General features: G+C 39.4%; 1 protein-coding gene and 1 long non-coding RNA gene across 2 annotated transcripts; both read left to right on the top strand.

Moving 5' to 3' along the window:
• Nucleotides 1-3,170: 3,170 nt before the first annotated feature.
• On the top strand, nucleotides 3,171-5,375 carry LOC116667255. Its single transcript, XR_004324071.1, has 3 exons — nucleotides 3,171-3,376; nucleotides 4,229-4,379; nucleotides 5,211-5,375. It is a non-coding gene; the product is annotated as an uncharacterized LOC116667255 (long non-coding RNA).
• Nucleotides 5,376-22,674: 17,299 nt separating this feature from the next.
• On the top strand, nucleotides 22,675-56,640 carry BMS1 (BMS1 ribosome biogenesis factor). Its single transcript, XM_014562671.2, has 23 exons — nucleotides 22,675-22,753; nucleotides 24,239-24,462; nucleotides 25,186-25,376; nucleotides 26,348-26,427; nucleotides 27,740-27,928; nucleotides 28,663-28,805; nucleotides 29,524-29,645; nucleotides 29,934-30,127; nucleotides 31,152-31,291; nucleotides 32,535-33,301; nucleotides 33,517-33,618; nucleotides 34,524-34,684; nucleotides 39,356-39,437; nucleotides 46,964-47,037; nucleotides 47,696-47,872; nucleotides 48,669-48,857; nucleotides 48,947-49,127; nucleotides 49,329-49,387; nucleotides 50,154-50,276; nucleotides 51,223-51,370; nucleotides 51,717-51,892; nucleotides 54,080-54,241; nucleotides 54,778-56,640. The coding sequence occupies exons 2-23, from the start codon at nucleotides 24,287-24,289 to the stop codon at nucleotides 55,006-55,008; spliced, it is 3,867 nt and encodes a 1,288-aa protein (XP_014418157.2). The 5' UTR covers nucleotides 22,675-22,753; nucleotides 24,239-24,286; the 3' UTR covers nucleotides 55,009-56,640.
• The last annotated feature ends 15,449 nt before the right edge of the window (nucleotides 56,641-72,089 follow it).

The raw sequence follows: 72,089 nt of genomic DNA, 5'->3' as shown, positions 1-72,089 counted from the left end.
AAAAACCCAAACAATTTATTTTAAAATGGGCAGAGGAACTGCATGGACATTTCTCCAAAAAAATACATACAAATGGCCAACAAGTACATAAAAAGGTGCTCAACATTACCAAGCATCAGAGAAAATGAAAACCACCGTGGCATATCACCTCACACCTGTTAGAAAGATGCTTATCAAGAAGACAGTTAACAAATGTTGGTGAGGAAGTAGAGAAAATGGTACTCTGGTGCACTCCTGGTGGGAATGTACAGTGGTAAGGCTACTATGGGAAACAATACAGAGATTCATCAAAAAGTTAAAAATAGAATTACCATATGATCCAGAAATCGCCCTCAGTATATATCCAAAGAAAATGAAATCACTGTCTCAAAGAGATACTGACACCCCCATGTTCATTGCAGCATTATTCACAATAGCCAAGATATAAAAACAACCTAGATATCCACTGACAGATGAATAGATAGAGGGAAAAAATACACACACACACAGACACATACACACACACACACACAATGAAGTCTTATTCAGCCATAAAAAAGAAAATTGTGCTGTATGAGACAACACTGATAGACCTTGAGGGCATTAGGCTAAGTGAAGTAAGTCAGTGAAGGACAAATACTGTATGTTCTCATCTATATGTGGAATCTAAAAATATCTAACTCAGGAACAGAGTGTAGAATGGTGGTTGCTGGGGCTGAAAGTTTGGTGGGGGTGGGGGGGAGATGTTGGTCAAAGGGTACATAAGATGAGTAAGTTCCATGGGTCTAAGGTAGAGCATGGGGACTATCCAGTCAAGAACACTGTATACTTAAAATTTGCTGTGAGAGCCCAGCTTCATTGTTCACACATAACAACAAAATGGTAATTAATGTTAACAATATGTAGGGAACCCTCCTACACTTCTGGTGGGAATGTAGTTTGGCGCAGCCATTATAGAAAATAGTATGGAGATTCCTCAAAATCTAAAAATAGACCTACCATATGATTCAGCAATCCCACTTCCTGATATATATCTGGAGGGAACTCTAATGTGTAAAGACACATGCACCCCAATGTTCATAGCAGCACTGTATACAATAGCCAAGATGGAAGCAACCTAAATGTCCATCAACAGATGACTGGATAAAGAAGTTATGGTATATTTGTATAAATATGGAATACTACTCAGCCATAAAAAAGAATAAAATAATGCCATATGAAGCATCATGGATAGACCTAGAGATCGTTATTTTAAGTGAAGTAAGCCAGAAAGAGAAAAAATATCATATGATATCACTCATATTTGGAGTCTTAAAAAAAAAAGAAGAAAAAAAGGACACTATAAACTCACCTACAACACAGAACCAGACTTGCAGACAAGGTAAACAATCTTATAGGTACTGGAAAAGGAGGTGGGAAGGATAAATCTGGGAATGTTAGCCACTATACATAAAAATAGATGTTTTAAGTTTCTTCTGTATAGCACAGGGAACTATGTTCAAAATCTTGTAATAACCTTTAATGAAAAAGAATATGAAAATGAATATATGTCTGTATATGCATGACTGGGACATTGTGCTGTATACCAGAAATGGACACATTGTAATTGACTGCACTCCAATTAAAAAAGAATAAATAAAAAAAGAATAAATATTCTACAATGGTTGTAGATTTATTTTAAGACTACATCCAGTCAAATGTGTAATTCTTCTTATGGGAGAAACTACTTCTAAAATACATGGCTATTCATGCACTGGCTGTAGTAGAAACCAGTTTTTGTTTTTGCTTTTGTTAAAGTAGTAAGAATAGTAAGAATGAATATCTATATTCATTACCCAGTCTCCATACCATGCTTACTGAATTGAGACTCGAGGACAGAGTTTTGGATGAAGTAGAAGAGGCTGGTTTATTTCTTTGCCAGGCAAAGGAGATCACAGTGGGCTAATGCCTCTAAGACTGTGGGCCTGCTGGAGAGAGAAGGCAGGGGGCTTTATAGTAAAAGTTCGTAAGTTCAAGGGGTAGAACTAGTTTCCATAGAGATTGCATAAAGGGTAACAAATTTTTACAAAGTTGTTCTTTTTTTTTGGCAGAGGCAGTGCTCCCCTTCCCTCTGCTAAGTATGAAGTTCACCTCTGGCTTTGGGACTCTTTTAATATTCTTCTACCTAGAAGGAAGGATGCATAAGAAGGGGTTGTGCGGGAAAGAGCTCTAGAGAAAAACTTGTGCAGTTTAAAGTCAGGTTGATAAATGCTTTTAGCTTTTTTAAGCAGGCTGAGGCCTGGACTCTCCTGCAGCTTGAACAACAGGATACAAGGAAACCACAAGGGGTCAAGAGGAGGGCACTGAGGTCAAGAGCAGGGCACTGAGCATAATCCCTGCATGTAGCACCAGCACCACAAAGGGGTTAGGTGGACCACCCAAGCCTCCTTCCTTTCCAGCCTAACCCTGGTCAGCAAGAGCATGAGAAAAACCTTTTTAACTATTATACAGTTAAGTAGTTACAAACAGCAGTACAGATATCAGATGGTCACTGATGACAATAGGGTCCTGATCGGTTACAGTTTCTGGCAATCTTCCACATCCCTTGGCTTATAGATACAGCACTCCAATCTCTGTCTCCATATTCACATGGCATTCTTCTGTGTCTGTCTCCTCTGTCTTCTCTTCTTATAAGGACACTAGTCTTTGGGTTAGGGTCAACCCTAATCCAGTATGACCTCATTTTAACCTAATTACGTCTACCAAGAATCTTCAAACATAGTCACCTTCTGATGTTGCAGAGGGACATGAACTTGAAGGCAGGTGGCACTATTGTACTCAAAACAAAGAACAAACTTAACCACTTTATAACTGTGTAGTTCACCTTTCCCAAATGGTCTCTAAAATGTCCTTTACATCTTATTCTTTTCAACAGATTCACTCACAAACCCAGCATAGCACTACAGTAAACAGTAATTGCAGTCTCTGGCAATCCTGAAATAATCAGTCTCAGGGAGCTCCAGGACCAATCAAGTCAGAAGGGAGAGACCCCCCCCCAACCCCGCCCCGCCTTCAGGGTTAATTTTTCATACCCTCCCCGAGGTTGCAGCGCCCAGGTCTCATGGGAACTGTAGTCCTGCGTTGTCTTGGCTCACACAGCGCAGGGTTCAGGAAGCCCATCTTCCCGCTTGTTCTGCGCATGTGCACTTCGGTCTCCCAGGTGTCTTTCTCCGTCTTCTGCTTCCTGCGGAGAAAAATCCTGGAACCGCCAGGTCTGCATGCGGTCAGGGATGGGGAGCTGACCCAGTGAACGTGGCGGGTGCGCCCCAGAGTCCAGCCCGGGCCGAGGGGTGTCCTCGGTGGCTCGGTGGAAGGGTGGGAGGCAGCACTGGGGAGGAGACTCGCAGTGGGATCCCTGGTAAGTGAGCAGCCAGGGAGGGTCTGGGCGGCCTCTGCCCCCGGGAGGGACGGCAGGTGTCGGGGCGGGTCTGTCAGGGGAAGGGGCAGGCCTTGGCCTTGGGGACCCCGGGGTGCTGAACCCCGGGAGGCTGCAAAGTCCACGCAACTGAGGCAAGGGGTCGTGAGCTTTGTATCCAGGCAGAATCAGGTGTAAATTAATTACCACCAGCAGGATGACTAGGTTTCCTCATCTGTCAAAGGAGAATATTAATACGTGCCACACGGTGTTTTGAGGATTGTTTTACATACGTTTTAAAACTACGTACATAAAGTTGTTGCATATAGCGCAGAACTTAGTAATTAATATTAGCTGATAAGGTGTTTGGAAGATGCTTTGTTCTTTTCGTTAGCTAAATTTTATTTAATCTTCACAACAGCCTTTATGTAACTGTTTTCTATTTTGACAAAAAAGGAAACAGCCTCAGAGGCTTCAAGTGCAATACACAAGGTCACACAGCCACAGTAGACATCCAGCCTAAAACCAGCATTGTGTTCCCCACATCACCTCCCTCGGGGCACAGGCAGTGTTTGGGCTGAATCTCACTTTGTGGTCATGTATTCTGGGATTTCCTGGCATCTCAGAACCCTTGGGTCAGACTGCATAATGTCTTGCTTGGACTGCTGCACTGTCCAACCTTCAGCATCCTCGGTGGCCTTAGAGTTTAGACAAGTGAGTTCTATGAGATTTGGAGCCCTGGGATGAAGCTTGTAAATAAAATGAGAGCAGCTCCTGTGAAGTAAGAAGAAGGGGCCCTCAGGAACAGGAACCTGCCTTGAAGATCATTCTTCTGACCTGAAACTCTCATCACAGCTTCAGAGCAGAGTCAGGAAACTGTCAGAAAGGAGCAGATTCTGGGTTTGCATAGCCTGAAGTAGCGGTCGTTATCCGGCTCACGAATATCACCACATCCAGAAGGCCTCACCGTGATGGTGAAAGGTCTGCACCAAGTTTCAGGAAACAGGTGAGCAGGGCCCTGAGATGGTGGGCAAAGAAATAATAATTTTTTGGAGGGCTTGTGTGGGCATAGTCTGTAGGGAGAGATCACTATGCACAGCTTTTAATAAACATACCATGCCTCAAATGCCTCTCTTTCTCCAAATTCTGAGCTGCTCTCATGTGATGTCCGTCATGATATTTGCCCTCTAGCCGTATGCTCCCACTCCATCCACCTGCCTTCATAGAGTCATAGAATAGGGTCATCTGTGTCTGCTTTACTTCAAAGCTGAGAAACCTTGACTGTGAGTGTACAAGTAACCTGCCCAGAATTACCCAGTTTGTTAGTGGTAGAACTAGGTGCAGAGAAAGTCTGTTTATGTTGTAACAGGTAAGTCGCCCACCAGGTTCTATTACATTTTAGTTGAAACAAATGTTTAAATAGACCTTTTCCTAAAGGAACTCTTATCCCTTTCTTCAGAGTGATTTCTCTGACTTGAAGGGTATGTAACTCAGTAGGAATATAAACAAACAGATATCTTGAGTATTTTTCCTGCAACATTGATCATGAAAAATAATAATTTGTCTTCTGATACAATATTATTTGTTAAATTAGTCCTGAGTTGGTTCTAAAAGAAAAATGACATTAATAAATCATAAGGAAGTAAATCCAGTGTTAAATTGCTCATGTGAATTCTCCTTCCACGTGGATCTGGCTTATTCCTCAGAGGCCAAAGAAATTTTTTCCCATAGAGGGACATTTCACCAGCTGGTAGGCAGAGGGTTTTAGGAAGCTGAATCTCAAAGATTCATAGCAGCCAGATCTTACCTGACCCACTTCTGTTTTCTTTTCCCACAGCTGTATGTTCCATCTTCTCTGTACTTTCCCAAAAGGAACAGAAAAAGAACAGATCCCAGGCGAGTTGTTTATTTATTCACTTCTCATATTGTCTTCCATTGCAGGAAACAATTAAAGATTAAAATAAAAATTATCAAGGAATATATAGAGTTAACAGATCTAAAACAAGGAAAAGTCAGCATTTAGTTATATGGAGATAATCATAATTATTTTATGTGAGTATTTATGTTACACATTAAATGATATAACTATCATTTTTGTAGTAATAATAATGTGCAGATTTATCTCTGATACTTTGTACAAAAGGAAAATGCTTTGCTTTGATTATAAGAATCAACAAAAGTAATTCTTCATGGAACATAAAGACCTCCTGGCCTGAAGTCTGAAAAGAATTTCTTTGCCTTAATGAAAGTAAGGTGGTTGACAGCCTTATTTAATAAGCCTGAAATGAATGCTACCTATGTTTTTCTTTTCTTATTGTTCTCTAGTGGGCACAGAAGGCAGGGAGCCAAAGCATAACTCAGTTATGTAAGTTGATTTCCTCTGTCTGCTTCATGGCATTGTCTTCGTCCTGTTGCCTTTTAGCAAAGCTTATCCCCACGCATTCATCCTTGGTCTCTTAGAATTCTTACCTTACTATTGTTCTTGACTGATTTCATACCATGTGGATTTTTAACTATATCAAAGACAATCACTCAAAATTTGAAACTCAAAAGCTGAATTTTGTGCCATTTAAGTAAGTGAGAGCTATCACTGGTCAGATAGATTCTCAATGAGCCAAGCAAACTTGATTTTCTATTGGGTTTTTGCAAAGATTTGGTGTATTAGTTTCCTGTGGCTGCTGTAACAAGTTACTACAAATTTGATGGCCTCAAACAACAGAAATGTCTTTTCTTGCAGTTCTGGAGGCTAGAAGTCTGAAATAAAGGTGTTGTCAGGGCTGCACTCCTGCCTAAGGTTCTAGAGGAGACTCCATTCCCCATTATACCTGGCTTCTGGTGGCTGATGGGAGAGAGGGAGGAGGTAGAACGGAGAGAAACTTAAGATGAAGAAAAATAAATATTCCTTAAACCCTCTATCAGTCAGGGTCTTCCAGAGAAACAGAACCAATAGTATGTGTGTGTGGGAGGGTGTGTGTTTACATATATACATATAATATGTATGTACATGCCCATATATATTCATACATGCACATATTCATTCATCTTAAGGAATTGGCTCATGTGATTGTGGAGGCTGGCAAGTCTAAAATTTGTAGGGCAAATCAGCATGCTGGAAGCCATTAGTTGTAAAAGTATATGGAAGTTAAAAAATAGTACAACTAATATTTGGTACCTAGTTCCTGGTCACTAAGTTCTCCTGGCTGCAGATCTCGAATGTCTTGAATGGCAGCAGTGTCAGCATTCCCACAGTCAGCTGTTTCTTCTAAAGTGTCATTTATATTCAGTTTGAATTTGACTCCTACTGTAATCACTTTTCACAGCTTTACTGCTCTTTCATCTTTTTTGGCCACTTTTGCAAATGCCTTGTTGCTAAGAGACAAGGAGGCAACACAACTACTTGCTTTGCTGTCTGTGTGTGAACTGAGTGATGGATGCACAGCAACTAGTCACTGGCGGACTGAAAATAAATGACATGGCTGATCATTGTTCATTATATAAACTTCTGTTATTTTGTATTGATCTGTGGACTGAAAAAAAAGCAGTGAAGTTTGTATTTAATTCAATTACTCACAGTTACCATAGTAACTAAAAATCTAACCCATGTTGTCAGGCTGGTGTTATGTAACTAAGTTATGGTAATTGAAATCCATGCATATCAGAGCCATGCAAAGGTGGACTACCTGTATAGACATTCGTACCTACCTATCTATTACCACAAAGTTTTAGATGCTTAAAAGTTTTTCCTGACAGAGTGGGTCATCAGATACTTAGGAGAATTCTTGTGTAAAGGAATAATCTCAAGATTACACATCATCTATTCCCTGAACAGACCAGAGCATTTTATATCATTAAAGCCCCAATTCTCTCCTGATTTTATGCTATTTGATAATCTAGTTTGCATCCGTACCAGATTCTAAGCTTCCTGAGGATAAAAACAGTGTTTTGTGTATTTTAATATCCACAGAAACTAGGAATCTTTCACACATATAATGTATTTTATGCTTGTGTGTAGGAAAGCAAAATCTGTCACCCCAAAATGTGTTTCTTTGGCATGAGGATTAATTTAAGCTGATTAATTTTAAGAAACAGAAGACTCAGGAAGTCTTTCTTTTTACATAAAGAATTTAGATATGGGGCCTGTTCCTGAAATAGAGCTATAGCCAGAGATACCTGCAGGTTAGGTGTGGTGGGAGAAACTCTGCATAGCCTAGAACCTATGTGTCCCATCATCTCTGCATGACCCAACAAACATTTGTTCACCAAACATTACTTTTCCATCTCCATGTAAATTGCCTTCCTCCCCTTTGAAGTCCACTACCCTCAACATCCCCTTTGTGGGAATGTAAATTGGTGCAGCCACTTTGCAAAACAGTATGGAGATTCCTCACAGAACTACCGTATGACCCAATTCCACACCTGGGTATGTGCCCTGAAAAAAATGAAAACACTAATTCAAAAAGGTATATGTGTCCCAGTGTTTATAGCAGCATAATTTACAATAGCTAAGACATGGAAGCAATGCACAAACCCATAAACAGATGACTGGGTTAAGAAAATATATGTTACTCAGCCATAAAAAAGAATGAAATTCTGCCATTTGCAGCAATGTGGATGGACCTAGAGAATATTATGCTTAGTGAAATAAGTCACATAGAGAAAGACAAATACTGTATGATATCACTAATATGTGGAATCTAAAAAATAACACAAGTAAATGTATACGCAAAACTCCAGCAGCCTCACAGATATAGCTTGACCTAGAGAATATCCTTCCTTTTGTTAATGTGGTCTATCATATGTTGAACCACTCTTATGTCTCTGGAATAGATCCAGCTTGGTCCTGTTGTATGATCCTTTTTATATATTGTTTGATTCATTTTGCTAATACTTTGTTGAGGATTTTTACATCCGTATTCATCAAAGATATTGGCCTGTAATTTTCTTTCTTTGTAGTGTCTTTGTCTAGTTTTGGCATCAAGGTAATGGTGGCCTCAGAATGAATTTGGGAGTGTCTCCTCCTCTTCAGTTTTTTGGAATAGTTTGAGATAGGTGTTTGGTAGAATTCCCCTGTGAAGCCATTGGTCCTGGACTTTTGTTTGCTGGAAGTTTTTAAATTACAGATTCAGTTTCACTTCTAGTGATTGGTCTATTCAAATTTTCTGTCTCCTCTTGACTCAGTCTTGGCAGGCTATATGTTTCTAGAAATTTGTCCATATCTTCTAGGTTATCCAATTTGTTGTCATATAACTGTTTCATAGTATTCTCTTACGATTTTTTTTGTATCTCTGTGGTATCTAAATTAGAAAGGAAGAGGTAAAACTCTCATATCAATTTAATTCTTAGACCAGCCAGAAGAACCTAGAAGAGTAGAGGAAATTTTCTTCCTCCCTGACAACGTTATGCATGAATTAATAAATTAATTGGGTATTTTCACTATGTTTCTATTTCTCCCACCATATATAACACAAAACAGGTATTATGGTAAGCATCTTATGCACACTTTTTCTAAGTTCACTCAACAGTGAACATGATGAAGAATTAGTTCCTAAATGTCTTTTCTCTGTCATACAGTTTTGAATACTTCAGATTGATCAAATATGTGCTATTACAGGGATCAGTTTCATTTGGGGATGTGAGTGTGAACTTCACCCAGGAGGAGTGGGGTCAGCTGGACCCTGATCAGAGGACCTTGTGCAGGGATGTGATGCTGGAGAACTACAGCATCCTCATCTCACTGGGAAAGTAGAGCTTCTTTGAGTAACACCATCAGGCATGTCCTTTCTTTGTTACCAAAGCATATGGGTCTTTTGTAGACTTTAATGATATTTAGGTTTGGACACCAGGAATATTGTTTGTGTTTTCACTTCCCCTTTGAAAGATTTCAGTGGGCCCCTTCATTGTGCACCTCCTGAAGCTGGACCTCAGTTTTTCTTCTGAGTTCCTGAAGCCAGGCAGCTTCTTCTACATCCTGTATCACTTTCTAGTATCAGGGCATTGCATTACCAAACCAGAAGAAGCACCATGGATATTAGAGGAAGAATTCGCAAGCCAGTGTTACCCAGGTGAGTAATCCAGGGGAAATTAGATCCTGCATTGTTGGTTTAGGTATAGACATCTTTGGAGCATTAAAAAAAAAAATCTCTTTAGAGGCTCCATCTGTTTGGAAATGACCTAAGGATATTTAGCCTACATGCCTCAGATGCCTAGATTGACCAGATACACTCTCAGACATAAACGTTTTCTTTTTTGTTTGGCTTTTTAAAAGTTTAATCCCTATTTCCTGTACCTTAAATTTCATTCTTATCTCATAGTAAATATTTTATCTGAGTCTGCTTTTCTCTCACATTCTCAGTTACCCACATTCCCTCCTATCAAGGACTTCTTTTGTTTACAGGAATTAATTAATTCATTTAACCAGTACTAATTGAGCTCTCGCTCCATGCCAATCATGTTCCAAATGGCAGGGATACAGCGGAGGGTGAACTAAGTCCCCTGCTCTCAGGGAACTTACATTTTGGCAGGAGAGAGACACAGGAAGCTGACTGCCCTGTGAGAAAATGATTTAGCATGGCAAAAGTAGAAGCGAGCAGACCAGTCAGGAAGACTGAAAGCACCATTGACTAGGTTTAAGGGGACAGAGCATACAGAGTGATGGTTCTGGGTGCACATTGAAGGGAGAGTTAACAAAATTAGCACCAGGACTCTAACCCACCTCCTCTAAACACTTTCTTCCTCTGATAATTTCTTAGAACAACACCCTTGTCTACTTGTTTTCCGTGTCATATTTACTGCTTAATTCTCTGATTGAACATATCTAACTGTGAATTCCACTCTTGTAAGTCATCCATTCTTACTGAACCTTTTTTTCTCTATTATGCATGTTTCTTTCACCACTTCTATCCATTTTGGAAGGTACATTCGTAAAGAGCCACATAAACATACGTCCATTCATAGCCAACTTTACTCTCCCCTAGTTCAACACATTAGTTTTGTTTGATTGGTTGATTTATTGTTACCCTTTCCCCTCAGCTTCTCAGAAAAGTGGAGGAAATGGAAAGTTTTATTTGGAACTTTTATCTCAAAAGACTGATACTAAAACCAAAGAATCAGATAAATGAAGAGCATTTGTGTATTAGCCCAATTTTATAAGTAGTTTAATTCGTAAGGTATGTTTCATTTTCCTTATTTTTAGAAGAATTGAAAATTGATGCCATGATGGAAAGCAAAGAAAACCAAGACAGACATTTATGGTGCACTGAATTTACCAATAACAAAAGAGTAATTACAGAGAAAGAGCATTTATTGAGCAAACCATTTAATTTTTGCACAGACTGTATTCCTTCTAGAAAAATGCCCAGTAAATGTAGCCTTGATAGAATTAGTTGAGAAAATATGTCAGAGGTAACCACTAATAATAGAAATTATTCAGGAAAGAAGTCTCACATTTCCAATGGGTATGAGAAGTCGATCCCTGAAATTAATCATGAGAAAACTCATACTAGAGAGAAACTTAGTGAATTTAATAAAAATGAGAGCACTTTCTATTGTGACAAGGGTTTTATTCAAGAGAACCACAGTGTGGAGCAACTATTTGAATACAAAGACTGTGTTAAAGCACTCCACAGTAATGCTCTCTCCATTACACAAGGGGAAACTTCTCACACAGGAGAGAAACTCTGTGATTATAATGAATGTGAGAAAACCTTCAGGGATGAGTCAAACCTCATGTTATGTCAGATGATTTACTCCAGGAAGAACCACTATAAACTTAATGAATATGGGGAAACCTGTGATAAGGCAGCCCTCTGGAAGAAGCATCATAGACTTCACGTGGGTGAGAAATGTCATGAGTGTAAGGTACGTGGGAGAACCTTCCTCTGGAAGTCAAACCTCACCGTGCACCAGAGAACACACACAGGAGAAAAACCCTATCAGTGTAATGAATGCGGGAAGTCTTTTTACCATAAGCCAGCCATCACTGTACATCAAAGAATTCATATAGGAGAGAGACCTTATGAATGTACCAAGGGTGGGAAAACTTTCTACCAGAACTCAGCCCTCCATCAGCATCAAAGAACTCACACAGGGGAGAAAGGCCTTATAAATGTAGTGAGTGTGGAAAATCTTTCTCCCAAAAGTCAGATTTGACTGTGCATCAGAGATCTCACATGGGAGAAAAATGTTATAAATGTGATGAGTGTGATAAATCCTTCAGTATAAAGTCAAAACTCATGATACACCTGAAAATACACTTGGGGAGAAGCCCTGTGAATGTAGGGGATGTGAGAAGATGTATTATGTGAAGTCCACCCTCAGTAAACATCAAAGACTTCACAGAGGGGAGAAAATATATGAATGCAATTAATTTAGGAAGATCTGCCATGGGAAGTCAGTGCTCCTTAAACATGAGAACACATACAGGAGAGAAAACTTAAGAATGTGTTGAATGCAGGAAAAGCTTTTCTGGAAGTCAACCCTCAGTAAACATCAGAGGATTCATACTGGGGAGAAACCATTTGAATGTAACAAATGTGGGAAAGCATTCTGCCAAAAGTCACAACTCATTCAACATCAGAGAATTCATACAGGGGGGAAATCCTATGAATGTAAAGAATGTGGGAGAATGTTTTGCCGCAAAGGATCCCTCAGTGTACATCAGAGAACACACACAGGAGAGAAGCCCTATGAATGTGATGAATGTGGAAAATCTTTCTAGGATAGTTCAACTCTTGTTAAACATAAGAGAATTCACTCAAGGGAGAAACCCTCTCATTGTAACAGATGTGGGAAGACCTACAGCCACAAACCAACTCTTGCTGCACATCTGAGAATACACACAGAAGAAAAATGATGGAAAGACTGAGGTGCAAAACACTCCTACCATGATTTAGAGCCTTCGGTGGGACAGGAAGTATATCTAGGGAAGAAACTATGCATGTAATGAATATGAGAAGTTCTACCAGAAGTCAGCCTTCAGTTTACATCAGAGAACTCACACAGGGGAGAAACTCTGGCAATGTTTTTTATTGTTTGTTTTTCTTTCTTTCTTTTTTAATCAATATGTGTTTCCTTTTCCTACTGGGCACAGAGCTAGTCTATATTTCTCTGCTTCTCTACTATTTCCTGGCATATATTAATGGGTGTGGCCATTGTTACTGAACTGCCTATTCAATAAGGAAGCCAACAGTATTTTTGCCAGTCACATGTTTTCTCTAATAATTATTTACATACAAAATAGAGGCTTACATTCACAATTTTTACCTTTGGCATGAGCCTGAATTTGAGAAAACAGCTGTGAACAGTAATGCTCAGTAAGAAAACAAGCCCATCTTTCAATATCCTGAAATGTTTAAATGAGGAGCCTAAGATGGTTTGAGTATGCCAGCCCAATTTAGATGTAACCCTGGGAGTTACTTCTATCGTAACATGCTATATATCTTTGTCTTTACTTCTAGTATAAGTAACCATGGTACTGAAGTGGGAGGAAAGGGGGCAGGGCACAACCATTGAAGGAATGACACAGCCATTGGGCACAGGACAAACCGGTTAGAACCAAGATGGCAGAAGATTCGACTTCCAGTAGACCTGGAGCCTCATGGTGCACCCCCAGGCGCCATCACAGTTCCCAGGCTGACCATAAAAGGTCAAAAAGTGCGGTGGAGGGGGGCATTTCTTGGAAATCCTTGCCCCTTCCTCAAAGTAATTGGAATAATCCTCCTACTCATTAGTATGTGAAATTGCTGAGTCCATAAAACCTAACAACTCCCACACCTCGTGTTCACTCTCGCTCTGTTGCTCTCACCTTCTGAGACAGCCTGCACTCTGCTATGGAGTGTGTATCTACTTTTACTTTAAACACCCCACACCTCTCAGCTTCTCTCCCTCTCACCTTTCTGAGATGGCCCACATTCTGCCTATGGAGTGTGTATCTCCTAAGCCATTTTCCCTTCTGAGTGAGACAGGCTGCACTCTGTCTATGGAGTGTGTATTTCTCTAAATACACCTACTTTCACTTTACCATGCCTTGCTCTTGAATTCTTTCCTGCACGAGGCAAGAACCTTTTCTCCCCCAACAGTATGGTGCAGAAGTTGGCAGACATTTTCTGTAACAGGCCATATAGTAAACATTTTAACCCTGTTGGCCTCATGTGCTTTCTGTCACATATTCTTACAACCTGTGAAAAACATTCTTAGCTTGTAGACCATTGGAAAACAGGCTACTGGCCAGATCTGGCCTGAGGGCCATAGTTCACTGACCCCTGATAGAGCAGTTCAGAGCCTGGGCTCTGGAACCAGACTTCCTGGACTCAAATCCTAGTTCTACTACATACCAGCTGTGTGAGCTGGGGCAAATCCCTTACATCCGTTCTTCAGTTGCCTTATCTGCAAAATGATGATAATGATATTACCTACCGCATGGGGGTCTAGTGGAGATTAGGTAAATTAGTCAATGTAAAGTACTTAGACCATTGTATAGTGTTACAACTGTTAGCTTTTCCAAGACTAGCATAATTTCCTTGCAACAGATTTGTAGGAGCTTTTACAGATTTTTGATTTGTTATTCAACAGCTGTCTCTCACTTATTCCATGCCAGCAGAATGTTGTTTTTGTTTCATTCTCTGTCTTTCCTATGTATGATGCAAGAGATAACAATCTAACCAATTTTTTTCAGCTTTTTGGAGGTATAATTGACAAATAAAATTGTAAGATACCGTCAGCCCTTCACATTTGAGAGTTTCATATCCACGCATTCAACCAGCCACGAATCAGAAATAATCTAAAAATAAGTTCTAGAAAGTTCCAAAAAGCAAAACTTGAATTTGCTGCATGCCAGCACTATTTATATACTATTTACATTGCATTTACAACTACTTGTATAGTATTTGCTTTATATTAGGTATTATAATTAATCTAGAATTGGTTTAAGTATACAGGAGGATGTGTGTAAATTATATGCAGTTACTATGCCATTTATATAAGAAACTTGAGCATCCCACAAATGTCAGTATCCGAGGTGGGTCCTAGAACCCTTTGAGGACATTTGGTCCTGTCCAAAACATCCACTGAGACATTTGATCTACAAGAGGTCTTTGCTATTTGGTCCTATATGAGACATCTGCCCGCACCAAAAAGATCCTTGAAATTTGGTCCCATCCAAAATGTCCATTGGGATATCGGGACATTTGGTCCATGATTCATTAAACAATACAAACATTTAACTTCATTAAAATTTTATGTTATTTTTGTTGTATTTCACGATGGATTTTGGATTTCACATTAACTCTTCGTCCTCTTCGTGACGTTTTTAGCAGGGTTACTCTGAAGTCAGCGACCAATTGCTCTTGAGTATGTTTTGACCTGATCATTGGTTTCATATTCCTTATACCTGGGAATAATTTCGGTTATATGAAATTGATTTTGTCAGCATCGTTGTGAAGTTGGCAGCCATCTTTGAGTGTGGCCACCAGGAACCTGGGTGATGACGTGTTCATTGTTTTGCAGCTCAGCCTTTAGCACTCCAGTAAACTTCCAAATTGAAGGATGATGCACTATCAGCAGCTTTTGAAATCTGCTGTGCCAGCCTTTTACTGTGTTGTTTGTCCTGTGAACTCCATTTAGTACTGATGTATAAACCTTCCAGGTTTCTGGTGGAAATCTTACAGTTTCTGGTCTTCTGCCTCTGCCATGCCTTCCAGGAACATATACTCTTTCAACATACTCCATTAGGTTATCTACATTATCTTCTGCATTCTCCACCGTATATTCAAAAGTTTTATTTACACCATCCAAAGGCATAAATGGAAGTCCAAACAATATGGATGCACACTTACAAGTGTTACTTTCCATTGTCACATATACCATTGTGACAATGTACCATCCATTTAAGAGGCAAGACAACAAATGCTAACATCCTATGTACTATGTACTATGATCAGTTTATGATTTCTGTTTCACTAAATTCTGTGTTTCTGCTTATGCCAAAGATAATGTTTTAATTAGTATGGCTTTGTAATGCTTTTTTAATGTAGGGCATGTTCTTTATATTGCTTGAAGGTTTGTTTTTTTTTTTTGTTTTTTTTTTTTTTTTTTTTGGTCCATATACTTTTTGTTGTCAAAGGATCCAGCATTTGGTCTTGTCAATTAAAAAAAATTAGTCATTCTAATATGTGTGTAGTGTTATCTCATTGTTGTGGTAGACTTGCTTTTGAAAATAGTTTGGCAGGATAATATGAGCCCCTGTGGTCTGGCAATTTCATATGTGCACCAAGAGATATTGTAAGAGTAAAATCAAAAACTAGTAGCAACTGGGACCTTAGTAGACAGAAGAATGAATACATTTACAATGTTATATTCATATAATAGAATATTGTGTAGCAGTCTAAAATATTTAACTTACTGTATTACTTAGGGAAGTGTAAATAGCAATAAAACTATAATGAATATCTGGGTAACGATAAATAAATTATTAATAGCAGTTACTTTTTTCAGGATCTTATTAAGGAGTTGGTTATACTATTTTCCTTTGGTTGGGTAATGTGCATACCTGTGTCTGTTTTATTATTTTTATCTTATATATGTATTATTTACATTGCATTCGTTTTATAGTAGAGGCTAGTGGCATTGCCTTATTTCATAATGCAAAGAAATAAGTACTTGATAGGCAAAAATGTTAATTCTCCCTACCCTAAATGCTGCCAGGCTTTACTCATGTGTCTTTGTCATTGAATGTCAGTGTGCCATTGAAGGCCTTAAGAAAGGGAATTCTGCCTCCAGGAACTCAAGCTGAAGCATCCCTTGAGTCTCAGCCCCATGGCCTACCCTGCAGATTTCAGACATGTCGGCCCCCACAGTCACGTGAGCCAGCCCCTTAAAATAAACTGTCTTTGTCTACATACAGACACACACACACACGCACACTCACATTCAATTGGTTCTGTTTCTCTGGAGAACTCTAACATGTCCTTTATATCTATTTTAGAGATAACATTAAAAACATCTGAAAGTGCCTGTCAAATTGTAGGTACTTAATAAGCATGCACGTTTTTTCTCTGACTTCTGCTTTCTATCAGTGTTGTTTAACAGTTTCATGTCTTCTTTTCCTGTATTGGTTATTTATTGCTGTGTAACAAATTACCCCAAAACTTAGTGGCTTACAACAACACTTTTTTTTTTTTTAATTTTAAAATTTATTTTTTGGCAGGGGAAGGAGGTAATTAGGTTTTTTTTTTTTTTTTTAACAGAGGTACTGGGGATTGAATCCAGGACCTCATGCATGCTAAGCACACACTCTACCACTAAGCTATACCCTCCCCCCAACAATAACACTTTTATCTCACAGTTTCTGTGGGTCAGGATCTGGGCACAACTTACCTGGGTGTGCCTCTGGCCCAAAGTCTCTCACAGATGGCAGTCTCAGCTGTGACCATCTCAAAGCTCACCGGGGAAAAGCTCAGTTTCCAGGATCACTCACTGTGGTTGTTGGCAGGATTCAGATCTGTGCAGGCTCTTATCCTGAGGGCCCAGTCCCTTGCTGAGAGGAACCCTCAGAGGCTGTCCTCAGTTCCTTGCCATCAGGGCCAACCCACATGCAGCTTCCTTCATGAAAGTGTGCAAGCTGAGACGCAGTGGAGAGTATACTCACCGGAAAGAAGTCACAGCCATTTATAATTTAACCACAGAAGTGACATCCCATCACTTTTGCTAGATTCGATTCATTAGAAGCAAGTCACTAAGTCTGGCTCACTCTCAAGGGTGAATTCAAAGGTGTGAATACCAGTGGGTGGGGATCACTGGGACCATGTCAGAAGAGGCCTACCCCATTTTCATTTTCAAATCCATTCATTATTCAACAAATAGGTATTGTATATGCCAGGCACTATTCTAGCCACTTGCGATGGATCAGTGAATGAAACAGACAAAATTCCCTGCCTTCAGCAAAGAGGGATAGTTAATTACACATTTGTATGTTTCAAGGTGATAAATGCTATAAAAAGTAGGTCAGGATAAGAGCACTGGGAGAGCTAGGAGTGAGGGTAGGGGGTCAGGAAAGGCTTCACCGAGAGGGGACAGTTAAGCAAATGCTTAAAGAAGGTGAAGGAGTTGGCTACACTACTATCTGGAGGAAGGGGAATGGATGCAAAGACTCAAAGGCAGAAACATGCCTGCATCTTCAAGGAAGAGCAAGGAGGCCAGTGGCACTGAAGTCCAGTGAGCAGAAACAAATGTGTAACAGGAGATGAGGTTTGAGGAAGGACCAAGCCTGCAAAGCTGGGAGGTTATTGTAAGGATTTTGACTTTTTCCTGAAATGAAATGGATGCCTGTGAGAGGTTTTGAGCAGAAGAATGACATGATCTTATATGGTTTCGTTTTATAAACTTAAAAAATAAATAGAATATACATTCAGAAAGTACACATGTCACAAGCATACAGCACAATAAATATTTACAAAGTAAACACACCCATCAGTTAGCACCAGCTGCGGAGACAGATCAGTAGCATTTCAGAAGCTGTCTCCATGGCCCCTAGATTCACACGTCCCCTTCTCTACAAAATTAACAATTATCTTGACTTTATTGCCATGTGTTAATTTTGCCAAGTTTCAAACTTTATATAAATGGAATTATACAACATGTTCTCTCTGTCTGGCTTCTTTTGCTAAAAATCATCTATGTTGTTGCTCATGGTAGCTTATTTTCATTGTTACATATTCCATCGTATGAATACACTGCAGTTTATTCATGCTTTTATTGGTGGACTTTTGGGGTTTTCCCAGTTTGGACAATACTCTGAACATTCTTGTACGTCTTCCAGCATATATTTCTGTCACTGGCTTATAGAGTAGGTGCATGCTTAGTAATAATAGATATGCAAAACCATTTTCCTAAGTGCTTATCAAAATTTAAATTCCCAACAGTGCCTTATGTTTTAACAGGATCACTCTGGCTGCTGCATGGTGAAGTGACTGTGCAAGGGTAAGGGTAAGGCTAAGGGAAGCAGGAAGACTGATGAAGAGGTCATGCAGTCATCCATGTGGATAAGATGGGGCTCAGCGGTAATACTAACTGGTACAATTGGAGATGGTGATAAGTGGTTAGCTTCTGGTTATATTTTAAAGGTAGAATCAATAGGAGTTTCCTGATAAGCTGAGTATGGAGCATAGAAAAAGAGAGGAGACAAGGATGTGTCCAAGGTCTTGGGCCTTATTAACCTTATGTACATAACTGCTATCAATGTAGATAAAAGCGGGGCAGCTGGTTTGAGAGAGATCATTAGTTCCATTAGGGCATGTTCTGTTTGAGATATCTGTTAGACGTCCAAATGGCTATTCAGGGAGACAGCTGGAGTTCAGAAGAGAGGTCTGAGTGACTGATATAAAATTGGAAGTTGTTGGCAGATGATATTGTACTGATCAGCACCCAAACAAGAAAGAGAAACCACACAGTAACTTGAACAGGAAAAATTTGTATTAAGAATCATTAAGGGATTTTTTTTTTTTTACAACAATTCAACAGAGTTGGAGGCTAGAACCTCTGTAGAATTATCTCTTTCCCCTCCTCCCCACCACTTTCCTTTCCTCTTTGGATTTTAACCTGGTGGATGTGGACGTATAGCTGCTGAGAGCCATCTTGATACCAAGTGAAATCTAAATACAGAACTCATGATAAAGGACAGGATAACTGCAAATGGAGAGGGCTTCCACTGTGTGTGCCCTTGAATCAAGCTATTCTTGAAGTTTTTTATACTGTTGGGGCTATCAGTTCTGTTACACAATAAATTTTCCTTTTGCCCAATCCAGTTTGAGTTCTGTTTTCTCATATTACAGAAAGAGTTGTAATACAAATGCTTAGTCTTCAGTGTATTTGCAATATTTTCTTGGGAGATCTTAGCTTCAGATTTCTCCTGTATTAGCCCTGGTGTCACACTGTCTGGTGTAAGTCTGGACCCTGGCACTGTTACGTAATCACCAGCTACTAAAGCTCGCTTTGCCTCATTTTCCTTAGTAATAAATTGGCAGTGAAAATATACCTTATTGATAGTGGTTTTGTGAGGAATAAATAAGATGAAATGTAAAGTGCTTACTAATTGTCTTTCACGTGGGAAATAAATGTTAACCGTTTTTATTGCTTAATAATTAAATATTGTTATTTTTTTCTGTTTTGAATGCTAAGAGCTATCTGGTTTATTCTGCAGTGTGTTTTATTACAAATCTGCATATTTTTGGCCTTTAATCTCCCAATTACTGAATTTTAAGGCTTGTAGTAGCGGTTTATTAAATAAATCATGCATATCCCTATTGCTAAAGTGTGTGTAAACCTAATCTCATAATTTATTTTATACAATATGTCACTGGTGACATATCACAGCCTATGAAATTCTCTTATTTAAGAAATTTAAAACAAATGATAAAAGAAGAGTATAAAATTACTAAGATAAATGGGCAAAAAAATAAAAAACAACCCAAGAATTACTAACAACAAGGAATTGGAGCAATGAGGCATGGGCTTAGTAAGAAGAGAACTCTAAAGGGTATAGAGGAGGGGGAGGGTATAGCTTAGTGATAAAGTGCATGCTTAGCATGCATGACGTCCTGGGTTCAAGCCCCAGTATCTCCATTTAATAAATAAATAAACCTAATTACCTATCCCCTCCCCAAATTTTTTGAGGGTATAAGAATAGCAGCTCTGAGGAGCAGCCACTACCCTATGGTGGTGATGGAGGGTCCAGGAAGGGGTTCCCTGTCCCTGCACCTGCTCCACAACAGCTGAGATGCAGACCTCATTGGAAGGGGTGTGGCCATGGCCCACCAGTGTCAGGGGGAGTCCCTGTGGTTCAGCACCATTGAAACTTGTTGGAAATCCCTCTCTTAGGTACTGGAGAAAGGGGAGGTGTCTCAGGAGAGTAACTCCATGACAAAACTGCTGGGAGGTGGGAATGGGGCAGTGGGATGCTGCTGGTCACCACACACCAGAAGAGCAGGCCCTGCAGGAGTCACCGACCTGAAGAAGTGTGGCCAAAGCACAGCAGAACCAAGAAGGAAGACTGCTTCTTTCTGCAAAGTCTCTCCATCACACTCTATTGACAAAACCTAGGATCCCACTAGCGTCAAAGGAAAAATATTTAAAGGGCCAATTCCATTTTTGCAGAGTAGGCAATGAAGGGTGAATCTGTAGCAGAGTTACAATAAATTGATAACGGATACAGAGGGCATATAAAACTTAAAGACATGATGAAATCACCAAGGGAGTAAGTATAGACACAGAAGAGAAGACGACTAAGGCTGAGCCCTCTGGGCTCTAACGTTACCAGGCAAGGCTGAAAGAACCAGCAAAGGCCACTAAGAAGGAGCAGCCTGGGCAGAAGGTGGTATTCTGGGAGCAAAGTGAATCAAAGAGAAGTAGGACAGAAGAACCAGAAATTTTGTACAAAGGGAACAGACAGACGATGTAGCGACTGGTATAGGAAATGGGGTCAAGAGGTGGTTTTGAAGATGAGAGAAATCATTACATGTGGTATGATGATGATGATGATGATGATGTTGGGGATAGTCCAGTAAAAACTGCTGATGTTGAGGAGACAACAGACTGGCTGGAGTGATGCCCTGGAGCAGTAAGAGAGGATGGGATCCAGTACTCAATACAGAATTCCTTTAGGTGGTCACAGTGGTAGTTCATCTACAGTAACAGGCAGGCAGCAGAGAGGGACATGAGTGGATGTGGCGGTGGAGATCTCTGGTGGTGGTAGTCTCCACTTCCATTTTCTTAGTGAAGAAGGAAGGGGGAGGCGGTGAGAAGGACTGAAGAGAGGAGGTATGAAATAGTCGTTTGGAGGAAGGGCATAGACAGGCAAAGTCAGAATCATTAAAGTGAGAGCGCTCAGCATGGTTCTGGGTTTTCCTCCAGCCATGTTTAGTTGCATTGCTATAGCATGGAGTAGATGGGGAATTCGGTTTATCCAGGGCTCTCATTTTACCAAGCAAGTATGATGAGGTGACAGTGAGGCAAAGGAGTTGAAGAAGCATGCAAGACACTGATGATAATGATTGACCATGGAGTTTAAGCTAGTTTATTAGAGACGGAGAAGTTATCAAGGGAAGAAGGTAGTGCAGTTTGGATTGGAGGTATGGGTAGGGTTACAAAGTCTTGATTTCAGGGCATCAGAGGGAGTTACCTGTAAAGAAATCAGGTGGTGTTTTAGAGTGGGATGCTTCAGGAGTTCCAGTCCTTGGACCTGCCAAAACCTAGAGTATGATCACAGGGGGAGTGAGAATCTGAGGTAAAGCAGAAGATAAGAATGGGATCCATGGAGCCAAGAAGTTAGGATTATCTACCTGTATACTGAAATCTCCAAGAAGAGGATAGTGGAGTGAGTTACAAACTTATAAGCTCTTTACAGATGAGGGAAGTGTTTGCCTTGTACAGCAGCCTCCCAAGCACACCACAGAGTGTACAGGATATGCAGAGCGAATAGCTGTGGGATGCTGAGGGAGAACAAGACCGCTTTGAAAAGGCATGAGGCGTAGTGGGGTCTCGATTACCATAGTGAGTCTAGTACTGTGAGGTAGAAAAATTGAGCCTCAGGTGCCTTGGTGGGGTCATATTGAAAAGAAAACCTCCAAGACCCTGAAAATGTACCTAGTTCCCTAGGCACTGGCGCATCTCAGCTCACCGGAGAGGTGGGAATGGGCGGAACCCTGGGAAGATAATTGTGCTCCAAGGAAACTGCAAGAAGCTGCAGCCCCGCAGGGAAAGCTCCTTTCCCAGGAACAGGGAAAGCTCCTTTCCCAGGAACAGAGAAAGGCCAAGTCATTTCATGCAGGGTCAGAGACTGTTGGTCCCGGCAAAAGAGGGTCCCAGCACCAAAGACTTCCGAGAAATCTCTTTAAGTTATCTTTAAGGATGAGCAAGAGGACCAACTAGTGTGACTCCCAATCAAATGCTACTCCTTTAGGCCAGTTGGAGGACGGGTGCCTGGAGCTTTCAGAGCAGACGGGCCTGGTGACTCCGGGGTGAGCAGGCTAAATCTGTTGTTTTCGGCTTTTCTCCCGCACCTGGAAACAGATGCCAGGCGGCACTCTTCACCGAAGTCTCCGGGTAAACTCGAGCATGAACGCCGCTCGCTGCTCCGAGACCCAGAGCTGCAGCGCCGAGCGGCGGCGGGGCGCTGCTTTAGGTGGAGTGCGCCGCTCAATAGTCGCCTGCGACCGCCCTCAGCCAATCACGACCTTTCCTTTCGGGTTTTCCCTGAAAGTCGTCCCTCCGCGGAACGCTTTCTTTTGCTCCCTTTGTTTCCCGCCGGCGTATAGAGTTTGCTCATAGAGTGCATTTCCGCTTCCGGCGCTGTCCATGTGGGCTGGAGGAGGAGTAGCAGTTGTGAACCCGGTAACGGCCGCGGGCTGGGGGGAGGCCGCGATGGTGGGGTCCTCAGGGCTGGGGCTCCGGGAGGGTCGCGAGTCGCGCGCGTGGTAAGGTCCTCCCTCGGCCCTCCCGGACAGTCTTTGCTCCCGAGAAGCGCCTCTTGCCACGGGCAGACATACTTCGTACCTGCCGGGAAAGTGTTGAAGGAATTCGCGCAGAGAGCCGGGACTGGGAGGGGAGGTGTCAGGGAGAGGTGAGAGGTCGTTAAAGGGCAGGCGAATCCTAGCAGATAGCTTAGAGCTGAGCCAGATCTGTTGACTCCAAATTGTGCCCCCACTTCCGGAAAGAAAAGGAGAAAGGCGTCATCAGTACAAGTTCGGAACCAAAATATAGTAGAGAAGAAAAATAATGTCTCTGAAATCACACAGCTATTTAGTTAAAGAGTTCCTAGAACCAAGCTCTCCTAAGTCCCAGCCATTGTATTTTTGACATTGTGCTGGTATATGTGGACTTTGTATTTCCGCTGGTGTCTGTCCGTGGGAAATCTGACCGATCAGCAGTTGTGCAGCCTTCTGATGTGGCCCTTACTGCATGGTACAGGAGACATTGGTTTGGATTTCCTCCACTAGTTCAGATCATAGCTGTAGTCATCTCCATGCACAGTGCCTAGCGCATTATAGGCAGATATGAGTGCTTATTGAACTGAAATGAACCTTAATTGAATGAAATGAGCACCCCCTCCCCGCCTTTTAAAGCAAGCGCTCATATTGTATGTGACCTGATTTCCTAAAAAAAATAAATAATCCAGTGATGCCCAATTTATGGGCCATGAATTCCTGGGACTCTCAGAAATTATTGTGAGGATTTTGCAAATCCATATGATGTCCAGGCATCATCTAGGGCCAATCATACTGCACACACGTAGGGATTGTTTTTTTAATGTATATACACGACTATTATGATGTAAAAGTTTTAGAGATTCTGCAGTAACTTTAAGTAATACTGCCATTATGTTGGAGAGTTATTAAAATGATTTACTTTTTCAAACTATCATAAACATAGTGTAAGTTTGGAAGCCACTTCATTAGTCCAATTGATATTTAGGACTGAGTTAGTATGGTAACTACTAGTTACATATGGCTATTTGAATTTAGAGTTGAATTAATTAAAATTAAATAAATTTAAAATTCAACTTCTCAGTTTCACCAGGTACCTTTTAAGTTCTCACTAGCTACACGTGGCTGGTGGCTGTATTCAAAAATATAGAATATTTCCATCATTGTAGAAATGAACAATGCTGATGTAGACATTTAAGACAAAAAGTAACCTAAGCAGAGGTAAATGATTTTTAGCATAATAGAAGTGAAATTGGGGATAATGTTAAGCAGTTTCCATCCCTAATGGGTGAGCAAATGCGTATCTCCCCATAAGGAGATAAATGAAATATACTGTTTTTCTCTGGGTGTTTTCTGGATTGTAAAATGTTTCCCCCATCCTTACCCCATTCAGTGTATTCAGTGTAGGTTAGAGTTACGTGTGAATTGGTAAAAAGCCACTATGGAGACTAAAGACCAGAAGAAACACAGAAAGAAAAATAGTGGACCCAAAGCTGAGAAGAAGAAGAAACGGCATTTGCAGGATCTCCAACTTGGAGATGAGGAAGATGCCAGGAAGCGAAACCCCAAAGCTTTTGCAGTCCAGTCTGCTGTGCGAATGGCTAGATCCTTTCACAGGTATGTTTAGCTGGAGTCTAGTAGTTTTTCCATTTATTCTTTTTAAACAGTAGGAGCCTCTCCAGATATTTGGGTTCATGAATCCGTTCCAACTCTGAAGGACATGGAGATGCATGCTGTATTTTTTTAACTAAAATGTGAGAAGTCTTTCCTTGCCTCTAGCATCTGCACACTTACTGACTTTTTTTTGCCCAAGAGAGAAGCTTGAAAGTTTCTTTATTGTATTTGTTTGTAAACTTTAATTTCTAGGTTAATAGATGTGGTATTACATTTTCTGGATATGTTTCATATAATTGTAATATGTAGTATTAAAAAGCTTTATCTAATGAGTGCTTATATGTACGTTAAAGGCAGTGTAATTTAACCATTATTGAATTCCATTTTCCCAGTAGAAGAGCCAAAGTTAACTCCAAAGCCTCAGCTCTTATTTATTATGGTACACTACCTCCACGTTTGCCTTATTGTTTTCTTTTTAAACTAGTACAGTCAACTAACAAAGCAATCAGACTTAAGGTGTATATGGTTTTCCGCACTGTACTGTCGAAGTCAGTCTGTTACATATAGTTACTGAAGTGGTTATTTGGATTGGGGCTAGAAGTTAACAAGTTAATTGTGCTCACATATTGTCTGTTCTGCTCTCTTGAAAATCTTTGCTTCTAGGAGTGATGCCTTTTATATTTTGAAAGTGAATTTACTTTTTTTTTTTTTTTTGTAAACAAATAGAACTCAGGATTTGAAGACAAAAAAGCATCACATTCCAGTGGTTGATCGAACTCCACTGGAGCCCCCACCAATAGTGGTGGTGGTGATGGGGCCTCCAAAAGTTGGAAAGAGCACTTTGATCCAGTGCCTCATTCGGAACTTCACCAGGCAGAAGCTGACCGAGATCCGGGGCCCTGTAACAATTGTGTCAGGTAGGAGAGTGCTGTCAGAGACTGACGTGGCACATCCTTTCGTCTGGGGGACATGCATGTCTTTGTTGAATATTTTCTTGACAGGTGACTGTTAAAGTAATACTGTCACTTCATATTACCACTCTCGTACTTTTAGTAAGGTGGTTGTAGCTTCAGAAAAGGATAGATAATAATGATGTAGATGTATACCTTCTTCTGACTGCTGTATGGATTTGCCAGCTGTGGTCCTCTGAAGGGGTTGGCAGGCCTAGGCAGGCTGGCTTGGTCAGAGTGGAGCACCTTCCTTTAACAGATAGTGAGTCCCTGCTACATACCAGGCTTGCCCACACGAAGCCACGTTCTTGTGGAAGTGAGGGAGTTTTTCTCTTTTTTTCCTGAGAGCTTGTCTGCTCTGGGAAATGGTGACCTTTCTAAACTTTTAGGGGACACTGAAGCAGATTCCCAAATGGCAGTGGTAGAACCTGAAATCTCTTATTAGAGCAATAATATAGTTGAATTGAGGCTTTTCTTATTAAGGCATTCCCATTATTTTGACTGATTTCTTTTAACTTAATTTAGAAATAATGATTATGCCATGAACATTCTGTTGCATTAGGTTTTAAGATGTTTTAGCTGTGGTGAGAACAGAGGAACTTTATTAGAGAGAGAAGCATTGGCCCACTGCTGAAAAGGAGGATCATGATCATCATGAAGCCTACTTGTCTGCCCATTCCAGTTGGAATTGTACATGTTTGAGCACTTGATTCATATGGCTAGTCTTTTGGTATTATTTTAAAATTAGTGAACATAGCAAGAAAACTAAGATGGGATTTATTTTTTATGATCAGTTTTCTCCTCTGCAAATGAATTTCTGGTATACTCTTTGTAAGTGTGTAAGGTGCTTTAGTGGATGCAATTAAAAATGATAATTAGAGTTAATAGATTTTTTTCCAAGGTTTTTAAAAGTAAAATTTTTATCTTTCTACTTACAGGTAAAAAGCGCAGACTCACCATTATTGAATGTGGGTGTGACATTAACATGATGATTGATCTGGCTAAAGTAGCAGATTTGGTAAGTTATTGGGGACGGCGTGAATTTCTGGTGGGGACTTGCTGCATTATGATAGGTTGTTAATCCCATGTTGAAGGGAAGAGGTTTATGATTATTAAAGGAATGGTGCGTATCATCAGGGATACAATAGATGTGTTTGAATTGATGGTAATGATAATAATAATTGTTGTAATAAATGGGTAAATAATATAAATGGAATGCACATAATGAAATGTATTCTGAAATCTAAAAGCAAACCATAGGACAGAGAAAAAGTTTAATGAAAGTACCATTTTTTGGACCCTCGCTAGGCACTGTGCTAAAGGCTTTCTACAAATTTAGCTCATTGAATCCCCCAGCATGCCTTAGAGGTAACTGGGTCTCCAGTTTACATATGATGAAATCGAGGGTCCCGGAAGTTAAGTAATTTATCTGAGGCTGGGAACTTTGCTCTTGATGGTATCAGGAACTCTGTTCTTAACGGTTATGGTAAAAATAAGTACATGGATTACCCTTGAGAAGTTGTCAAAGTTTATAATAGAAAATCTAGACAGTACTCAGCATATGGAAATTGTTTAGTCATGAATGCGCTTACAAAATGGTCATGTTCATTAATTACCTTTTAAACTAGCAAAAATAAAGCTAAAAAGAAAAAAAAATTAAACCATATTGATTAGGAAGTGTAGGGTGACAGATATGTTGGATTTTCTTATTCATTTTCATTGGTGACAAAGAAGATGCAGGTTTTATCCTTTGGTTCAGGAAGTCTCCTAAAAAATTAAATAAAAAGTAATTTAATATAGTTATTATAGTTGTGCCATCTTAATATCCAGAAACTAAGTACCATTCACATTTTGCTTATGTAATTCTGCGATTAATAAAAATAAGTATGTCGTTGGCCACACAAAATAGCACAGTGTTATTAAATCTTGTATACTTGACATGATTGAAACAATTCAGCATGTCATTAATTTCTTTTATGTAACATATACCATATATTAATTTTAAAAGCATACACATATTAAGAAAGATGCCTTTCGTATACATCTTTTTAATCTAGAGCAGGAGTAGGCAAACTTTTCAACAAAGGACTGTATATAAAGATAGTAAATACTTCAGGCTTTGCGGGTCACAGTTTCTGTTGCAGTTACTTAGCTGTGGTTGTAATGCAAAAGCAGTTGCAGGCAATATAAAGAAATTAATATGTCTGTATTCCAGTAAAACTTTAGTTGCAGAACAGGTGATGGGCCAGATTTGACCCGTGGGCCATTGTTTGATGATGGTCTGTTTTGGGTAGCCTCCTTGAGAAATTTTGTTTCTCTTCTGTTTTTAGGTTCTGATGCTTATAGATGCCAGCTTTGGGTTTGAAATGGAAACATTTGAGTTTCTAAACATCTGTCAAGTACATGGCTTTCCTAAAATTATGGGCGTTCTCACTCACCTAGACTCCTTCAAGCATAATAAGCAACTGAAGAAGACAAAGAAGAGATTAAAACACAGGTTCTGGACAGAAGTCTACCCGGTAGGAATAGTACTATAATCCTTTAAAAATAGAATGAAAAGGAGAGATTAACAAACCTCTCTACAGGATCGCCTCCTTAGTTTCCTTTATATATCTGTTCGTAGTCCCTGGAATATTTCCTCACGATAGTCTTCATTCTGGGCCTCTTGGTGTGTCTTATTTATCTCTGCTTCTCCCAGCACCAGCACGAGGCAGCGTCTGGCTGTATGTCTTTTGGATTTGTGATTTAGTAGAATTTGTCCAAAGTTTTTCCTTGTCACAGGACCAAGAACTGTATTGCACACACACTGCCACTGCTTCCTCTCCCCAAGACCACTGTGTCCCATTGGTCACAGAATTTTTTTGCTGCCCAGGAGCCTCATTTCTCCTTCTGTGCGATGCTGCACTCAAATGTCACTGCTTGACTTGAAACTAAATACATCTACAGCTCTGTCCCTACAAAGCCCTAACAAGATGAGTCCTGAAAGAAGCCAGAGGCCTTCCTGGAAGCGCTGGCACAGATGGGTTGCTAGAAGTCTCCCTTTCTTACCAGTTGCAGCTTCTTTTTTTTTTTTTTTTTAATTTTCAGTTTACAATGTTGTGTCAATTTCTGGTGTACAGCATAATGTTTCAGTCATACATATACATACATCTATTCAGTATTGCTTCTTATTTAGAGGCCTTTATTTTGGTGTGGTAGTGACAAAAATTCAGTTGAAATTTAATTGATTAATTAATTAATTTTTAATATTTAGGGTGCGAAGCTGTTCTACCTTTCTGGAATGGTGCATGGAGAATATCAAAACCAAGAAATTCATAATCTGGGCCGTTTTATTACAGTTATGAAGTTTAGGCCTCTTACATGGCAAACGTCTCACCCTTATATTCTTGCAGACAGGTAAAAAGTGAATGTAAACTTCGTCTTCCTGACCCATATGTTTCAAAGCGAAAAAGGTTAGAGAAGGAACAGTACTAGAGCTTATTTTGTCTTAGTTTTAAACAGTGAAGAGAGAAATATAGTTGATGGAAAATACCTGCTTTTTCGTATCCTTTCTTAAAAATGCTATGGCTTCAGGAGTAAATAAAGAATAAATGTTTAGAAAAATGTGAGGATTTTGAAGCATTTAAGGCTACAGGATGTAGTCTTCATTTTCAGTGATGCTGCCTTTGGACCATGCTGCTCCTGTCACTCAGATGTGCCCTGTGCTTTCCTTCCTTTATGCTTTCTTCGTATTTTTTTTCTTGGCCTGGAATGCCCTTTCTCCACCTGCCAGAATCTAAGCCACACTAAGAAACCCAAATCAAAGCTTAATCTTCCATAAAGGGTTTTTCTGGATATGTTCTCCACTCTTGCATAACCCCAGGTGTATGTCATTCCCCATTTTTGGCATCTTGCTTATAGAGTGTGTATCATGTAGAGCTTGAGAGAGAGGCAGTCATGTGTCTGCTCCTTTTGTTCCGGTAGATGGTGAACTGTTCTTATTTCTGTATTTTCTATAATTTTCTAAACAATATGTTTAGTGAACTGCTGAATGTGATGAATCATTGAAATGTGAAGAGAGATATAGGAACTTTGACATTAATTTCTGCCATATAATTGAGTTTTATTTTTCCAGGATGGAAGATTTGACAAACCCAGAAGATATCCGAACAAATAGCAAGTGTGACCGAAAGGTGTCTCTTTATGGTTATTTAAGAGGAGCACATTTGAAAAATAAAAGCCAAATTCACATGCCAGGTATCCTTTTGTGGTAAAATATACTGTATTTGTAGAGCTCTTGGGATGACTTTCTTTCTCAGGATGCTTCATCTTGCTGGAGGGTTTAAGAGTAAGTCAGCTCTGCATCGTTCAGCAAAGGTGTTAAGTTGACCAAATTTCCTCCGCTCTGATGGTGGTGTTTAGCTAGAGAGGCACAGTGCTGGTGTCAACCAATGCCTTTGTTGTGGCTGAAGCCTTCTGACTGTGGGCCATTTCTGCCAGCGGTCACTTGTCAGCTGAAGCCATCTTTCTGGGTCTGTCTTCCAGGTGTAGGAGATTTTGCTGTGAGTGACGTCAGTTTCCTCCCAGACCCCTGTGCGCTTCCTGAACAACAAAAGAAGCGCTGTTTAAATGAGAAAGAAAAGTTGGTGTACGCACCTCTGTCTGGAGTTGGTGGTGTGCTGTATGACAAAGATGCTGTCTACGTTGACCTTGGGGGCAGCCACGGCTTCCAGGAATCGGTGAGAGGGAAGTCACGGGAAGTACTGTAGTCAGCTTTTGTTTACTGAAGCTTTTTATCTTCATGTGAATATACATCTTGTAAATATACGGAACACTTAACTACACCAAGCAGAAGGTGAAAGTCACATCCTCTGTACCTCCCTGCTGCCAAGATACACAGGGGACCCACGTCTCCCAGTGTGAGCTTTGGAAACAGTTTGGCATACTTCCTGCTTCTCATTATACAAAATCAGTGTGTTTTCTGGCTCTCTTTGGTCTTTTTCTTTTTCTTTCTCTCTAAACATACACAGTGTTTATTTAGACTATATTGTTTATATCTTTAGATTATTATACATTATATGTAAACACCATTTGTGTGGTATTTGTGTGTGTGTGAGAGAGAGCAGTAGTATTTGTTATATGAGACCCAACTATAAATGCTCTTGCAACTCTTTGGGGGCACCTAAGAATATGTGATGCCATTTTTCCCCTGTTAGTATTTGTAGAGATGCTCCAATCTCTTTATAACTCTAGTATTTCGTTGTATCGATAACTCTCCTTTACTGAACCAATCCTTGGAGGGCCGTGGGGCTCACCCCCAGTTTCCCCTGGTTGGAGCAGTGCTATAGTGAGTGCCCTCACACATGCAGCTTTGCTCACTGGGAGGGATCTTTTATGCAGTAAATTCCTTGAATAAAATTTTTGTATAAAAAGATAACAAATAAAAAAAAGTAAACTTCAGATTTTTAATTTCTTTGTTCTGAAATGGGATTTTTTTATTGGGCCAAAATAAATGCTTTCTGTAGCATTGGCACCTCTGTATTTAGGTTATTAGATTGTATACTCCATGAACTTTGGAAAAGTTTAATGAGAGAGAAATCAATTTTAGGCTTTGTTGTAAGATTTTTTTTTTTTTTTGAAGTAGTAAGAAAGGTTCTTAGGAATGGTGTTTAGGGTAATTTTGAGAAACTGATTGAAACCAGTGTATTTTTCTTCAGAATCCTTGTGCGTTCCTCACTTTCTCTTTCTTGGTGGCCTTGACAGGAGGAGGTGAGGCCCACCCATGAACTGGTCCAGAGTCTCATTTCCACCCATTCCACTATTGATGCCAAGATGGCTTCAAGTAGAGTGACACTTTTTTCTGATTCCAAACCGCTGGGGTCAGAGGATATAGATAATCAAGGGTAAGTTTGCTATTTTTCTATTTTTAATAAAAAAAATTATAGAAGATTATATCACACATAATTCTGCCATCATAAAACATTTTGGTGGGATTCATTCCAGGCTGTTTGGTTTTGCTTTGCTTTGCTTTGCTTTGTACGTAGCATGTGTTTCTGAGGGCTCTTCGCTTATGTGAACATCATGTGTAAGTATTTTCTTGAAATAATATATGGGATTCAGTTTTTACAAACTCAGAGTATTCCTTGAATATCACAAAACCTTTCCATTGGTTGATTTGTTTCTTAGGAGTCCTAAGGCCACTTGGCTTTATTTTAATGTCCATAATAGCAAGCAGAGTCAGGAAGCTTGCTCAGGTGGCTGTCCGGAAGCCACATGTGTTGTCTCTAAAATTTTTACTTAGATTGCGTTGTAATGTCTTCTGTGGGTTGATTTCCACTAATATCTGGCTTATGTGAATTATTTTTAGTCAGAATTGGGAATTTGTATACCTATACATAGTGGGTGTTCTGGTTTTATTATAGTGATTTATGACTCCCACTAAAAATTAGTCTGAAAACAAGATTAGTTTATAATTGTAAGTATATATAAATGCAGGAAAAATTTTTTGGGGAAACTCATCTGCTGCCCTCCAACTAGCAGTTGGTATATAGCATGGTAATTAAGTGCGATAGGACTACTGGTTTTGGGAAATCAATCTCTCTAAGCCTTAATTTCCTGATATCTCATAGTTTCATCTGTTATTATCCCATTACTATCATTATTTTTTGTGATGCCTTTAGTCTGTCTTTGTCCTTTTGGCTTGGCCCTGTTAGCCCTTGCCTCCTTCTTGCTTTCTGACACAATAGGACGTTCCAGGCTTACTTTGTACTTTCCCTGCCTTGGACCTGGAGTCAGCCATTCCTCTAAGGATCATCTGTTTCAAACTTGGAAATGATGAGTCTTCTAAAAGATCTGTTAAATACTCACTTCCCTTCTGAGCAATTTCTTTCTGAAATCGGACATTTTTTAAAGATTATTTCTTTATTCTCTCCATAAATTCTTTTGAAGAGTGTGTTTTTAGGGAAATGTGCATGAGTTTGCTTATCAACTATTCCAGTATTGAGCAAATCGTTCCTCTCTGTGCTGTGTCATTTAAAACCATTTCTTAAAGTTATTTACTATCTCTTTGCATATTTATTGACTTGCCATTTCTAGATTAGCCAATTATTGTGCAAATTGAGTTCTGTTGTTTCCTTTCTAATACAGGCTGTTGATGCCGAAAGAGGAAAAGCAGTTGGATTTGAAAACTGGGCGAGTGCGTCGGAAAGCCGTTTTTGCAGATGAAGAAGACGAGTCTGGAGACAGTGATGATGAAGATGATGAAGAAATGTCTGAAGGTGACAGGTTGGAAAATAGCTCTAGTGATGATGAGACAGAAGAGGAGGAAGATGCTGAAATGACTGATAAACAGTATATGTCTGGTAAAGGTATCAAACGGCAAAAACTTGAGCTAGAAGAAGACGTGGAGATGGATTTGCCAGCGTTTGCCGATAGTGATGATGACCTTGAGAGGAGCTCAGTGGAAGAAGAAGCAGAGGAAGCCGACGAAAGCAGTGAGGAAGAGGACTCCACTGCAGAGGAAGAGAGGAGTATTTTACAATCTAAGGCTGTCAGAGAAGGCACTAAGCGAGGACCATTACAAACTAATGGTGTGAGTGATAGTTTGCATCTGGAGAAGTCTTTGACAGTGAAAAAGGCAGCCCTCACCACTTCAGATTCAGGCCATTGCACAGCTGAAGAGGCATTTGCATCCGAAGATGAATCTGAAGAAAACTCTTCTGTCAGTACAGAGGAGGCGGAGGGTTCAGAAAATGAAAAGGTTATTAGGAAAAAGTTCCCAGAGCCTTCTCAAGTGGTCAGTAGTCAGAAACTGGGGTTAGAGAACTTAACCGATGAGACCAGTGATATAGAAGACTTACTCAAAGAGGAAGAAGATTACAAGGAAGAAAATAACTATTCCACAGAAACTTCAGGTGTGTTTAAATTTAATTTAACGGCCATTATAAACTTGGCACTGAAAATGTTCTACAAACTGAATGTCTACATTTGAGGGTCTGCTGTTCTGGAGATTTTGTTAACTGTTCAAATATTGCACCTCATAAAGGGATTTCAGAATGAATGAGCACTGAGCTTGAAGCAGAGAGGACAGATAAACAGACTTAACTGATGTTGGTGTTGGTCCTTTCAGGTGCCCTCAAGTGGAAGGAAGACCTGTCCAGGAAGGCAGCTGAGGCCTTTCTGAGGCAGCAGCAAACAGCTCCAAATCTTCGAAAGCTTATTTATGGGACAGGTAAAAGAAGCTCTGGTTCAGATCTAGAAACATTTTAGTTTCTTAGACTATTTTCTGAAAAGGGGGTGAGAAAATTGGTTGGAGGATTTGGGTGGTACTTTTGGTATCCATAAGATATTTCCGGCTGTCAAAGTTTAGATCTGGCAGATGTTTTTAATCATCAGGTCATGAGGACCCAAAGTCAGTCATAAGAAATAGATTTATGGGTTTGCCATAAAACTTTTGATGAGAATACTCTCCATTATGTAATTTTGTACCTCCTATACAAAGTCTTTCATTAAAATTTTTGTAGAATTTAGTGCCAGAAAAATAATTCTGCCTATAAAGGCATTTTTTTTCCCTTCTGGAGAATGAGCTCTGTGTTTAACTCATTCTCTTTCCCCCCTTTGCCCTTCTCTGATTTTGTATTTTATTAATATGTCTATATATTCTTTTTGAAAAGAGCTTGACCCAATTAATGCAAAAAATAAATACAAAGCGGTGAACCTGATATTGTGGTCCTTATTTTGTGATTAGAACAAGGCCAAGGAGTATATGTGAGCTAGAAGCATTTAATCGGAGGGTTGGTGTTTACTGATTTCCGTTCAGGTTTTGCCTTAGTGCTGTTACTAATTAGAGACTCAGTGCTCTTCAAGAAGAACTCTTTATGATAATTGAAAACTCTGCCTTTAAGTGTCTCTTCCCTCCCCCAAGCCCCAGCATTCTCCCTCCTCAGTGCACACTTTGCTGCTGCCTTGCGGGAGGGCAGCTGCCCTCCAGACGTTGAGAGGAGTTCCTTGGCCTTCTCTGTCTGTGGCTGATGCGCTCAGGGGCACCACCGTACTTACCACAAACAGGGACCCTCAGTCCTGAGTCCTCTAGTGGGTAGATCTGTTCTCACTTTTCTATCATGGCGGTTTCTTTAGTGACAGAGGATAATGAAGAAGAAGAAGATGGTGATACCAGGGAAGAGCTTGGAGGGTTGTTTCGTGTCAGCCAGCCTGCCAGAGAGTGTAAGCACAAGGCTGACTCTTTGGATTGCTCCAGGTTTCACGTGGAGGCGCCCCATGACTGGGATTTAGAGGAGGTAAGGCTGAGTATGAATATGTGACTTATGAGAGAATGAGGGAATTGTTCTAAAAGAAGATTATGTGATTTCAATATTGCCTACCTGTTATTAGCTTCTTATGTTTATGACATAGCAGGACATTTCTCTGGCAATTGGAGTGAATGTTTCATGCATTCTAAGCAATAATACGTTCTGAGTTTAGTCAGACCACGTGCATGTGTTATGGAGAAAAGGAAAGTGTTCAGCTCTTAGTGTGAATAGTATTATAAATCTGTATTTTGAAGCATTACACATAAGTTTTCATACATTTGAGATATTTTGTGTTTTATAACTAGGAGATACCTAGTGTCCCAGAAGTTAACTTTTATAATTTCTACCATTTGTAAGCAAACGGCAGTTCATGACAGTGGTAAATTTTCTTTCCCTGCTCACCACTCTAGTCACACTGGAGAATTCATTCAGTTCTCAAACTTGCCAGGTTTAATCCCATCTTGAATTTCTTGTGCTCTATTTTCTCTTCTGGAATGTTCTTCTGATCTTCCCAAGGCTGGCTTCTGATCATTCAGTTTAGCTGAAAGGTCACTCCTTTGGAAGCCCACTCACTGTCATATTATCTATATTAATTCACTGGGTAGCAGTTTTACTGCACTTTATGAGATTTTATGTAGCCATTTTTTATGGTAAAATTTAACACAGATTATAGAAAACCACAAAAAATAATTGTTTAACTTAATGGATTATTAGGTGAGTACCTCTGTAACTCCGTGTATCCACCCCAGTCATCGTCCTCTCCTCCCTGCAGAAGGAACAATGACTCCTATAGTAATCATTTCTTCTTTTCTTTATAACTTCATCTTCCAAGTATACATCAATAAACACCAGGGTTTTTTTTAGTTTACCAGGTTATCTTTGTTTGTTTTTCTCTGCCTTTTAAGTCTCTTAATCTACAGGTATTCCCCTCTAGTCATCTCTTTTTTTTCCCCTTACCTTTTCACTTGTTTAAGAAACTAAGTATTTGATGTATAGAATTTCTCATATTCTGGGTGTCCTGAATTGCATCGCATCCCCATGTGCAGTTTGTCAGGCTCCACTCTTCTCTGTATTTTCTGTAAATTGGTACAGAGCAATACCAGTAGAATTGTCTGTAGTGATGGAAATGATCTGTAAAGAACTGTCCAGTGTGGTCGTTTGTATATATTATTTAAAATACTGAGCACTTTAAATGTGGCTATGAGACAGAAAAACAAAATTTTTAATTTTATTTGTCTTATTTAATCTCAATTAATTAGAATGTAAGTTACCATGTAATAGTTGTAGCTACCCTATGGACAGCACATCTAGAAGTTTGATTAGATTTAGGTGGGTTTTTTTGTTGTTATTGTTTTGTTTTCAAGACTGCTTCCTAGGTTGTAGTGTTTTTTCATTAGGAGACACACAAAATCACCTTGTGCTGTTAGCAGCTATAGATGCTCAATGCCTAGATCCATTAATTTATTAAGGATGTAAAATGGTAATATTTTGTTCAAATTTCTCTTCACTTGTTAGCTGAAATACTTCTATAAAGAGAAACTTCTCATCTACTATTTGGTTACCCAGTTCCATATAAGCAGTATAAATACTTGATTCCTTTTTTCAGAATGATTGTCCAAAGGTGACTTTTTTTTTTTTTAAGTTTTATTTTTAACTTGGAGTTAAATATAGTTGATGTGTTCCCTGCCACTGCACTTGTTATCCTTACTGATGACCATATTTGTCTCATCTGTGGCCAGTGGGAGTCTCTTCATATTGGCTCCTGAGTCCTTTTGACATGATCCTAGGAGTCCCTGATTGCTTTATTGCTGTCTGATAGGAAAAGATGTCCCAGCATCATCTTGTACATTTCTGATGCCAGACTTGGAAACAGCCATAAGAAGTCCTGATTGTTTCTAGGCCTCTTCAGTGACCAGAGCTGGGAGAATTCATATGTACATTTCCAGTTCAGATTAAGGACTACAGGGTTTTTACTTAACCTCTTTTATCTTACATTTATATCTCTGTTTTTCCACTGGAGAATTATTCCGTTTGAATTGGAAGATGATTAAATTAGAAAGTTGTATAATTACTCATTTACTTTATCCCAGTTATACACAGAAGTGTCTAGCATTACACTTGTTTCTATTAATATGAATACTGAAAACAGGTAAAGTTTTTTTCTTATATGTTCTCCCTTCTCTCTTTTCAAAAGTGGCTACCCATTTTGCATTCCCACCGGCAGTGTGTGTGGCTTCCGATTTCTCCACATCAGAATAACATCACCAACATTTGTTACCACCTGTTTTGTTGTTGTTTTTTGTTGTTATAATCATTCTGGGAGGTGTGAAGTCATAACTAATTGCACTTTTGATTTGCCTTTTCCTGATGGCTAATAATGTTAGGTATCTTTCTTGTGCTTATTGGCCATTTGTGTATATTATTTGAAGAAATGTCTATTTATATTGTTTGCCCATTTAAAAAATTGGGTTATTTGTCTTTTTATCATTGAGTTTAAGATGTTTCTGTATTCAGGATCCAAGTCCCTTATTAGATATATGATTTACAAATATTTTCTCCCATTCTGTAGGTTATCTTTTCTGTACCCTTGAAGCACAAAGTTTTGAATTTTGATGAAATCTAATTTCTCTATATTTTTGTTGTTATTTGTATGTTTGGTATCATACCTAAAAAACCATTGCCAAATCCAGGATCAGAAAGACTTACTACTCCTGTGATTTTGTGCTTTGTAGTTTAGCTCTTAAACTTGGGTCTTTGCTACATTTTCAGTTAATTTTTATATTTGGTGTGAGATGAGTCCAACTTCATTCTCTTGCATGTGGATATCCAGTTGTCCTAGCACCATTTGTTGAAAAATCTTATTCTTTCCCCCATTGCCTTGTCTTGGCACCCTGGGTAAAAATCACTTGATCATAGATAGATAAATGGGCTTATTTATGGACTCATAACTGTATTCCACTGAGCTATACAACTGTCCTTATGCTAGTACCATAATATTTGATTACTATTGTTTTGTAGTAAGTTCTGAAATCAGAAAGTATGAATCCCTTGACTTTGTTCTTTTTCAGGATTGTTTTGTCTTACCTGGATCCCTTGGGTTTTCTATATTTTATAATCAACTTTTTCATTTCTACAAAGAAACAAGCTGGGATTCTGATAGGGGTTATACTGAATCTGTATTTTGGATAGTATTGGTATCTTACCATTGTCTAATCTGTTGACACTGATGCCTTTCCACTTTGTTAGATCTTTTCTTCCAAGAATGTTTCGTAGTTACCAGAGTATAAGCTTTGCACTTCTTTTGTTGGATTTATTCCTAGTATTTTATTCTTTTTTTGGTGCTATTGTAAAAGAAAGGGACTGTTCTGTGAATTTCATTTTTGGATTGTTCATTCCTGGTGTATAGAAATAAAATTTGTTGTTGTGTATCGATCTAGTATCTTGCAACCTTGCTGAACTCATTACTCGGATAGTTTTTCAGTGGGTTCCTTAGGAGTTTCTACATATAAGATCATATCACTTGTGAATAGTGATAGTTTTTCTTTCTAAAGTGGACATCTTTTATTTCAATTTCTTGCTTAATGGCCCTGGCTGGAAGGTCTGGTTCAGTGTTGAATAGAAGTGGTGAGAGGAGACATCCTTATCTTACTCCTGATCTTGAGGGGAAAGCTCTGTCTTCCGCCATTAAGTATGCTACTAGCTGTGGGTTTTTTATGGATGCCCTTTATCGGATTTAGAAAGTTCCCTTCTATTCCTAGTTTGTTGAATGCTTTTATCATAGAGGGTCTATTTTTAAAACTTTATCTGGACCCCTGGTTCCTTTAAGTTAACTATTGTTAACTTGCTTCCTGAAAGCAAGGATCTTCTTGGAACATTTAGTGCCCGCAAAGCTTCTTGACCACAGAGTAAATATTCAGTAAATATTTAGTGAGTGATTGTAGGCATGAAGGAATGAGTAAATGAGCAAATTTGCTTTTGCATCCATTATAACCATGCTAGCTTCAAGGCTACTCTTTGAGAATGAGGTTGTGTATGAAAAATACGAATCATGATCAAAATCTGATTGAAAGCCAGGACCTATGTGAAGATTTCTATATGTGTGCTTCTGAGGCCTTGGCAGTGAGTGACAAGTGCTGTCTTAGGTCAGGTTCCCCAGGAAACACTCTGAAACAGAGAGTTGTGTACACGTTTTAGTCTGTATTTGAGAGATGCACCCAACGTCCACTTCATGTGTATATTGGATAATCTGGCAGATCTGGAACTGGGAACCTCATCAGTACTCTTTGCACTATTGTGCTCATACGAGATGCTTTGTCTTTGTCAGAATATTATCATTGGCTACAGGAATTAAGTTTTCAAACAGCCGTGATAAGTCTGAACTAATGAATTAGTTAATATCTGTTTCTTTACCTATGAAGTCAGTGGGCTAGTTGTATTTTCCCTATCCACTGGTTAATGCTGTGATATTTATGTTTTTATCTGTTGTTATACCATCTACATCAAGATAGAGCTATTTCATAGGCCCATCTGGAATGAGAATGTCCATAAAAGTGTCTTGAAAAGTGTTTAAAGGCAAGCTATCACCTTCTGTTTCTCAATAGCAATTATTTTGTTGAATGATTGGAACCTGTCACCTAAGTGCTGACTTTTCTGTATAAGGTTATGAACAGTATCAGAGATTGCTTCGTGACTGGGAAGTGGGAAGAGGATAAGGATGCAGCCAAGATCTTAGCAGAAGATGGTAAGTAAAGGGCTGTATTTTTCAGAGAAGACTGCCTTCTCTATATCTTATTTTCTTTCATATCTTTAGTAGTCAAGTTGAAAATAATAGTCATTTGTGAAATGCCTTAGGGAACTCTGACAGAAGTAATAGTCTAGTTCCTCCTTTCATAATGATCTTATTTTCTCCCTCTGGTTAATGGACTTACTAGATACGGGCATTGAAGAAAAGTGGAAAGCTTTCCATAAATTTTATCACGCATTTGTTAAAAATAGTCATTCTTATATGTGTGGCGTGATTGTATTCAGGTTAAGCATTTTGGCAAGTAAGCATATATATGTAAAGGCTTCCTTAGAAACATTTTCAGTTTCTTCTGTGATCATTGGTCAAATCATTGATTTTCTTCCAGTGTTGGTTGTAGTTTTTGTGTTTATATTTTAACATTTTCCTGAGCTATTCTTCATAATATTTTGTGACAAGGCTTTTCACTGAAATTTTGAATTTATAATGGAATAAAGCTCTCATGTGTTATTTGCATGTTCTCAATTGTGTTCTTTTTTTTTTTTCTTTTTAGTTAGATTTGCAAGTTACCTATTTTGTTAGATCTGTAACGTTCAGATTTATTTTTTATTCTCCCATTTTTCTTACGATTAAAAAATTAACAAGGTCTGATTTTTCCTTTTACTTGTATTCATTAGTTGCGGGATCAGAAACGGAGTTTTTTCATTTTGTTTTTAAGGAAAACACTTTTAAAATAAGATACAGCTTAATGTTCAACTTACTGTATTTTGTTAATTATATATACTTGTATCCATCACACAAAACAAGAATAAGAACATTTCCATCACCCCCAGAATGTTTGCCTGTGCCCTTTGAAGTCAGCACCCAACCCCTACCACAGGCAGCCACTTTTGGATTTCTGTCACTGCAGATTTATTTTGCCTGATCTTGGACCTCATACAAATGTTCTGGCAGTATGTATTCTTTAGTGTCTAGGTTCTTCCCCTCAATATAATGCTTTACTTTTTAATAAATCCACCTTGTTGAGACATATTTTACATACAATTAAATATACTTGTTTTAAGAGGATAGTTCGGCTAGTTCGGACAATTGTATATACTCATGTACCACCACTACAATCAAGAAAAAAAGAATTTCCATCACAACAGAAAGCACCCTCAGGCCCCTTTGCAGTCAGTCCCTACTCCCACAGTCACACCAGCCCCGAGGAAACCAGTGGTCTGCTTTCTGTCCCTAAATGTTAGTTTTGTCTTTTCTAGAATTATATGAGAAAATGTACTCTCTTTTGTCTGTAGATGCTTTTACTTAACATACTGTCTTTGAGATTCATTCAGATTATAGTTTGTTTCTTCTTACTGCTGAGTAAGTATTCTGTTCTGCAGATATGCCACAGTTGTTGATCCATTTTATTCTTGATGGCCATTTAGGTTGTTTCCAGTTTTTGACTACTATAATTAAGGCTATATAGATCTTTTTGTGGAAATTAGTTTTTATTTCTCCTTGGTAATACCTGGAAGTAGAATGGCTGAGCTATGGGATGGGTAGATGGACACCCAACTTTATAGGAAACTAACAGTCTGACTCCATTTTGATGTTTGACCACAGCTCTTAAGCCTTACCCTGCCTGTCCCCCTTTCTCTCCTGCATCTAGGGCAGGCTGATAAAAAAAGCCCAGGTGCTCCTCTTTTGGCACCAGGAGGAAGTTTAAACCATGTACACTACTGCCCTCACCAAAGCCCCACCTCCAGACCACCATTAACAGCCCAGTTCTTCCCTTTTCCCTCCCTGCTCTCCCAGGCTGTATTTGAACTAGCTTGGGAAGTCTACCTTGCTGTCCCCAGGAGGTATCATTATGTGAATCATAATTCTTTCCACATCCTTTTGATTCATGCATGTATTATCTGTCTCTCAGTATCCAAACCAAATTTTCCCAAGTTCTTCCTTTCTCTACAGGTTGATCACAAAGTAAACCACCCCACAGTTCTTCAAAGAGAACTCCAGCACTGGATGACAGTTTCAATGCATGTCCTAGTGGGTGTAAAATAGTGTCTCATTGTGATTTTAATTTATAACTCCCTGATGACTAATGACATTGTGTGTCTTTTTGTGTGCTTACTGGCCAATTTAATATCTTTGACCTTTATGAGATGTCCATTTAAGTGTTTTGCCTATTTTTTTAAAGAAGTTTATGATAGTTTATATTTAGAGAAAAATTGTGAATATAAGAGTTCCCATATACTTCACACACAGTTTGCCCTATTAATATCTTACATCTGTATGGTACGTTTGTTAATGAACAGAACGCTAACAGAATCTTAAATCTCTGCCAGTTTAAGCACCTTTTTTGTGTGTTAAAGGCCATTTGTATTTCCTCCATGAACTGTCTTTCAGTGTGCTTTGCCCATATTTCTATTCGGTTATTGTTGATATTTTTCTTACTTATTTATAAGAATTTTTTTATATATAAGAGAAATTAGTCTTTTGTGGTTTGAGGTCATTTACCCCCCTCATTTATCATTTATATTTTAATTTTTTGATTCTTTATGTGGAGTTTTTTTTGGTGAAGTTAAATTTACGTTTTGCCTTAAATGGCTTTGGGATTTGTCTTATACTTAAAAAAATTTTTTTAAAAGTTTTTAAAAAAAATAGATACATATATTTATATATACATAAAATATATATATCTTTATGTACATATATAGAGAAAATAATTTCTCGTTGTTTCTTCCAGTACTTCATGATTTCCATTTTCTTTTTACATTTAAATCACTGATTTATCTAGTACTTATTTTAGTGTGAGTTGTGAGGCATAGATATAGTTTTTTCCAGGTTCTTTTGAATAATATTTATTCTTTTCAAAACTGAATAAAATGCCCCTTTGTTTTTTCCTTTTCTAAAATTTCTTTTTCTTTCTCTCTTTTTTTTAATTTGGAGGGAGGTGGGTAATTAGGTTTATTTATTTATTAATTTTGATGGAGGTACTGGGGATTGAACCCAGGACCTCGTGCATGCTAAGCACGTGCTCTACCACTAAGCTATACCCTCCCTGCTACCAAATGCCCTTTTTGTCATATTCTTAATTGATAGATACAGAAATCGTTTTCTGGACTTTTCTAGTCTGTCACTGATTTCTGTTGGTCCATTCATTATTGCTATGTTTAAAACCCTTATATAGCTTCAGAGTATGTTACTAAGACACCAGTTATTAAAACTGGCATGGCTGGTTCCTGTCTCTCCCTGCCTGTGCTGTGTTTTTTAGAATTCTTCTGACTATTCTCTCTTACTTATTTTTCCATAGAACTTAAGAATCAGTTTTCTGTTTCCAAAAGAAAGTGTGGTGGATTCATGTGTTTTTTAGGAGACATATTGAGGTTTAATGGACGTACAGTAAACTGCGCGTATTTAAAGCGTACATTTTGATAAGCTTTGACATTTGTACACTATCACCACAATCAAGATAATGAACGTGTTTGTCACCTTAAAAATTTCCTCATGCCACTTGTTATCCCTCCCTCCTGTCCTCTCCCTGTCACCAAGTAACCACTCTTCTGCTTTCTGTCACTATACAAGAATTTGTACCCTCTCTAATTTTATATAAATGGAATCATACAGCATGCACTCTTCTCTGTCTAACTTATTTTACTCAGCATAATTATGAGATTCATCCATGCTGTTGCATCTTCGTTCCTTTTTATTGCTAAGTAGTTAATTTCTTTTTATTGGTGAGTAGTATTCCATTGTATAATGCACAACAGTTTGTTTTTTTTGTTCACCTGTTGATGGACATTTATGTTATTTCCAGTTTTGGGCTATTACAAGTAAAGCTACTGTGAACATTCTCGTACAGGTCTTTGTATGAACAACTGCTTTCATTTCTCTTGGGTATATACCTCAGAGTGGATTAAATGGATCAGATGGTCGATGTATTTTCAATTTTTAAAGAAATAACTAAAGTGTTTTCCTTCATGGTTGTACCATTTTGCATTGCCACTAGCACTTTATGAGACTTCCAGTTGCTCCACATTCTTGCCAGTACTTGATAAGGCTGGTCTTTTGAATTTTAGACATTCTTTTAGGTTTAGAGTGGTATCTCATTTTATTTTCCTAATGACCAAGATACTGAGCTTTTTTTTCATGTGCTTATTTGCCATCTGTTTCTTCAGTGAAGTGTCTGTCAGATCTTTTGCACATTATTTTAATTTGGTTGTTTGTCTTCTTAATGAATTTTAATTTTTAACATATTTTTGATACAAGTCCTTTATCACATGCAGTTTGCAATTATTTTTGCCCAAGGTATGGCAAAGACCATCAAATATCATCTGTGAATAAAGACAGCTTTACTTCTGTGCTGTCTGGATGACTTATTCTTCTTGCCTTACCTTAGTACATTGGCGTAAACTTCCAGTACAGTGTTGATTAGAGGTGTTCAAAATAGACACTATACGTATTTAATATCATACCTACTGATACTAACATTTTACCACTTTGAGTAACATGTGGAAAACTTTCTATATCTCCCCACTTAAAAAATTTTTTTTAATTATACAAGTTACAGATGTATAGTGTAGTGATTCACAATTTTTACAGGTTATACTCCATTTATAGTTATTATAAAATATTGGTTATATTCCCCGTGTTGTACAGTATATCCTTATAGCTTATTTTGTACCTAATAGTTTGTATCCTACCCTATATTACCCCCCCTTCCCTTTTCCCACTGGTCGTCACTAGTTTGTTCTTTGTATCTGTGAGTCTGTTACATTCATTAGTTTGTTGTATTTTCCTCACTTTTAAATATCATTGGCTTCAGTATTAGATGGTGGTATAATTTTTTTTGAATCATGATTTTAGAAATTAATAAGAAGATGGATAGTCTGTTCTCTGTATCCATATTTCTGGTCTTTTTTTTTTTTTTTTTCTGATGATCCCAGATTTCTCCATTTATAATTTCCTTTCTGCTTAAGAGCTTTCTTTAGCCATTTTTTTTTAAGGGTAATTATGCTAGCTACAAATTCTTGTAGTTTTCCTTCATCTGAGAATGTCTCTGTTTCCTCCATTTCTGAAGAGTAGTTTCACTGGATATAAAATTTGGAGCTGACAGTTGTTTTCCTTCAGCACTTGAAAAATAATGCCGTTTCCTTCTGGCCTCCAGGATTTCAGAGGACACGTAGGCTGTCATTTTAAAAGTGTGCCCTTGTAGGTAATCTATCATTTCTTTCTGGCTGCTTTCAAGATTAAAAAAAATTTTTTTTTTTTAGTTTTCAGAAGTTTGAGTGGTGTAAATTTCATTGGGTTTACTCTGAGATTTACTCAGCTTCTTGAATCTGTAAGTTTATGTCTTTCACCAAATTTGAGGTTCTTCAGTCATTATTTCTTTCAGCCCCAGATTCCTCATAAGACTTTGATAATAGAAGTGTGTGGATCTTTTGTTTCTGTCCCACAGGTCCATGAGGCTCTGTTCATTTGCTTTTAGGCTGTTTTCTCTATGTTGTTCAGACTGAATGAATTCTATTATGTGGCCTCAAGTTTTCTGATTTTATCCTCTGTCTTCTCTACTCTTACTATTGAGTCCATCTACCCAGTTGTTTGTTTCTGTTACTGTGTTTTTTAGTTCTATAATTTCTACTTAGTTCTTCAGTTTGTTGCTGAGGTTTTTAAGTTTTTGGTTCTAGCCATAAGATTTTTTGTTGCTTGTTGAAGCTTTTTTTTGGGGGGGGCTTTTATAATTTTATTTATAATGGCTGCTTTAAGATACTAGTCAGATAGTTCCAACATCTGATTCATTTCAGTGTTGTTTTCACTTGTCTTTTCACATTCAAATGATAATTTTCCTGGTTCTGGGTATGACAGGTGAATTTTTACAGTATCCACACATTTTGTTTGGAGACTCTGGGTCCTATGTAATTTTTAAATTTTAGTAGGCAGTCATCCTGTTTAGGCTTAGTGTGCAGGTCCTGGTCTGCTTCGTGGGCTGTGGTTCCAATGACAGTTTAATTTCAGAGCCTTTGTGGTGCTGTTTTGGTCTGCTTGGTTTAACTGGTGCTACTGGTCCCTGCTGGTGCTTTCTGAGGGAGCAGAGGAGCTTCCCCAGGCTGGGCCATCTGTGTAGCTTTCCTTCATCACTTACTGTCAGTGGGATGCCCGATCCATCCCCCTTGCCAGTGCTGCTCGATTTACCTGGATTGCTGATGAGATCTGGTTCAATCTGAGGCAAGAATGAGCCTATCTGGGCTGCCTTCTGTTGCTAGCTTGGGACTTGAGAAACACTGGTCCTGAGCTGCCTTTCTGTGAATTGTGATGTAGTAAGACATAGGCCACTATGTCATTCCTCTGGTCCTGGGGTCCCTCACCAGCCCATCCTTGCCTTTCCACCTTTCAGATTTCTCCTCTGGTTATCTCATGCTCTTGCATTATTTCTGGAGTTGATGGTTATACATAGTCAGGAAGAACAGAGGAAGTGTGTCTATACCATCTTTTCCAGACTAGAAATCCTTGGTGGTTAATTTTCATTGCAACTGTGTAAAAGAGAAAATTAGAATGTTCATGATACTGAATCTCTCTTTCCAAACAAATGTACTCTTTATTTGTTCAGTAGATAATATTAATAATGCCTCCTTCATTATTGGGTTGCGTTGAAGAGTGTAGTTAAGGCATGTAAAGTTCTTAGAGCAGTGCCTGGTATGTGAAGCACTCAAAAGCATTAGCTATGTTATTCCATGTGTTCTTTAAAGCATATTAAAGCTCTTACATTTTTAAAAATAAAGTTTCAGCACATTTATTGTTAGGTTTATTTCTAAATATTTTACCCTGTTTTGTTTTTATTACAAATAAAATATTCCCGTCTTTTCTGTCTCTTTTGGTTCTTTGGCTCTTCTTTATATGAAAATGTTTTGATATCCTTGTAAATGTCCCCTCCCAGAGGAGTTTTAACTTGGTTATTTCTTTCAAGGGTAGCATCCATGACTAAACTTAGGGCTTCCAAAAACAATGAATGAGCTCTTCTTATGGGCTAGGCAGTTTTGGATATTACTGTTACTCTGAATGCTGTGTTTTATGTAATCCAAGATTGTCCTTAGGTCTGTCACATGGTTGTGCTGTTTTGATCTTACTGTTGAGACTTTCATATGTGCTGTTTTCTCATGCCATGGCTTCTCAAGTCACTCTTTGAACTGTCGGTTTGGAGACTCACATGCAGGGCCATACATGCCACCTCTGTGTGCATCTCTGCTACAGAGTGTCCATCACATATACTGGAAAAATAGCTTTTGCCTAAATGGGATTTTGAAGTAAAGTATGGAAAAGTAGATTGGGTCCATTTACTTAATGGAAACAGGTGATGGAATGCCAACAATTTAACAAGAAAAAGAAGCCTGTGTAAGTGCAGGATTCTTCTGGAGTGTGTAGAAATAAGAGCAGTAAAAATGAAGTCTGAGATGCAGAACACGCAGTCCACCTGGTGCTGGGTGGCATTAGAGTGTCACGTGCAGACCTCACTTACAGGAGTCATTTGGGTGTTCTTTTCCCAGAGGAGCTCTATGGCGACTTTGAAGACCTGGAAACAGGGGACGTGCACAAGGGAAAATCAGGCCCGGATACCCAGGTATGACTTGGCCATGGCCAGCTGTCAGCCACTGGTCCTTGATCTTTGGTCAGGATGATCTGCAAGAGGCTCATGTTGAGAAACACAGATCTTACTTGTTATCTATAGATTACGATTGGATGGATTTCTTCCTAAAAATAAGGAGGGCGGGGAAAGATCAAAAGTTCTTGGCTTATTTGTTATTCTTGATCTTTTGAGTAATGCTTGCTGCCTCTTGTTGTTGTGATTCTTCAATCATTGACAGTTTTAGCTCCTGGGTCACTGTCTTCCTCTCCACTATTCCTTTTGCCATCATTCTGCTCTTCTTAAATTTAAGTGCCATTTAAAAAAAGCTGATTCCCTGTTCTCTCTAATATTTCTTTAGAACAGTATCTGGAAGCATCCGGGTTGGGGACACTTGCTGTTATTTTTATTCATGTTTGGCATTCCCAGCCGTATTAAGGAATGGCAGATAATTATAGTGTGGATGTCTAAATATCTCTTGTTGCAATACATGTTATTTAGATCCCAAGGTTGCGTTTTATTTTGTTTGTTTTATTTTCATGAAGATCATAACTAAAATTTTTGCAGCTCAAATAGAACTTTTAAAATCTGCCTTAATGTTTAAAGAAAAGGTCTCCACAAATTTTTACGAAATTTTCTCTTCTGGAAATTTAAGACTGATGACACAGAGGAAGAAGTTAAAGAAGAAACTGACCCCAGTGCAGAGGAAAGTGCCAAGAAAAAGCATTTGGATAAAAAGAGAAAATTGAAAGAGATGTTTGATGCAGAATATGATGAAGGAGAAAGCACATACTTTGATGATCTTAAAGGAGAAATGCAGAAACAAGCACAGGTGAGAAAACTCAGTTTCTGTCAGCCTCACTTCAGGGCTGTAATCGTGGTGCGGATACGTAGCTTTGTTTAGGTCTCTGCTCCCTGACCTGCTTCTGGGCCTCTCGTTTGGACTCCTAGGTTGAGATGCAGATGAGTATGTTTATTCACGCAGTCATCTAATTGTTTCTCCAGTTAGACGTTCATCAGAAAAATATCTGTCTATTTTGTATGAAGCCTTAAGTGTTGAGGAAACACAAGTAGCTGAGACACAGCCACCGTTTTTGAGGATCTCACAGTGTAGTGATTTGAGGCAGTGTGTTTGTTTCTTTGCAAGCATTGCCTTAGTTTTCTGCCTACTGCTCCCTGGAAAAACATAAGAAAATGGTGAATGGGTATGTGAGTCTTGGCCTGTGTGGCTTCTGTACACACCAGGGCTCTTTGGGGAAGGTTTTCTGAAAAACTCACCTTGGTCAGAGATATTGGGTGATGAAAGGAGAAAAGGTGTGAAATAATTGGAGAGTAAGAAAAGTTTAGATGGGAAGTTGAACACTGTTTGCCAGCCAGCATTAAGGGCTGCTTTCAGAGTTGTTTATATTCGCTATACTATATCTTGAAGCAACAGAGAAAACAGTTGGGACATATCCTGAACAAACTATGAAGATAAAAGGTAACGATTTAATTAGAGTGAAGCCTAAATAGTTCTGTACTTGGTTCTGTTATTTGGAAATTGCTCACTTTTTTTAATGTTGATCTTATATTTATTAAAGATAATAGCATGATGGGTTTTTAATTGTTTTTTCCCCTCTCATATGTAGCTTAACCGGGCAGAATTCGAAGATCAAGATGACGAAGCCAGAGTTCAGTATGAAGGTTTTCGACCTGGGATGTATGTCCGAATTGAGATAGAAAATGTCCCCTGTGAATTCGTGCTTAACTTTGACCCCCATTACCCAATTATTTTGGGTGGTTTGGGCAATAGTGAGGGCAATATTGGATATGTACAGGTAGGTGTTCTCTACTGCATGCTTAACAATTGACGTTCTTTGGACATACTGGCACCAGAAATCTTATTGAAAATCTTTTCTTCCCTCAGATGCGTCTGAAGAAACATCGTTGGTATAAGAAAATCCTCAAATCTCGAGATCCAATCATTTTTTCTGTAGGCTGGAGGAGGTTTCAGACCATCCCACTTTATTATATTGAAGACCACAATGGAAGACAAAGGCTTCTAAAATATACCCCACAGCACATGCATTGTGGAGCAACCTTTTGGGGTAAAAAGGGATTAGAATCAACTTGTGTGTAGGTTCATTTAAACCCTTTAGACTTTATCATTATAGTTTTGTTTTTCTCCTTTCATAAATCCCAATTCATAAGATTTTTCTCTTTCTTTGGATTGGAGTATATATGTAAAACAGAATCCAAAATTGTGATTCACTGTATTTCTTTTTTCTTTTTTTTCTGTTTTCTTTAAGGTCCTATCACGCCACAGGGTACTGGGTTCTTGGCAATACAGTCTGTCAGTGGCACAATGGTAACTATCTTGGATGTTTTATTTTACAGATTGTGTTTGAGAAGTATGTCTTGAATATGGAATGTGTACCTGAAACTTTAAGTTGAAAATTACTCATTTTAGTAGTTGTAGTACACTTTTCTTGCTCTGAATTTTCCTACATTTTTAAAAGTAAGGTGTGGGAATGGAGAAGAGGGAAGTAGAAGAATCATAATGATACTGGTGACATTTTATGTTTTTATGATTTTATAGACATATTTTTCTAAAAATGTTTAAGCAGTGCTCACTATGAGCTAAGCACTCTACTAGATTCTGGGATGCATTGGATACCATATCTTATGCTTGACATAAGACTACCCCCTAGTAATGCTGGTTTAGCAAATTATGTTCACACAACCTTCCTTTGACCAACCAGAGAAGTTTTATTGGCCAATTTAACAGAAAAGAAAACAGATGAGGAGCAAATGGAATCCGCGGTGAATGTCCAAAATATAAATTCTCAAACACTGTAACCAAATTTTCACATCCTTTCATTCATTCATCATTGTGAAACTGTGTTATCATGAAATCACAGTCAGGAAAATACTCAAGATATCATTAGTTTTGGCTTATGTGTATTATAGTTTCAGGTAGGTTTTATTAAAATACTGTTTTTCATGTTCAGATATTCTTGTTTTTTCTTAGGTGATTGTAAGTGATGTGCTGTTTGGTAATTTACTTCATCACAGAGAAATATATATCTTGTTGATATTATTCCTGTATTCAAATTTTGGGGGTTTCTTTTTAGCCTGATTTCCGGATAGCTGCCACAGGAGTTGTTCTTGATTTGGATAAATCTATAAAAATTGTGAAGAAGTTAAAGTTAACTGGTTTTCCATATAAAATTTTCAAGAACACTTCATTCATTAAGGTCTGTATATCTGTATATTCACATATTTATAAATGTATATATTGTTAAAGGAGGAGTGAAATACTTCTAATGTAGGTCTAAAATATAGGTCTGATGTTTTCAGAAAAGTATTTGACATCTTTAATAAACTTGGTCTTTGATATTTTTAGTTTGCTTTTTTATATTGGTCTCTGTTACTTAAATATGCTTGGAAGTCTTAAGATGAAGTACAATAGAGATACTATATATTGAGGCTGTTACTTCCATATGAGACTGTGACAGAGCTAATATTGAAAATATGTTATTTCATTCACTGGATTTTGTCCCCTACCTTTTTGGTTTGTGTTAAGAGAGGGGGAAAAATCAGGTTTGTCAAAAAGATCAGTAGAAAAATAGACAAAGCAGTTCACAAAGTACTTGTTGACAGGGCACAGAGAAATGGACACTCTGTTATGCACTATAACATGGGAGGGTAGTTTGAGCAACATTTGTTGAAAATTTCAAAGTGGAGAATGTTTCCATTAAAAACACAGAGTTAAGATGATCATAAAATGTTCCTGTAACTCAAGGTGATACTGCCATCAGCATTTATCTAACTGTGTTGGTTTTCTGAGCGTGTGCACCTAAGTAATAGGATATGAGCTGTAGTCCAGCCCTGTGAGATGACAGCAAAGGCCATCTAGACCGGTCCAGTCCAGTAAATATCTTTTAGATCTTCTCTTCGATGAAGATAGCATTGAGCATGTTAATGAGCCCACAGTCTTGATCCATGTTATTTCAGGGAAGATAGAGTTGTATTTCTTTTGACATAGTAATTCCACTTTTGGAGGAAAAATACATTTTGATTATTTTATCACCCTTCAATGGATTATTTTTTGTTTTTTAACCAAGAGTATATTTATGAACTAAGAAGTAAAATATCTGACTTTGTGTGTATGTACTTTTTTTTTAATATGTGTACTTGTAGGGAATGTTTAATTCTGCCTTGGAAGTGGCCAAGTTTGAAGGTGCCGTGATTCGAACTGTCAGTGGAATAAGGGGACAGATCAAGAAGGCTCTCCGGACTCCAGAAGGAGCTTTCCGGGCCACCTTTGAAGATAAATTGCTGATGAGTGGTAAATATCCTTTGTGGTGTGTTCAAAACAGTGTGTTACCATTCACTGTTGATTTCTAGCCAGTGTGAATTATAGGTGGTAGTTTAGGTCTTTAGAAGCAGGAGGCAGCTGTAGCTGTCCCCAGTTGGAGCATCTTGTGCAGTGTGCCAAGTCACACTGCCTAGAGCCATGTGATTCACACCCAGTGACAGTTTTGTGCTATTTGAGAGTAGTTCACTTGTGAAGTTTCTTCAAATACCGTGCAAACAGCTAGAGGAGTCTGGAGTGAATATTTTGTTCTTTTGTTTAATGAGATAGATAAGAATCTTCTTTTGAAAATGTTAATGTAAATTTCCTCTCTTTCCAGATATCGTCTTCATGAGAACTTGGTATCCTGTCTCCGTTCCAGCCTTCTATAACCCAGTCACATCTTTGTTGAAACCAATTGGTGAGAAAGATACCTGGTCAGGAATGCGGACAACTGGTCAACTCCGGCTTGCCCATGGCATCAAACTAAAGCCCAACAAGGATTCTCTGTATAAGGTACAGTTACACATGTACTCTGTAGATGGGTATCATCCAGAGGCTTTGTGTGTAATGTTTTTTTTGTGGTTTGAATTTTTAAGTGGAAAGCCTTACACTGACTTTGAATGAACATGTTGTTCATTCATAGAGTACTTTTGGAAGGAACACAGGACAAGTGGTAACAGTGGTTTTCTGTGGGTTGGAAAGGAGACAAACTCCTTTCACTGTATATAGCTCTTTTGAAGTATTTCTTTTCCCACCATATACATATATTGCTTTTTAAAAACATTAATGTGCTAATTCTTTTTTTTTAATTGAAATACAGTTGATTTACAGTGTTGTGTTAGCTTCTGCTGTACAGCATAGTGATTCATATGTATATATGTAATTGTGCTAATTCTTTTTGAGGCAATCTGAGGGTTTTGTGGGGGAAGTTTTAATAAACTTTTTTTGAAATGTTAACATACATACAGAAAAGTACACAAATCATAAGTGTGTACAGCTCCATGAATTTTAACACACCTAAGTTGCCATCGCCTGAATCAAGCAGAGAATTATCACGACAGCAGATGCCCCACTTGTGACCTCTCTCAGTCACTACCGCACCTCCACCTCCACCTCAAAGAGAGCCACTTTCCCAACTCCTGACATGTAAATTCGTTCCGCCTATTCTTGACTTTTATAAATTAGGGCATATACCATTTTGCCTAGTTTCTTTCCTTCAGTATTACGAGATTCATCCATGTTCTTGTATACAGCAGGCATTTATTTGTTGTTATTGTTGAGTAGAATTTCATTACATGAGTGACAGTTTATCCATTGATGGGCAGTATTTCTAATTTTGGACTATTATAAATGCTGCCTTGAACACTTGAATGCAGCTTGTTTGCTATGCATGTGCACACATTTCTGTTGCACAGCTCTCTACGGGGGCGGGGGCGGGGCGGGTTGCCAGGTTACAGGGAACGTGTGTTTAGCATCAGTGTACGTATTCTGAACTCATACCAGGTTAGACTCTAACAGCTGCTCAGAGTTCTCTTCTTCCATATCTTTTCCAGGGGTTGGCCTCACCAGTATTTTTTGATTCTAAGTTCTCAGCACCTGTCTGGATTCCCATTTTCATTCACATTTTGGTCTCTGAGAACTTTCAATATTTTGGTCACAGGTTAACAATGCATTTGAAAAGACTTGTTTGTGTTATTGCAGGATGTTTAATTGTTTTGCAATAAGAGAGTAGTTTGGGGTATTGGTCTGCCATTCTGCTAGAAACAGAAGTTTTCCAGGCATTAGTTTTTCTATAAAATAGTTAATAAAATTTGAATCATGTTGCCATGAATTTCTCTTAAAATACACTTTAGGATGGTAATATCTGTTGTCCAGTCTGTGGTGCTTACTTTTTTTCTGAGAAGGAGATTTCTCTGATTTCTTTCATTCTAAAGCATTTTGGTTTCTTAGAACATTGAATATTGTTGTGGGTGATGTCTTTAATAATAAATGTAAAGACATATGAAAAATATTCTCTACAGAGTTGTCAATCTTGGTAAAGGCCTAGGGCAAAAGTTTCAACTTATTAACTATTTCTGAGGCAGTTAAAAATATTGGTCATTTCAATTTAAGCATAGAATTTGGTTAGCTTGAAAATTTAATGTAGAGAGAGTTTTGCCTTCCTTTGTTGTTTAAATCTCACTTTTCTCAACCAGCCTTCTAGTAGAAACAGAATAAAGTTAAACTTCTTAATGAGATCAGAGATGTGGACACTTCGGCTGCTCATTGGAGGAATAACTATGTCCTTAAATCCAGAGAGGTTGATAGTCAAGATGAAAAGCTAGATGATTATTATTAGGCTAGAAAAAAACATCTCAATGCCCCAAAGATGAAGCCTGAATTTTCCATTAGAAGAAACTTTGGATCTTCTCATTTGCTCTGTTGAGACCCTGCTGTCCATAATGTAGAAATGGATACAGTTGGTTTCTTGGAAGAATTGTAAATACGTATATTGTTTGTTTTGCCTGGAGCCGTGTGTGCCCATTGAGCCGACTTATATTTGATGGATGATTGAGTCGCCATTTCTGACGGTCAGCAAACTCTGATGTTACTGATCTTGTGGAAAAAGTCAATCCATTGAGAAGATTTTATGCAAGTTTTAAATGCATATAGATCATAATTTAAATATGTCACAGTCTTTGTTTTATTTTTCTTTTTCAGCCAATCATGAGGCAAAAGAAACATTTTAATTCACTCCACATTCCGAAAGCCTTGCAGAAGGCCCTGCCTTTTAAGAACAAGCCCAAAACCCAAGGAAAGGCAGGCAAGATTCCGAAGGACAGACGGAGACCAGCCGTCATACGGGAGCCTCATGAAAGGAAGGTACTGTCGACCAGTGGCTTCCAGCACGTGGCATTTAGATGTGAAAATAATGCTTTTAGTAACACACTTGGCATTTCTACTGCATTCTTATTTTTCATCAGAAAAGGATAGGAGCCAGACTTATTCAAGGCACTTGATCTGGAAGTTAGAGGAAAGGCCAGAGTTCATTTCTCTTCTTTGGTTCAGTCATGCTCTGCCTTATGCATTTTAATGGGGAGTAATAGGCACACAGCTGGCAAATCACTCTGTCTTCTTTGTACGTCGTATCCACAGAGTGATTAACAAAGGTGGTTTTGTGGTGAAGGCCACTATAAAAATACTTTTGCTTAATAAATATGCTTCTCCTTATATTTCCAAGCAAATTAAAATTTCCTAGTTCAAGACAAATTTTCACTAGGTTAATATTCATTTGGCTCATGAACTGACTCTAGTTTTGATACAGTCAGCTGAGGTGTTTAGGCCTCCTGAAATTTAGAAGGAAAGCATGCTGTAACCGGAGGAATATTCTGATGCTCACTGGGTTGTATCCTTGTTAGATCCTTGCACTGCTGGATGCTCTGAGTACAGTGCACAGTCAGAAGATGAAGAAAGCCAAGGAGCAACAGCATCTACAGAACAAAGAACACTTCAAAATGAAGCAGAAGGAGGAAGAGGAGAAACTGAAGCGACAGAAGGACCTCAGGAAGAAGGTCTTCCGAATTCAGGGTCAGAAAGAAAGAAGAAATCAGAAGTCCAGCCTGAAGGGGCCCAAGGAGCAGTCGAAGTGAGCTCCAGACAGATAGAGTCGTTTGAATCTGCACTGATGAATGGTTTTATATATTGTAGTACTTGTAAATAACAAGTCAGGGGACTGGAGCCTAAAAACGACCTCTTTGTTGGGTATACCGCCCAGACTGTGCCTTTGAGAGGAGAAATGGAGACTGCTGGTAGGACGCCTGTTCATTTTCAACATCTAGGTTATGTCAACATAAAGCAATATAATTTATGGTTCTCTAGATTCTCTCACATTCCTCTTACCTGTCTTAATTTAATCTTGTGCTACAAAAATATCATTAAAATATTTTCCTGTTAATTTTGGCTTAGTAGTTTTCATTAGGGATGAATGCTTGATAATTGTTTATTCTGCCGCCTTCCTGATGAGTCTTCCAGAAGGGAAAAAACATTAACTTGAATCCTCAGCTTTAAGGTAAAATTTTAGAGAAAGATGTATAGTTATTTTTGGTTTTTTGTCTGTCATATGTTATATTCTCTGATCATTGACCCTCGTGGACATTTGCCATCTTATTTCACATGTTTTGCATGACAGTATAACAGCTAGAACAGTAAGTACTGTTTTAATGCTTTAGACTGGGGATGACGTCTGTGGAGGTAGGAATGCTGCCTGAAGCTCAGGTTGATATACTGTCTGGACCTAAAATGCACTCGTGATAGACATCAGCGCCTACCTGGGAGTGGCTGGAATCATCTAGGAAGGGATCAAGATGAAATACAGCCAGGTCTCAGTCCAGCATTCTTTCCCATAGTTCAGTATCTTCATGTTCCTCAAAGAAGTTCACTGAGTGCAACCCACATATGCCGACCAGCACCCGAGAAGCTCAAGTGATCCTGCTGAGATATTCACTTGACTAAAAGCCGAGCAGGTCCAGCTAAGCAAGGCTGTGCACAGAAACCAAATATGTGACATGAACAGAGAGGGCAACTTGTCTTTCCCAATCCCTTAGACTACCACACGCAGACTTGACTACCCCAGTGCTAAGTGCAAGGAGGGTCTGGGCTCATTGTGGCGTAACTCTGGGCAAGCCCCTGAGCATCTCTTGAGTTTCAGCTTTCTTATCTGTAATATGGGGACTGATAGACCAGTCTTGCAGTTTGTGAGGATTTAATGAGGCTAAATGCAACGTGACTGGTACAGAACAGATTTTTAAATTTTTTTACTTCCCTTTCTGGTCCCATTTTGAAAAGTTGTGTGAGTCTGAATCTTAACATTTATATAGATTTTAACACATACCTGTATATTCAAGTAACCACCACCACAGTCAAGATACTAAACAGTCCCGTCTCTCCAGAGCATTCCCTCATGCTATGTAGCCCAAGCCTTCCCCTCCCCCAAACCCCACTAACTACTGTCATGTTAATTTCATCACCATAGCTTTGTCATTTCAAGAATGTCATGTAAGTGGAATAATACAGCATGTAATCTTTTGAAACTGGCATCATGTCTGAGATTTCATCCCAGTTGTCCTGTGTGTCAATGATGTGTCTCTTTTGATTTCTAAATAGTAACCAGCTGTACAGAGAGACCACAGTTGATTATCCATTCATCAATGGAGTGGCATTATGGTTGTTTCCAGTTTTTGGCAATTATGAATATAACTGCAATAAACATCTGTGTAGAGGTCTTTGGGTAATTAAGTTTTCATTACTCCAGGGTAAAAATACCCAGGAGTAGGACTCCTGGCTCATACAGTTTAAAAGAACTGTCAGACTTTTCCGAAGGAAAGTTTGTTTTTGAAGAATGATTGACTTTTGTGTGTTGAACTGATATTCTGTTTTGCATTCCCACCAGCTAGAGGGTATGTAGTAGTACCTCACTGTGGTTTTAAAAAATGTGTATTTGCCTAATGAACAATAATATTGAGCATCTTTTCATATGCGTATTTGCCTTTCATATACTGTGTCCTCTAGTGAAGTTTATATTCAAGTCTTGCCTACTTTTTATTTGGATCATTTTCTTATTGTTAATTTTGAGAATTCTTTATATATTTTGGAAGAAGTCCTTTGTCAGGTGATTTGCAAATACTTTCTCCTAGTCTATAACTTTCTTTTCATTCTCTTAATAATGTCTTTGCAAAATTTAGACTATTTGTCAAGACTAATGTATTAAGTTTTTAAAATGAATTGTGCATTTGATGTCATGACCAAGAACTCTTTTCCTAACCCCAGGACATGAAGATTTTCTTCTGTGTTTTCTTCTAAAAGGTTTTAGCTTTATGATTTTAATTTTGAGTTAGCTTTTGTATAAGGTATGAGATTTAGATTGGGTTGTTTCTTTAACTTACAGACAACCAGTTGTTCTAATACCATTTGTGGAAGGGTTATCCTTTCTCCATTGAAATACTTTTGCATCCTCGTCAGAAAGCAGTTGGGCACATTTGTGAGGGTGCATTTCTGGGCTGTCTGTTCTGTTCCATTGATAGGTCTCTCCCTTTGCCACACAATCTTGATTATCGTAGCTTTACGATACTCTTAAAATTGGGAAGTGTGATTCCTCTAGATGAACTTAGTCTTCTTTTTCAAAATTGTTGCAGCTGTTCTAGGGCCTTTCCCTTTTGGTGTATTTTAATAAGCTTGCTTATATTTACCAAAAAATCCTGCTATGGTTTTGAGTGTATTAAAACTATAGATCCATTTGGAGAGAATTAACATCTTCATTCTATTGAGTCTTCCAGTCCATGAATGTGGCGTATCTCTCCACTTACTTAGGGCTTTTTGGGTTTCAAATTGTTTACTGCTAGTGTTTTGGGAAATGATTGACTTTTGTGTGTTGAACTTACATTCCATAACTTTAGTAGACCCATTTATTAGTTAGAGATCTTTTTTAAGAGAGGGTAACAAATTCCTTGGGATTTTATACTTAGACTATCATGTTGTCAACAAGTAGGGACAGTTTTTAATTCCTTCCTTTCCAACTGTTTGCCTTTTTTTTTTCTTGATGTATTACACTGGCTAGGACTTCCGGTGTAACGTAGAACTGAAGTGGTGACTGTGGGCATCCTTGCTTTGTTCCCAATTTTTTTTGTAGATGCTTTTTCCCATTTTGAGGAAACTACTTTCTGTGCCTGGTTCGCTGGGAATCTTTATCATCAATGAGTGTTGGATTTTGCCAAATGCTTTTTCTGCATCAATTTATATAATCATGTTCCTTGGCGGGAACAGGAAGACTTTCCTGAGTGCTCTCTGCTCCTATGCCCACCTCGGGCTGAATTCAGGCCTCCGAGAGTAGGGACAGCTGTGAGCTGCGAGTGAAGGGAAAATGGTAAAACTCACCACCAGCTCAGTGCTACTCTGAATGATGGTCTCCTGTCCCAATTCTGCTATTATTTGATCTTAAAGTCCTCAAATAGCTTCTCCATGCATTCTGTTTAGCTTTTATAGTTGCATTTCAGTGACAGACACAGTGAAATGTACCTACTCTGTTTTCCCCTGAATTAAGATTCCCTTTGTTTTTCTCCTTAAAGCAGATTCCTACAAGTGAGATCCTGGGGCCATTGTTTAAAAATGCTTTTTTAATTCTGAAATAGAGTCACAGGAAGTTGCCAAAAAGTGTACAGGAAGTTTCCTTATGCCAGTTAGCTAGCTTCCTCCAGTGCTAACGCTGCGTAACAGTAATACAATATCAAAATCAGGAAACTGACCTTGGTACAATCCACAGAGCTTATGCGGGTCTCATGAGTTATTCAAGTACTAATTTGTGTGTGTGCTATTTTGTGCGATACTTTATCACGTGTGATACATCACAGTGTATCATGTATCACAATCATGATACATAACTGTACCATCACTGCAAGGCCTCCACACGCTACCACTTTATAGCCACGAAGCCCTCACCCCATCCCTAACCTCTAGCAACTATTAACCTGTTTTCGATCTCTTTAACTATGTTACTTCACAACTTTGTGGAATCATATAGCATGTGGCTTTTAAAATTGACACATTTCATTCAGCATCATTTTCTTGAGTTCATCCAAGTTGTCACAAGTATCTATAGCCTCTTCCTTCTTGATGCTGGATGGTATTCCACAGCATCTATTACTTTCTACAGTTTGTTCAGCATTCACCATTGAAAGACACTTGACTAGTTCCCAGTTTGGGGCTATTACAAATAAAGCTGCTCTGAACATTCATGAATAAGATTCTGTGTAAAAAATTAGTTTGCATTTCTTCAGTATAAATGCCCAAGATTGCATTTTCTGGGTCAAGTGGTAAGTCCATTTTTAGTTTTAAAAGGAACTGCCAAACTATTTTCCAGAGTGGCTGAACCATTTTACATCCTTACCAGCAATGCTTTGGTTCTCTGCATCTTTGGGAGCATTTGGCGTTATCACTTTTTAAAGCCGTTCTAATGATAAGTAGTCATAATTTGTTGGGGTTCTAATTCACACTTCTCTAATGGCTAATGGGATTGACCATCTTTTCATGTGCTTATTTGCCATCTGTGTATCCTCTTTGGTCAAATATCAGTTCGTGTCTTTTGTACATTTTCAATTTTGTTTATTTAATAATGTTGGGTTCTGGGAGTTCTTTATAAATTCTAGACATAAGTTCTTTGTTAGTTATGTGATTTACAAGTATTTTATCCCATCTGAAATTTTCTTTTCATCATCTTAACAGGACCTTTTGTAGAGTAAAAAAAAACAAAATTAATTTTGATGAATGTGGTCCGTTTATCAATTTCTCCTTTTATGGACTATACTTTTTGGTGTTAAATCTGAGAATTCTTTGCCTAGTCTCTCCCCTCCCCTTCTGCCAGTGCCTTGATCTTGGACTTTTCAGCCTCCAGAACTGTAAGAAAGAAATTTCTGTTGTTTAAGCCACCCAGTTTATGGTATTTTTGCTTTAGGAGCCCAAATGGACTAAGACAATGGGAGATAAAAAGAAAACCCAGGAGCTCAGTCCAGTGTCATCCCTCAAGTCCTCTGCTTCCCAGCCAGTCTGCCTTCCTCCTTCCACCTTAAGAGATTCCTTTCATGCTTGTCTGTCAGATGATTTCCAGTGCATTTAGTTATATTTAGAGGGAAGAAGTAGGAACAGGTGAGTGTACACCATCTTGTCATGGAATGCCCCGTCAAGCATTTGGAACATGTCGCCACAATGTCTGTCCCCTGGGAAAGCCGTTAACAATTCAGACCTCACCAGAATTGTATGCTTCCATTTTCTTCAACCATGAAAACATCTGCTGTGATTTGTGTTTTTAAATTTTGCTTTTGTTCCTAATAATATGATTAATTAATATGGAATGCTGACTGTAGTCTGTGAACCCAAACCTTGGAGATGCCACAAAAGGGATAATTAGTTGACAGATCCCAGAACAAAGACAAAAATCCCCAGGGAGGCAGAGCCCAGTGGGGTGTGTGAGGGGAGGGGAGGTGCATTTGAGAGTGGAAACGGCTACTCAGCCTACCCAGGGCCAGGCTGGAGCAGCTCCACTTCTGCCTGTACCACCCTGAGGTCACTGCCTGCCCAGTGCTGCGCCCATGAGGAAGAGACCCTATACTAGACACAGGCGTCCAGGCAATGCCAGAGCAACCCGGAAGCTACCTGGAGTGAGTGCCACACCACCTGGGCAGGTAGCTGGCTACCTCCCCATCCTAGGGGACAATCAATTGCAGTGCAGGTTGACAGCCCCTGGACAGAGAAAGCACCCAGGCTGGAAGGATAGGGAAGCTCTCTTAGGGCCAGAGTGGCCCCGAGGTGATGAGCAGAAAGGGGAGACTAAGCCAGGTTATGTCACCCCACGCTCTGCCCTGCGGAGTGCCCTGCCCACCTTCCCTAAAGGTACCTGGGAGGTGCTGCCAGGGGCCAAGGCTCCCCGTTCCTCCTCCCTAGTGTACTTGACCAGCTATGGTGGCTGACCTTCCTCAGGGAAAGTGAGCAGCTGTAGGGAAAAATGAGACACGGGAGAAGAGTAAGCTCTGAGAGGGAAAGACCACAAACTGAACACCAGAGGGCGCAGGTAAATAGACAAGACAGCGAAAGCATTTACATGCGCATAATAAATACCCTCAAGAGGATATTGGAAATATGAGGCTAGAAGAGGCAGTTATGAAGAAGAACCAACTAGGGATAATGGGTGTGAAAAATGTAAGTGCCTGAAATGATTAACTAGATGGGAGGGCTAGAGGGCAGAAGAACAAATGAACGAACGGAGATCAGGCTGGGGGCTCTTCTAGAAGACACCAGGAGGAGGCCAATGAGACAGAGAATTAAGGAGGAATGGGGTGAGAACGGAAAACGTTCACATTTATCTAATATGAGTGCCAGGAAGAGAGGAAAAGATAGACAGATAAGAGGAAATATTTGAAAAATAACAGAATTTTCTCATTTCCAGGTCTTGCCAGTGATGCATGTGTTCAATGCTTCTAAGTTTTGCCAGTCTGGTAGATACAAGAAATATTTCATTATTGCTTAAATTTGCATTTTTATTAGATAACTAGAAGGCTTTGGAGTCTTTTCAAGTGTTTATTGGCCATTCTCATATCTTCTGTAATTTGTGCATATTCTTTGCTCATTTTTCTGTTGGGTTCTTGGCCATATTGATTTTGTAAAAGCTCCTTATATATTCTGATATAAATCCTGTGGCTGCTTATAAATCTTATAAATATTTTTCCCTAGCATGACATTTGTCTTTTGACAAGTCCATGATGCCTTTCTTTGTACAGAGGTTTTAAATGTCCATACAATAAAATCTGGTATTTTTCCTTCATTTGAGGTTTTGTGTCCTGTTTGGGTGAGTCATTCCTACCTTTTTAACTACAAAAATGACTCTATTTAAAAATCCTCCTATTATAAAAAAATCTTTCTATAGGTTTTCTAAATGTTCAGTTTTTATTCTTTAGCTTAAAATATTATATTAGTAATTATTAAAGTATGACAGCTTCTCAAATTAATATTATCGAGCGATTTATTACAGGTTTATTTACTTTTATTGATTGACCTACATTTAGTTTAATTATTTTGAAGTACTATATGAATATATTTAGCTTGTAAACATTCCAACAATATAAGAAGAGTGTCAAAAGAATGCGTTTTCTCTTTAACTTCCTCGCAAACTCTCTGCTTCACAGTTCGCTGTGCTGATCCATCTGATATGTACTGTCCAGATCTCTTTCAGACACTTACATTCATGTATATTTCTCTTCCTCCATGCGGTCTTTTAAAAAACACAAATAGGATTGTTTTGTTCAGAAGCTTTCTATTTTTAACTATTATATGTGTTTCAGGTGGGTCTTTCAGTATCATTGCAGTGTGTGCATGGGTGTGTGCCTGTGTGCAACGTGCAGATTGTGTGTGTGTGTGTGTACGTGTGATCCTTGTTTAGTTTGTTAATCCTGTGGAAAGAACTGGGGAGCTTCTCATTTTCTCCTGCGCCTTGGTAACATCCGTAACAGTTATCCCCTGTCCCTGGAGGCAAATGGAGCCCCTCGAATCTCTTCATTACCTTTTTAGTTCTGTTTATTGTTGTTCTTTTCAGTATTCCACCTCCTATTAGGCCAATTGTGGTGATTTATATATTCCAAGAAAATCTTCCATTTCATCCAGATACGGCGAAACCTACCAGAGTGAAGCTGTATCTACTCCCTTCTTGTGGTTTAAAGCATCTCCTTCATGTCTGCAGTCATGTCACTTTTTTTAACCTAACGTTTCCAACTTTGTATCTTTACTTTTTTCTTTTGCTTGACTTTCCAGAGGTTTGCTTATTTTAATGTTCTTTTCAAAGAACTGGGTTTTATTTACCAAGTCTATTTTTATTACTGTTGTTTTCAAATTAAATTAGTTTATTTCTTACTCCTTTCTTTTAAAAAAAGCTTAGCTGTGTCTTTCTCACATTTAAGTATATGTATGTATACTTAAGGCTATAAAATGTCGCCTTCTTTGGACACAAGCCATAGGTTTTGATAGGCCATGATCTTATTGTACAGATCCTTCTCGACCTAGTCCCGATAAACCCATTGTAAGTTGAAAATATCATAACTCAAAAATGCATCTAATATGTCTAACCTACCAAGCATCATAGCTTAACCTCGCCTACCTTAAGCATGCTCAGAACACTTAACATTAGCTCAAGTTGCCTTTCTCTTTTTCCCCCTTTTATCCTGTTTATTACAAATTCATTTGAGGATATAGATTTCCCTCCAAATCCCAACTTTGTTGAATTCTATAATTTTTATATGAATACCTTATTACTATTGAGATCCAAACACGTTATAATTCCCGTTGTGAAAATTAATTTTGTTTCCAAAATGCAATTTTAACTTTGTCTTCTTATTGTTTCTAATTAATTGTATTGCAACCTGGGGATAGAATGTGATTTATGAAAGGTGTCAAGGTTTCCTGGCTCATCCAGCACATCCTCAATGTTTCCAAATGCTCTACAGGAGTTGAGAAGAACATGTGTTCTCTGTTGGGTTCAATTCTTTCTGTAAAAGTTAGAGATATCCCGATCTGTTCTCCTGTTTTGTGACAGCCTCATTTGTTTTGTTTGCACAAATCTCTGGAGCTAGTGAATCTTAAGGTATCCAGGATGTTTCTCCGCTTAGGCTGAAGGGGTAGAGTGGAGAGAAGCCAGAGACCTGCTGTCCAGGACTGGCACCTTTTCATTGGCTCTCATCGTGTCTTACCAGGCAACCGCCCTCCTGCCCTGCCTGTAGTGAGCTCATTGGGCGGGACCCGCAGGGCGGAGATGCTTTTCCCCTGGGTTGGGGCGGGGGTCCCACCTCCGTTGTAGCAGCTGAGACACTGCCCACCTCCCTGCTTCAAGACAGCTCTTGTTGGCCAACAGGCTCCCAACTGGCCTGGGCTCCTGGCCGGCCCACTGTGCGGAGATGGTCCGAGCAGGGATGAGGAGGAAGGCAGTTTCCTGCAAGGGCGCCAGGGCTCCCCGGGGGGCCCTGCAGCTCTGACACCAGGGTGTTGGGAAGTCCTACACCCCTTCCTGAGAGCAGGCAGTTCTCCTCCTCGGGGGGCTCTCAGGGTGCCCCCCTCAGCCTGCAGCCCAGTCTCTCTTGCACTCCATTTTACCCTGCTCCTTCACCTCTTCATCCTCTGTTTTCCCACACCAGCTCACAGCTTCCCTGAGATTTATGGGAGCCGATGTTAGCGTGGTGTGGAGTGTGGGTTTTTTGAAAGCAGGGGCTTGAACAGATATTTACACACTCATGTTCACAGCAGCCTTATTCCCAGTAGCCAAAAATTAGAAGCACCCTTCAGTAGATGAAGGGATAAACAAAATGGAATATGACAGCCTTAAAAAAGAGGAAGAAGATTCCGACATTTGCTACAAGATGGATGAACCTTGAAAATATTATGCTTAGTAAAATAAGCCAGACACAACATAACAAATTATATGTGATTCCACTTATGTGAGGTACCTTTAGAAAAGACAAATTCAAAGGGATGGAAAATGGAACAGTGGTTGCCAGGGGCTGGGGGATGGGAGAGTCGGGGGTTGTCTCGTGGGCTGGGGTTTCAGTTTGGGAAGGTGAAAAAGTGCTGGAGGTGGACAGCACTGGTGGTTGCACAATATTGTGAATGTACTTAATGCCACTAAAACGGGCACTTAAAAATGATTAAGTGGTAAGTTTTATGTTATGCATATTTTACCACAATTAAAAAAAAAAAAAAAAAGGCATGGATTTAGGAGCCAGTCTGCATATTTCAAATCCTGCCTTGGCCACCAAGTCGCACAGCCCTAAGCAGGTTACTAAACCTCCTTGTGCCTCAGTCCTCATCCACACAGTGGGAATCCTAGTACCTTAAAGCATGGCTCTGGGGCGCGGGTAACACGGGCAGAGCTGTTAGAGTGTCCTGGCCCAGTGTTAGCTGCTACCTGGGCTGGGTTCCTCCCTGGGGGTGGGCACTGCCAGAAGGGAGCCCAGTTTACCATCTTGTTTATCCCCAGCCTTCTTCCAGGAGGGCTTAGCCATGCTTCTCCTCCCGGCCAAGCCTCAGCACCCCTCCCCTGCCCATCGCGCCCTGCTTGTTCCTTGACCCCCAGTAACATCTTGTCCATGCTCAGCTCTAGACTGGCCTCTCCCAGCTCCTGACCACTGGCGTCCCCAGTTCCCGGTGGGCTCGGCGCAGGCGTCCATCTTCTGTCTCCTAACACGTTATTGCATCTGTTTGCGGAGACACCTGTTTCCCCCACTGGATGTTAAGTCCTGGGCAAGGTCCTCGGCTGTGACTGACCGGATCCCCGGGGTCCTCCGGGATCCTCCGCTACTGCAGCCAGCCTGCCCGGCTCTGCAGGGCAGCCCATCTCCCAGGAACCGACCACGGTGTCACAACCCTTGCTGCACTAACACCCAGCCCTGCTGCCCTAACACCCAGCCCTGCTGCCGGGCCAGCAAATGCTGCGGGACTGGACAGGACGTGTGTTCTCCTCTGGGGGTCGTAGTTTCCCCATGCATAATGTAAACAGACGAGGTCGTCGTAGCTCTGATCCCGTGTGCCTTTCGGATGGTAAGCGGTGTCGAGTCGGTGTAAGCCTAGAGGGGCCACCCAGTGAGAGCGAGTGTGCGTGCACGCGTGTGAGTGCGGGTGAGAGTGTGTTCGAGTGCGCCGCGCGTACGTGCGTGTATAGGTGCGCATCTGTGTGTTCAAAGAGAGGACGGCCATTCCTCCCAGCAAAGCGGGAGACTTTCTTCCTCTTACCCGTCTGGGGGGATAGAGGACGAGGATGGTTCAGTGAAGAGCGGTGGGGGTCGCGCTACCCGGGATGCGCGCGCCGCGGGGCTCGGGCTCCGCTTCCCGCCCTTGTCCCCGGGAGCTACACGCAGGGGCCAGGAGGGGGCGCCGCAGGCAAGCAAACGCGCGGGGACGGCAGGCGGGCCTTCTGACTGCCGGGGAGGCGTAGCCCTCGCCGCTGAGCCATGCCTGCGGATGAGAAAGAGAATAATTATTAGTCACGACAATGATGGTTTATCTAGCACATATGTTTCCAGGCACTGGGCTGACTGCATAACGTACGTTGTCCCATTTTATTGCTCCAACATTTGGAACTCTGTATTTTTGGAAATCTGTTATTAAAAAATGCCCGGAGTTGAGTTAAAAGTACTGAAGACCTGAGCTCTGCTACTCGATAGTTGTGTGACTTTGGTCTTTCAGCCTGAGATTCTTGTACATAAAATAGATTTTTTTTTTAGCATAACTGTATGTGTGCACATGCACACAGGTGTGTGCTCATGCCTGTGTTTTCATGGACGTGTCTCTGTGTGTGTGCTTGCACGTGTACGTTAAGGCTCCCAGGGTTAGAGTTTTAAGAGTCACGAGGAGATGCCAGGAAGGCAGTGGACACTAGGAATTTGGTGCCCAGGAGAGAAGCCACGCTCCAGATGCACCGTGGGGTCATGTTTTGGGGCAAGAGGCTCAGAGCCTGCTTCTGGTCAGGAAAGAGGAGGGCTGGGGGCTGCACCAGGGCCTCCCTGTGCTTCAGGGGAGCACGACTGAGAAGATGGCGAGAGTGGTCGGAGAAGGGAGTGGAAATAGGGAACACTGAGGAATGCACAGGCTGCCAGGAGGGCATCTTGGCACCTGGGCTAAGGCTGTCTCTTGAGGAGGGGGCTGCTGTTGGCATTGTGCTTGCGGGACAGAACAGAAGCCCTGGAAGGAGGCCTGGGCATTATGGACAAGTGGGCAATGATGGTGCCACTTGAAGGCACCACTGAAGCAGGAAGGAGATGGGTTATTCAACAGGCGTGGTTGGGACAACTAGTTAATCTATTGAAAAAACATAAAGTGACTCCCCACACTATGGTTTTAAATAAATTTCAGATGTATTAAGCCTTTAAATGTCAAAAAGAGGAAAACCTAAAAGAAAAGGCTTATGAGCAGGTGGCTAATTTGGGCTGATCCCAGGAAGCATGGGTAGGGGAGTGAAGACGGGCAAGGGTGGCCGAGGTGCTGGGGTATTTCTCTGTTTTTGTGCGTATACTATTTATCTCCATTATGGTCTTTATTATTCTCTTCCCTCTGTTAGCTTTGGATTTAGTTCTTTATTTTTATAGTTCTATAAAATGTAAAATTACCTTATTTATTTGAGACCTTTCTTCTTTTTTAGTATACTGTTTATAGCTCTACATTTCCCTCTTGGCGCCACTTTTGCTGCAACCCATACGTTTTGATATGATGAGTTTTTATTTTCATTTATCTTACGGTATTTTTAATTTTCTCTTGTGATTTCTTCCTTTATCTATTGGTTGTTTAAAATTGTATTGTCTAATATTCACATATTTTTGGATTCTCCAGGTTTCCTTCTATTGGTGACTGCTCACTTCATTCCTTTGTGGTTGGAAAGGACACTTAGAGGATTTCCATCTTTTAGAATTTCTTTGGACTTAAACTGTGGCCTAACGCATGATCTACTGAGGAGAATATTCCATGTGCACTTGAAGAAATCCTGCATTCTGTTATTGTTAGCTACAGTATTCTGTGCAAATCTGTTAAGTGCAACTGGTTTATAGGGTTGTTCACATTTTCTCTTACTTTATTTCCTAATATTTCTGTCTTGTTGTTCTACCCTTACTGAAAGTTTGGCAATGAAGTCTTCAGCTTTTGTTGTAGATCTGTCTACTTCTCTCTTAAATTCTTATAGTTGCCTCTTAAATTTTGATATTCTAGTATTTGGTGCATATCTGTTTAAAATTGTTATATTTTCTTGTTGAATTGACCCTTCTATAAATGTAATGTAATGCCCTTCTTTGCCTTTTATAACAGTTTTTCACTTAAAGTCTATATCTAATATAGTCACCCCAGCTGTCTTTGGGTTTCTGTTTGCACGGAATATGAATCCTTCCTTTCCTTTCTAAGTATTTGTGTCCTTGCATCAAAGTAAGTCTCTTGTAGGCGGCATGCATATAAATCTTTTTTTTAAAAATTCATTCTGCCAAGCTATGTTGTTTGGAGAGTTTAATCCATTTACATTTGAAGTAATTACTACATGGAAGGACTTCTGCCATTTTGTGATTTGTTTTCCTATGTCTTCTAGCTTTTTGTTCCTTATGTTCTTCATTTCTAACTACTTATATGTTTACTATATTTTGTAGTGACAGGTTTTAATTTTCTTATTTCCTTTGTGTGTATTCTATTATAGATATTTTCTCCATAATTACATGGGGACTAACTTGGTAAATGCCTGTGGTAAAGTTTAACAGTGGTAAAGTAACAGGGTAGAGTTTAACGGTCTTATTAGAATTGAACTATCTTAACTTCAATCACAGACAAAAACTCTCCTCTTACACTGATGGACATACTATCCTCCTTTGTGTTATCAGTGTCACAAATTACAGTACCTACTGTGCCCCAAAACATTTATTTATAGTGACGGTAATGGTTAAACTCTGTAGAGAATAAAATATTCATTCAAAAGAAGACTTTAATTATACCAGCTTTTATATTTGCTCATGTATTTTGTTAACAGAATGTTTTTGTTTATATGACTCCAAGCTGTCATCTGGTGTCCCTCCACTTTAATCACAAAGACTCCTTTTACCATTTCTTACATGGCAGCTCTAGTGGAAATTAACTCCTTCAGCATCTGTTTATCTGTGAATACCTTAAATTCTCCCTCACTCATGAAGGACAATTTTGTAGAGTATGACATTCTCGGTTGACTGCATTTGATTTTTTGTAGCACTTTAAATATGTTCTCTATTTCCTTCTGGCATCAAAGTTTTATGAAGAAAACCTAGCCTCTTCTGTCTTGTTACTTTCAAGATTCTCTCTTAGTCTTTGTCCTCAGAAGTTTGATTATAATGTGTCTGAGTGTGGATCTGTTTATTTTATTGCATTTGGAGTTATCTGGGATTAGTGAAATTGCAGGATCATGTATTTCAAGTAATTTTGCACATTTTTGACTGTTATTTTTTAAAAAAGATCTTTCACTCCTTTCTTTTATTTCCTTCTACGATGCACACAATATGTATGTTGGTCTTCTAACAGGTGTTCTGTAGGTCCCTTAGACTCTGACTACTTTTACTCATTCCTTTTCTTTATGCTTCTGACACTCAGTAGTATCAATTATCCTATCTTCAACTTTGTTGATTCCTTGCTTTGCTTAGTAAAATCTGTTACTGAACCACTCTAATAAAATTTTCAATTTATTATTGCACTTTTCTGCTCCAGAATTTGTGTTTATTTTGTTAATAATTTATGTCCTTGTTGATATTTATTTTACTCATGTACTGTTGTCTTGATTCCTCTGCTTCTTTGTCTTTATTTTCCCCTTACCTCTGAGCATATTTAAGATAGATGCTTTTAAGTGTTTGTCTAGTAAGTCTGATGCCTCGCCTGCTTTGGGAATGGTTTCTCTAATTTGATTTAGTTCCTTTTACTGAATAATGATCTCGTATTTCTTTGTATGTTTTGTGATTTTTTTGTTGAAAATTAGGATTTTTATAATTATAATAAAAGTAGAATTCACCACAGCTTACTGGGTTGTATTTGCTTTTATCTGTTAATGTAGATGTGGGTCATAGTCTGTTTATTCTGAAACTTTTCCAAACTATATTTGCAAAGAATATTCCATGTTGTGTGTGATCAATGAAGTTTCTGTTCTTTTAGCTCTTATTCAGCAAATGTACAGGCAGAGATTTCCTTGAATGCCAGGATCTGAAACAAACATAAAACCACCACAGAATTGTAAACACATACACACACACACACACACACACACGCCCATACAGAGAGCAGCCACCTCTTTCATTCTTTCATCCATTCTTTGCAGAATGGTTCTTTGCTGGGGCATCTGTTAGCACTTAGCCAGATTAGCAGTGAACCTAAGGATCAGCCTAAGGGGAAAGCTTAAGGTCTTCTCAAGGCTTTCCTGAGGATTCTCCTGACCTGGGCATATGTGTCAGCTTCTAAGTTCATCTATATTCACAGTTGCTTTTGAATATCCTAGTTGACTCCAGGCAAGAAAGGAGAGTTTAAGCAATAATTTGTGATTAAGATCTACACTGCTCCCTTTGGATCAAGGACAACATAGAACTGGGCCAGTGGTCAAGACCAAAACTGCCACCATGCCAGGGGAGGAGTGGGGGAAGGGTGGTGAAATATGCATCAAAACTCTCCTACCGTTTTGAAGATAGCTGTTTCTTGAATGCGTGTTTGCTTTATCGTTGTAAATGTTTTATTGTCTCCTAGAGCTCATACAAAGTGGGTGCTGACAGCTTACGATTGTTCAATGTATCTACAGGAGAATGAGGGATTCACATTTCAGAATCTGCCATTTTGGTGACATCCCCCATGCTGCAAGTTTTTATTTGCATTTCAGTGGAAATGCTTGACCATAAATGTAAAATCAAACAATATTATGTTCATAACAAAAATCTTGAGACTCCTGACCCTCTCCACCCCTCATCTGAGCCCACTCCCCAGAGGAGGTGCTTACAAATCTTCCAGATACTTCTTCTGATATTGTGACCATGTTTCTAACACCACTGTTTCCTGATGTTTGAGGTTTACACATTCTCGACTGTGTTTTTATTATGGGGGAGGAAATTTTATCTTTCCTATAACTCAGCTCCCCTGCATGACCTTGCCCCAGCCACTTCCATTCTCCTGGCATAGTTATCGCACTAGGATGTTTTGGCCTCAAGCTTTAATAGCAGAGATGTACTCAAATTTCTGGTGGTCCTTGTATTTCTACTCCCATTTAAGAGTGGGACACTAAAATATGATGGAAGCTCTCTGTGCCAGAAGTCCAAGTCTTCCAAACTGTCTCCTTTCTTTATACCTGTAGGTCCCTGTGACATTTTCCACCGCCAAAGCACCCGTGTGCTTCGATAAAAACCTTCCTTCAAAATAATCAACCTTTTCCAGAGAAGGTGGGTGGGTTGAAGACTCTTTGTTTCCTCTGTATCTTCTTTGCAAAATCCTCTTCACTGAGGGAAAATGCAGAGGAGAGGAGTTATGAGAAGGAAAATGGAGAGTGGTGCCAGTAGTTAGGAAAGGAGCTGCCTTGCACTGAAGCATAGAAGCTCCCACTGAAAAGTCTGCATCGTGGGTGGGTTGACATTGTCTCATGCTTTGCCACCCACTATTGTCACACACAGCAGTGTCACCCAGATCTGCCAAGTTCACAGGGTAGAGCATAGATTTTGCAGCTAGATCTGGGTTCAGATCCATGCTAGCCATGGAAATTTTGGAAAATTCCTTGACCTATGAGAGCTTCCATTTTCTCATCTATAAAATGAGGATAATGATTATGTCATAGGATTCTTTTGGAACTGTAAGCCATTCGTGAATGTATCTTGTATATACACACTCCATGAATGATAATCCTAGTATTGTTAGAATTATCTATCCTTAATTTACTTGCCATCTCTTGACAGTTGAGATGCAGCCAAAGGGAGGTAGAAGGAATGGAAGAGAGGAGAAGGATGCTCTTGGGTATATGGAAGCCACACACATAAATATGACATTCAGGATGTTTAGGGGCATAGTGATCACTAGAGGTGAAATGAAGGAGCTCCCGGGAGTTCCTCAGACTCACATGTCATCTGAAAGACATGAGCCAACAGTCACTGGGAAAGACCCCAGGACAGGGCACCGTCCTCAGGTTCCCCCTACCATCTGCTGAACCTTGACAAAGCACTTAGCCAATGAGACGCACATTTGCCCTCTATAACCAGACTAGTGCAGACGTGCAGAGGTGTGGGATTGCAGGGACCTTTGCACCCTGGCCAGTTCAGCACATCAAGTCCTTCCCACCTAGACAGAGGGGTCATGAAGCCTCAATGCCTCCCAGCCTCCTCATTCTCCACTCAGCTGCTACAGTGGGAGCTGATGAGAGTGAGGAACTCAATGTAGGGACAAGAAGGTCCTGCAGCTTCCTGTGCGTAATGACTCCAGGACAGCAGCATCCCAAACCAAGCTCTGCCTTTTCCCGTAAGTGCTCCCCAGAAAGGCCTTCTGTGTCCAGAGTGGCTCAGCTTTGCAGTTTGATAAGGAAGAAAGGAAGTGAAATAGTCTGAGTAGCACATCCTCTCCCAGCCAAGACCAGGGTGCCTGTTGGTGTGTCGGTAACCAACGCGCCCTCCCTTACTCCTTGTGTATCAGCCCTCCCGGTTTG

Source organism: Camelus ferus, chromosome 11 (genome assembly GCF_009834535.1).
Source record: "Camelus ferus isolate YT-003-E chromosome 11, BCGSAC_Cfer_1.0, whole genome shotgun sequence".
In the NCBI taxonomy this organism is placed as follows: domain Eukaryota; kingdom Metazoa; phylum Chordata; class Mammalia; order Artiodactyla; family Camelidae; genus Camelus; species Camelus ferus.
The sequence above is the reverse complement of the archived record's forward strand: the minus strand, read 5'-3'. Positions and strand labels throughout refer to the sequence as shown.

Excerpts from the sequence above, each read along its gene's own strand:
- BMS1 (XM_014562671.2), top strand. The coding sequence starts at position 24,287 with ATGGAGACTAAAGACCAGAAGAAACACAGAAAGAAAAATAGTGGACCC. Across the intron at positions 24,463-25,185 it reads ATGGCTAGATCCTTTCACAG|AACTCAGGATTTGAAGACAA; the intron begins GTATGTTTAGCT and ends GTAAACAAATAG. Across the intron at positions 27,929-28,662 it reads TCTGGACAGAAGTCTACCCG|GGTGCGAAGCTGTTCTACCT; the intron begins GTAGGAATAGTA and ends TTTAATATTTAG.